We start from the raw sequence: 68,084 nt of genomic DNA on the forward strand, positions 1-68,084 counted from the left end.
AGAAGAGACTATAAGCTTTCGAAATGTGATGTTACAGAAGAATGCTGAAGATTAGATGGGTAGATCACATAACTAATGAGGAGGTATTGAATAGAATTGGGGACAAGAGGAGCTTGTGGCACAACTTGAGTAGAAGAAGGGATCGGTTGGTAGGACATGTCCTGAGGCATGAAGGGATCACCAATTTAGTACTGGAGGGCAGCGTGGAGGGTAAAAATCGTAGAGGGAGACCAAGAGATGAATACACTAAGCAGATTCAGAAGGATGTAGGCTGCAGTAGGTACTGGGAGATGAAGAAGCTTGCACAGGATAGAGTAGCATGGAGAGCTGCATCAAATCAGTCTCTGGACTGAAGACCACAACAACAACAACTTACTTTTCGCATCTCCATTGCTCTGGGAACAGATTCTTGGAGCCTAATATGATGGCTGAGTAAGTCAGAAATGCTATAAACAGTCTTCCAATTTATTTATTTCAAACCAACTTGAGGACCCGATGTTAGATTTTTAGGATCAGGAATCAGACCCCGAAACAAGAAGAACTGGAGCCACCTCAGCATGAGAAGCTAAGTGAACTTGAAAGTTTATCGTAATCTTTGCTGCTCTCAAATCTTCATAAAAGACTTCGCTTATTAATTACTTTTACTGGGCATTGTTTAATTTGGACGGTTGATGGAAGAAGGGAGTAGGGGGGAGATTACACATTGCACTACCTGCTGTAAGAATGTGGGAGACGTGGTTGTAAAGGGCGCCTACCGCGGCGACTGAGTGCGCCGACTGACTGGGCGGCGGCAGAGGTGTCCGGAGCGGCGGACAGTGTCTCCGCGGCCACCTGCGCCGGGCCGGCCGCGCGTGCGAACGACCGCACGGGGTCAGGGACCCGGGCTGCTGCCGCTATATAAGCGGTGCCCGCGGCCGCCGCCCGCCCTGTGCTGCCATGGCGACGCTACACCTGCTCCTGCTGCTGCTCGCCTCTGCGACCGCCGCCTCCACCACCGGCGACGCGGGCGGCGCCGCTGCCAGCGCAGACGCCGCCCCCGAGGAGGCGCCGGCGGCGGTGACGGTAGTGGACGACTCGCGGCTGCCCGTGGAGGCGGCCGTCGCCGAGCAGCAGGAGGCGGGGGCGGAGGCGGCGCTGCCCCGCGTCTCGTACAGCGGCGCCCAGCTGCTGAGGGTGACGGCGCCAGCAGACGCTGCAGACAACGTCCGCGTCGTCCTCCGAGACAATGAAGGTGCGCCACGCTCCAGCACAAAATTTGTCGGCAGACGGGCCGTGCACTTGAACGTCGAGCGTGCCGAGTTTATGACGTCACAGGGCGGATTAGCGCGTCGGGGAGTCTCTCCGTGCAAAGCAATATCCAGCATGTTACATACTGCGAACGTGCGTTTGAACCTTGACGAGTGAGATGGCAGAACGCCGCCTACGTCACATGCACGCCATCTCCCTTGAGTGCTGTACGTGCAAACTACGTTGAATGATTATAAAGAATCCGCCTCGATTGCAAATAAAAACCGGATGATCACTTAGGTTTCGGCGCGGATAAACACGCCTTCTTCGGAACACACTAAATCTACGAACTGCCTAAAGAGGCATAGGATTTCTCTATTAATGTTGGACCATGCCTCTTTAGGCAGTTTGTAGTTTTAGTGTGTTCCGAAGAAGGCGTGATTATCCGATCCGAATCCTAGGTCAACATCCGGTTTCTGTTTGCAGTAGAGGTGGATTCCTTATAATCATTAAATTATTCACGATTGCTGAAGCGCTGCAATGTTAAAAGTTCTCAAACTACGTTGACACTGGCTGGTGGACGACACTGTAAACACATTTCCCATTTACAGTAGTTTCCGTCAGCCACCGCGCCGAGTGTCAACTTAGTTTGTTCACGTACTACGGAGTAGCGAGGAGCCATATTGTCTGTCAGTTGAAACCCATATCTACAGATCCCATTTCTGAGCACGTGCGCCGGTCGGTGTGACCGAGCGGCTCTAGACGCTTCAGTCTGGAACCGCTCGACCACTACGGTCGCAGGTTCGAATCCTGCCTCGGGCATGGATGTGTCTGATGTCCTTAGCTTAGTTAGGTTGAAATAGTTCTACGTTCTAGGGGACTGATGACCTCAGTTGTTAAGTCCCATAGTGCTCAGACCCATTTGAACCATGTGAACCATTTGAGCACCTGCAAATTTTGCGCATATACACTAGAGCCAAAGACACTCGTACATCAGCCTCTTATCGTGTAGGGTCCCCGCGAGCACGCAGAAGTGTCGCAACAAGACGTGGCATGGACTCCACTAATGTCTGAGGTAGTGCTGGAGGGAACTGACACCATGAGTCCTGCAGGTCTGTCCGTAAATCCGTAAGAATATGAGGGGGTGGAGATCTCTTCTGAATAGCACGTTTCAAGGCATCTCAGATATGCTCAATAATTTTCATGTCCAGGGAGTTTGCTGGCCAGCGGAAGTGATTAAATTCAGAAGAGTTTTCCTGCAACCACTCTTTACCAATTCTGGCCGTGTGGGGAGTCGCAGTGTCCTACTAGAAATACCCAAGTCGGTCTGAATGCACAATGGACATGAATGGATGCAGGTGACCAGACAGAATGCTTACGTACGTGTCACCTGTCAGACTCGTGTCTAGACGTATCGGGGGTCCCATATCAGTCCACACGCCCCATACCATTACTTAGCCTCCACCAGCTTGAACCGTCCCGCGCTGACATGCGGGGTCAATAATTCATTACGTTCTCGCCATACCCGTACACGTCCACCCTCTCGATACAATTTGAAACGAGGCTCGTCTGACCAGGCAATATGTTTCCAGTCATCAACAATCCACTGTCGGTACTGATGGGCCCAGGCGAGGCGTAAAGCTCTGTGTCGTGCAATAATCAAGGGCACACGAGTGGACCTTCGGCTCCGAAAGTCCATATCGACGATGTTTCGTTGAATGGTCCGCTCCCTGACACTTTTTGACGGCCCAGAATTGAAATCTGCAGCAATTTGCGGAAGAGTTGCACTTCTGTCACGTTGAAAGATTCTCTTCAGTCGACGTTATTCCCTTTCTTGTAGGATCTATTTCCGATCGCACCGATGTCGGAGATTTGATGTTTTACCGGATTCCTGATATTCACGGTACAGTCGTGATGTGGTCGTACGGGAAAACGTCCACTTTATCGCTACCTCGGAGATGCTGTGTACCATCGCTCGTGCGCCGACTATAACAGGACGTTCAAACTCATTTAAATCTTGATAATCTGCCATTGTAGCAGCATTAACCGATCTAACAACTACGCCAGACACTTGTTGTCTTACATAGGCGTTTGCGACCGCAGCGCCGTATTCTCCTGTTTACATATCTCTGTATTTGAATACGCATGCCGATACCAGCTTCTTTGGCGCTTCAGTGTAGTACAGAGTTGCAATGCGCCATATTGCCTGTTAGTTAAAGTCCATATGTGTTTATACGCAGTTTCTGAGCACGATCAAATTGAGGATATCTCGAAAACTCATCGTTAACTGTTTGATTCGTTGTAATAAAATGACGAGGAACGTCATATTCGTGGTTAATTTTTTTATTATTATTATGATCGTTTCTCCCTATGCAGGACGGCGGCAGCAAAATATTTTCGCATTCGTAGGAGAAAGTTGACGATTGAAATTTCGTGAGAAGATTCCACCGCAATGATAAACGCCTTTGTGTTACTTGTGTTACTGGTGTCCATTCCAAATCCTGTACCACGTCATGATACTCTCCCCGTAGTTCACGATAATACAGAACGTGCTGCTCTTGTTCCAAAATCCTGCTGCATATCGGCGCTAACGATATGGGCCTATAATTTAGTGGATTACTCCTACTACCTTTCTTGGATATTGGTGCTACCGGTGCAACTTTCCAGTCTATAGGTATGGAACTTTCGTCGGGCGAACGGTTGTATATGTTTGTTAAGTATGGAGCTATTGTATCGGCATACGTTGAAAGGAACCTAATTGGTATACTGTCTGGTCTGAAACACTTGCTTTTAATGAGTGATTTCAGTTGCTTCACTACTCCGAGGATATCTAGTTCTATTGGCAGCAGTTTTTGATTCGAATTCTGGAATATGTATTGCGTACTCTTTAGTGAAGGAATCTTGGAAGGCTGTGTTTAGTAACTCTGCTTTGGCGGCACTGTTGTCGATAGTATAAATGATGAAATAATTTTTCTCTCATGAGGAGAACTACTGTAAAGTTGCATTCCATTATTTGTAAAGGAACTTTTGTAAGGCTATGTGCTTATCGCCTGGACATGGTTCTTTCCTTTTTGCCTTATAACATTTTCATGGATATCTAAGTTTTTAGTTATGTATACTACAGGCAGAACAACCTGACTAGCATATGGAAAAGTAGGACATGTACGTTTTAATACAGTGTGTCGAAAGGAGGATATAAGATGAACATCAACAAAAGCAAAACGAAGATAATGGAATGTAGTCGAATTAAGTCGGGTGATGCTGAGGGAATTAGATGAGGAAATGTGACACTTAAAGTAGTAAAGGAGTTTTTTCTATTTGGGGAGCAAAATAACTGATGATGGTCGAAGTAGAGAGGATATATAATGTAGACTGGCAATGGCAAGGAAAGCGTTTCTGAAGAAGAGAAATATGTTAACATCGAGTATAGATTTAAATGTCAGGAAGTCGTTGCTGAAAGTATTTGTATGGAGTGCAGCCATGTATGGAAGTGAAACGTGGACGATAAATAGTTCAGACAAGAAGAGAATACAAGCTTTCGAAATGTGATGCTACAGAAGAATGCTGAAGATTAGATGGGTAGATCACATAACTAATGAGGAGGTATTGAATAGAATTGGGGACAAGAGAATCTTGTGGCACAACTTGACTAAAAGAAGGTATCGGTTGGTAGGATATGTTCTGAGACATCGAGGTATCACCAATTTAGTATTGGATGGCAGCGTGGAGGGTAAAAATCGTAGAGGGAGACCAAGAGATGAATACACTAAGCAGATTCAGAAGGCTGTAGGTTGCAGTAGGTACTGGGAGATGAAGAAGCTTGCACAGGATAGAGTAGCATGGAGAGCTGCATCTAACCAGTCTCGGGACTGAAGACCACAACAACAAACAATATAGTAATTTTACGCACGTTTGTTTTGTAAATAGTGAACAATTGGCGGTGGAGCGCGTTGAGATCGCGTACACCACGCTGCGGCCCACGTACCTTATGCAACAATCGCATCGTTTCTGAGCATTCAGCAGCGCGTTGAAGTCGGCACGCTCAACGTTCACGTTCGGAAGCACGGCCCGTGTGCCGACGGCCTTGGGCTGTCTTCTCACACTCAACACTGTTACCAGTAATATGCGACGCTCCTGTCTGGACGAAGACATTACACACACGCCGGCCGCGGTGGTCTCGCGGTTCTAGGCGCGCCGTCCGGAACCGTGCGACTGCTACGGTCGCAGGTTCGAATCCTGCCTCGGGCATGGATGTGTGTGATGTCCTTAGGTTAGTTAGGTTTAAGTAGTTCTAAGTTCTAGGGGACTAATGACCACAGTAGTTGAGCCCCATAGTGCTCAGAGCCATTTTGAATAACAAACACTGGTCGTCAAACTGGGGCCCGCGGAGCGCATGCGTCTCGAAACGAGTGTTCGTAGGCCACTGGGTTTCAGCTGTATTTTCTAAAACGGGTAATATGCTTCTAACAACTGGTAGCAGAAGAAAAACACGCCGACTAACGTTAAGTGCTTCTTAAGAGAGCATTCTTCTTGGTGAGCAACAAACACAAATACTTACAGAGACAATAATATTTTACGATGTAGTTCATGTTAATTGGCGTTGTTAAATTCGGCCGTGAGCAAAGTAAAGTTTGCCTCTTTCCTAAGTGGCCCAGCGGTAAGCAGTGCGGCCACTGCAGGGTTAAAAGAAGTCAGAGGGGACGTATGTGTTCCAGTGTTAACAACGACAACTAAGCGAGCGTGCGCAGCTAGCACAGATCAAGTGCTTCGGCAAAAAGTTCAAACAGACGTAACATGGGTTTGTAAATGCGTATTACACAGGGTGAACATTAGTAAAACCGACAAACTGCTCGGACGGATTTATGATGGAAATGGAGGAAAAAAGGTCCTCCGAACATTTGTCCGGAAATGCATCGTTGCCATGATACATGCCACTGACGAATGAAAGTTCCTCTGGCCACGTGCCGTGTGTTACTTGCGTGTTGCGTCTGGTATGGATAGTAGCGGTTGTCATGCGCGATCACATAATCGTATTTTGGCTTACACCATGTTCACGGGCCACTTGCCTGGAGCTAGTGCCGGAGTTCGTCTCAGTAACCCGTAGAAACCGGTCCTCCAAATCTGGTGTAAAGTGGCGAAGGTGCTTACCTCAACATTAGTTAGTTACTTCCAAAAATCGCGCATAATACAACAGATAAAATCTAAACCCTTTTATATCAAATCTAGTGCCTGGTAATCAGATAAAGAAACATGGGATCGTGTTGTGAAGACACTGGCACTGACTGCAGTACTCGCTCAGGTGCGGAAAATTGTTCACTGTGTAAGACGCCGAAAAAAATTCGTGTAGTTACAATACATTATTTTCTTCTTCATTGAAAATATCTGGTGTGATACCTTATAATATGACGATTCACAATGTGTAAGTCGTAGCTTCCTGAAGGGTGATTTTTAACTTTCAAAATCTTTTCTTAAAGAATTTACTTTATTTACTAGCGATTCATCAAGAACATTAACACACTATGTGAGCGTGGAAGTAGTTGCCAAGGGGTAACTGATGGAAACAAATTAAATTTCAACCAATGGAAATTTGATTCATAAAAGCCTTTTCAAAAAACAACCAACTGAACTCGCCGAGTCTGACTGACTGACCCAGCCTCACTCCGACTGACCATCTGCCCCGACTCGCTTCGACTGACAGACTCCCTCTACCGAGCTCATAGCGCCCCTTAAGTGCACGTGAACAGGCAACCTTTCCGCTTCCCCACCAAAGGGACACAGCAAAGCTGGGATTGCCACAGCGGCGCCACCGCCAGAAACGGAGAGCGACTGCTTCACAAAACGCGCTGCGGCGCGCTATTCAAAACAGCAAATTGTTTACCACGGCTCACCTCCATCAATAACCATGGCTTGGTGGAAATTGAATATGTCTTTGAGTGGCCATTTTACCTCCACCCCACCATTTAGTTACTCAACCCGAGGTATCACCCTGTAGTGTCAATATCGGCTCTTAGAAAAAAAAAAAAAAAAAAATTGACGACCACTGACATAACGAATGAATTGGAACGTCACCGACATACTTTCAGAGGGGTAGTATGGACCAAAACAAAAAATGCATAGGTTGAGAGCTATAAGCACTTGCCCATCTTCGCTACTCTGAAACACATCTGGCTAGCCTTGAAACACTTCTAAATATTAAAGTTGGCCTGGTCTTACTTCAATGAGTGGCAGCTGGTGCTGTGTAAGATAATGATCGCCGACACTACATAGCAACAGGCTCCTCTTAGCATCGCTTTGCAATTAACAACTGTGGGCCCACAGTGGTCTTCTTCCATATTAATTCCGCGCGATGTTTTTTGCACTGTGCCAAATTAACACCGTAATTGTGCCTGGACATAACACACAGTTCTTCCAGTTTGGTAGCTTGCAATGGGGCGCACTACATGCCGCTATTGACCAATACGCCTGACCACCTCTGTCAGTCTCTTACAGACCCAACAGTACTGTGCGCGTCCATGTCCATCGACATTGTTCCCTTCTTCAGATACACCCTTTGAATGTTTAAAGTAGCAAATCACCTTGACTACACCACCGTGTATCTGCGTATTGGTACATAACTCTTTTTTCAGATATTGCATTTAAATTACATATTCATATTCCTTCATAAGAAAATATTTACAAAATAGTGATGAAATACTGTGGTGTCCAAATTTAAGGCAGCAAAACGCTATTTCCCCGTCCTGTGTCTAATTCAGGATATAATCATACAAAACTGTCAACAGATGTTCGTACGATCGTATTCTGCACAGAAGATAGCATTCAGCCAACAGACACTCATAGCCAATGTTCTTTTCACAGATGGGTCCCGAGTGATTCTCGACGGAATTGCATCTGGAGAGAACGTGGGACACGATTTCGGGACCCAAACGTTGTGGAAAGAGGCCGATATCGAGGAGGATACCTAATGGTGTGGACGGGGATTATGTTGACCACTCAAACACTTCTCCATGAAATTGTAAGAGTGAATCGGCAAGGTTTAACTGCTGTCAGGTATCGTGACGAAATTCTGGCATCTCATGTGTGATTCGATTATTTCAAAGTGCTTTGGGCCCAGACTTCGTATTGGTGGGCGGTAATGCTCGACCTCATAGAGCACGGCTGGTTGATGTTTTCTTGGAAGCGGGAGATACTGCACGCTTAGCGTGGCCTGCTCGCTGTCCCAATTTGAATCCCATGGAGCATGTCTGGGATGCCAGTTTCTTCAGAACAGGATCCCATCTTTCTTTTTCTGATTTTGAGGCACTAGATTTAGATATAAAAGGGTTTAGATTTTAAATGTTGCATTATGCGCGTTTTTTGGAAGTAACTAACTAATATTGAGGTAAACAACTTCGCTACTTTTCTCGACAAGTAATTTGGTCAATTTTCCGGCAGGACGCCTTGTCGGCATCAGTAATCCCGAAGATACTATCGAACTGAAAGAAATAAAAGGGAACTACGTTTGTTGGCCAAGAGGCGTTCTTTAGACGTTCACTGTGTTAAAAATTATTGTTATCCGTGTACTTGAGATCATAAGAATAATATAAACGTCTTACATCAGACAACTCAGAAATAATTTTTTTTTTAGAAAAATATAAAGGCACGAGGTTCCTCTGTCAACCTCATTGACAACAATGGCGATGTGTATTACAACTAGTGCAATCGTTTCACGGTAGGCTGTAGCACTGACCAGGGCAAAAAGTCTGCAGGGGCCACTTTCTCTGTCCTCGCCATGTTACCAAACCTTCCCATACCGACCCTACTATTACATGGTAACCTACAAAAATTAGTACGTTACATTACTTAATAACATAAATTGCAGTATGAAATACCAGACACGATCAAATACGTATATTAAATTTTTTCAATGTCATTTTTCTTCTACTCATTTTGTTCTATTACAAGAGCCTTAATTTCTTTCATATTACTTGCTACAAAGTTCTGCAGCATCTCTAACGGGGATAGATTCCTGGCTGGAAATTGAGGAAAAAATGGTCCTATGAACATGTGTCCAGAAATGCATTGTTCCCATGGAAGGTGGTGCCGACATATGAAGGTTCCCCTGACTACGTGCCGTGTATTCCTTGTATGTTGCAGCTCTGCAGGAAGAATGGGCGTTATTGCCTCAACATGAGACTGATGACATCATTCACAACATGTTCCGTCGTTGTCATACCTTTATTGCTGCCAGAGATAGTCACACTCCATACTGAGCACGTTAACCAGTGTGTCGGAGGTGTGTGCAAATCCGTAAAGTTGCAAAAAACGAAGAACTTTTTTGTCTATCGTTATGCATTTCAAGTTATTTAGGTTCTGTATTGTTTACATTGTTTCTGCTTCACTATCACCTTTTATACTGTTTTGCGGCAAAATAAACGCAGCCTTGCAAAATTTTCGTTTGTTGCTTTAATTCTGGTCGCCTGTGTATTTCATAAAAAATACTCCAGTACTCAAAATTACCACATTAATACAGTAAAAATGTCTCGTGTCAGACACTGCGTTGTTTTGTGAGTGTGGCGTGCCCCGCGTGTCGGCAGACGTGATGGTGTGGAGCGACGCGCAGGCCAACGGCACGGTCTCGCTGGACGTGCTGGTGCGGCGTCCGGGGGCGGCGGAGGCGACGCGCCGCCGTCTGCAGGAGGCGGGAGCCGCCGTCGAGGTGGCCGTCGACGACCTACAGCGCGCCATCGACGAGGAGAACCCGCCCATGTCCGACGAGGACCTCGACGAGCTGATGGGCCGCAACGGTGAGTCCGCACCCCGTCCGCTCTCTCCCGCCGGCTCTACTGAGGGAAATGGAAAAGTCCGATAGTTATCAAACCTTGGCGAGATGCTCATCACATAAAGGCTACCCTCACCCCAGTCAGAACTCGACATCAGTATCAGGTGTCATCACGACGTCCACGAGTGCACTCTTATATTCTTCATCTAGTGGCAGGAAACGGCCTGCGAAAGTTATCTTAAGGAATTTCTTGCTAGATCTGGAACACGTGCTCTGTCAGTTCATAAAGATTACTCGGCTGGAGACTTCCACGGAAACATGTCTACATCTGCATCTAAATTACACAGATACTCCGCAAGCCACCGTACGGCGCGTGGCGGAGGGTACCCTGTACCACTACTTGTCATTTCCCTTTCGGTTCCACTTCCAAATAGAACGAGGGAAAAACTATGTACTCTACTGGCCATTCAAATTGCTACACCATGAAGATGACGAGCTACAGGCGCGAAATTTAACCGACGGGAAGAAGATGCTGTGATATGCAAATGATTAGCTTTGCAGACCATTCACACAAGGTAGGCGCCGGTGGCGACACCTACAACGTGCTGACATGTGGAAAGTTTCCAATCGATTTCTCACAGAAACAGCACTTGACCGGCATTGCCTGGTGAAATGTTGTTGTGATGCCTCGTGTAAGGAGGAGAAATGGGTACCATCACGTTTCCGACTTTGATAAAGGTCGGATTGTAGCCTATTGCCATTGCGGTTTATCGTATCGCAACATTGCTGCTCTCGTTGGTCGAGATCCAATGACTGTTAGCAGAATATGGAATCGGTGGGTTCGGGAGAGTAATACGGAACGCCGTGCTGGATCCCAACAGCCTCGTATCACTAGCAGTCGAGATGACAGGCGTCTTATCCGCATGCCTGTAACAGTTCGTGCAGTCACGTCTCGATCCCTGAGTCAACAGATGGGGACGTTTGCAAGACAGCAACCATCTGCTCGATAAGTTCGACGAAGCTTGCAGCACCATGGACTATCAGCTAGGAGACCGTGGCCGCGGTTACCCTTGACGCTGCATCACAGACAGGAGCGCCTGTGATGGTGTACTCAACGACGAACCTGGGTGCACGAATGGAAAAAACGTCATTTTTTCGGATGACTCCAGGTTCTGTTTACAGGATCATGATGGTCGCATCCGTGTTTGGCGACATTGCGGCGACCGCACACTGGAGGCGTGTATTCGTCATCGCCGTACTGGCGTATCACCCGGCGTGATTATATGGGGTGCCATTGGTAACACGTCTGGGTCACCTCTTGTTCGCACTGACGGCACTTTGAACAGTGCGCGTTAACTTTCAGATGTGTTACAACTCGTGGCTCTACCCTTCATTCGATCCCTGCGAAGCTCTACATTTCAGCAGGATAATGCACGACCGCATGTTGCAGGTCGTGTATGGGCCTTTCTGGACACAGAAAATGTTCGACTGCTGCCCTGGCCAGCATGTTCTCCAGATCTCTCACCAATTGAAAATCTCTGGTCAATGATGCCCGAGCAACTGGCTCGTCACAGCACGACAGTCACTACTCTTGATGAACTGTGGTATCGTGTTGAAGCTGCATGGGCAGCTGTACCTGTACACACCATCCAAGCTCTGTTTGACACAATTCCCAGGCGTATCAAGGCCGTTATTACGGCCAGAGGTGGTCGTTCTGGGTAATGATTTCTCAGGGTCTATGCACCCAAATGGCATGAAAATGTAATCATGTCAGTTCTGGTGTAATATATTTGTCCAATGAATACCCGTTATCATCTGCATTTCTTCTTGGTGCAGCAATTTTAATGGCCAGTAGTGTACATGATTCCTTATGAGTCCTAATTTCTAGTATCTTATCTTCGTTGTCCTTACTCGGAATGCACGCTGGAGGCAGTAGAATCGTTCTGCAGTCAGCTTCAAATACCGGTTCTCTAAATTTATTTCGATGGTGTTGCCCGAAGCGATTGTTCAGGGATTCCCGTTTGAGTTCCCTAAGCATGTCTGTAACATTTGCGTCCTGTTCGAACCCACCGGTAACAAATCTAGCAGCCCGCCTCTGAATTGCTTCGACGTTTGCCTTTCATCCGACCTGCTACGGGTCTCAAACACTCGAGCAGTACTCAAGACTACGTCGCACTAGCGTCCTTTATGCGGTCTCCTTTACTGATGAACCATACGTTCTACATCTACATCTACATCCGTACTCCGCAAGCCACCTGACGGTGTGTGGCGGAGGGTACCCTGAGTACCTCTATCGGTTCTCCCTTCTATTCCAGTCTCGTATTGTACGTGGAAAGAAGGACTGTCGGTATGCTTCTGTGTGGGCTCTAATCTCTCTGATTTTATCCTCATGGTCTCTTCGCGAGATATACGTAGGAGGGAGCAATATACTGCTCGACTCCTCGGTGAAGGCATGTTCTCGAAACTTCAACAAAAGCCCGTACCGAGCTACTGAGCGTCTCTCCTGCAGAGTCTTCCACTGGAGTTTATCTATCATCTCCGTAACGCTTTCGCAATCACCAAACGATCCCGTAACGAAGCGCGCTGCTCTCCGTTGGATCTTCTCTATCTCCTCTATCAACCCCACCTGGTGCGGATCCCACACTGCTGAGCAGTATTCAAGCATTGGGCGAACAAGCGTACTGTAACCTACTTCCTTTGTTGTCGGATTGCATTTCCTTAGGATTCTTCCAATGAATCTCAGTCTGGCATCTGCTTTACCGACGATCAACTTTATATGATCATTCCATTTTAAATCACTCCTAATGCGTACTCCCAGATAATTTATGGAATTAACTGCTTCCAGTTGCTGACCTGCTATTTTGTAGCTAAATGATAAGGGACCTATCTTTCTATGTATTCGCATCACATTACACTTCGCTACATTGAGATTCAATTGCCATTCCGTGCACCATGCGTCAATTCGCTGCAGATCCTCCTGCATTTCAGTACAATTTTCCATTGTTGCAACCTCTCGATACACCACAGCATCATCTGCAAAAAGCCTCAGTGAACTTCCGATGTCATCCACCAGGTCATTTATGTATATTGTGAATAGCAACGGTCCTATGACACTCCCCTGCGGCACACCTGAAATCACTCTTACTTCGGAAGACTTCTCTCCATTGAGAATGACGTGCTGCGTTCTGTTATCTAGGAACTCCTCAATCCAATCACACAATTGATCTGATAGTCCGTATGCTCTTACTTTGTTCATTAAACGACTATGGGGAACTGTGTCAAACGCCTTGCGGAAGTCAAGAAACACGGCATCTACCTGTGAACCCGTGTCTAAGGCCCTCTGAGTCTCGTGGACGAATAGCGCGAGCTGGGTTTCACACGATCGTCTTTTTCGAAACCCATGCTGATTCCTACAGAGTAGATTTCTAGTCTCCAGAAAAGACATTATACTCGAACATAATACGTGTTCCAAAATTCTACAACTGATCGACGTTAGAGATATAGGTCTATAGTTCTGCACATCTGTTCGACGTCCCTTCTTGAGAACGGGGATGACCTGTGCCCTTTTCCAATCCTTTGGAACGCTTCGCTCTTCTAGAGACCTACGGTACACCGCTGCAAGAAGGGGGGCAAGTTCCTTCGCGTACTCTGTGTAAAATCGAACTGGTATCCCATCAGGACCAGCGGCCTTTCCTCTTTTGAGCGATTTTAATTGTTTCTCTATCCCTCTGTCGTCTACTTCGATATCTACCATTTTGTCAACTGTGCGACAATCTAGAGAAGGAAGCACAGTGCAGTCTTCCTCTGTGAAACAGCTTTGGAAGAAGACATTTAGTATTTCGGCCTTTAGTCTGTCATCCTCTGTTTCAGTACCATTTTGGTCACAGAGTGTCTGGACATTTTGTTTTGATCCACCTACCGCTTTGACATAGGACCAAAATTTCTTAGGATTTTCTGCCAAGTCAGTACATAGAACGTTACTTTCGAATTCATTGAAAGCCTCTCGCATAGCCCTCCTCACACTACATTTCGCTTCGCGTAATTTTTGTTTGTCTGCAAGGCTTTGGCTATGTTTATGTTTGCTGTGAAGTTCCCTTTGCTTCCGCAGCAGTTTTCTAACTCGGTTGTTGTACCACGGTGGCTCTTTTCCATCTCTTACGATCTTGCTTGGCACATACTCATCTAACGCATATTGTACCATGGTTTTGAACTTTGTCCACTGATCCTCAACACTATCTGCACTTGAGACAAAACTTTTGTGTTGAGCCGTCAGGTACTCTGTAATCTGCTTTTTGTCACTTTTGCTAAACAGAAAAATCTTCCTACCTTTTTTAATATTTCTATTTACGGCTGAAATCATCGACGCAGTAACCGCTTTATGATCGCTGATTCCCTGTTCTGCATTAACTGATTCAAATAGTTCGGGTCTGTTTGTCACCAGAAGGTCTAATATATTATCGCCACGAGTCGGTTTTCTGTTTAACTGCTCAAGGTAGTTTTCAGATAAAGCACTTAAAAATATTTCACTGGATTCTTTGTCCCTGCCACCCGTTATGAACGTTTGAGTCTCCCAGTCTATATCCGGCAAATTAAAATCTCCACCCAGAACTATAACATGGTGGGGAAATCTACTCGAAATATTTTCCAAATTATTCTTCAGGTGCTGAGCCACAACAGCTGCTGAGCCCGGGGGCCTATAGAGACATCCAATTACCATGTCTGAGCCTGCTTTAACCGTGACCTTCACCCAAATCATTTCACAATTCGAATCTCCGTCAATTTCCTTCGATACTATTGCACTTCTTATCGCTATAAACACGCCTCCCCCTTCACTGTCCAGCCTATCTCTGCGGTATACATTCCAATCAGAGTTTAGGATTTCATTACTGTTTACGTCTGGTTTCAGCCAACTTTCTGTTCCTAGTACTATATGGGCGTTGTGACCGTTTATTAATGAGAGCAGTTCTGGGACCTTTCTATAGACGCTTCTGCAGTTTACTATTAGCACATTAATATTGTTATTCCTTGTTGCATTTTGCCTACTCCTGCCTTGCCGCGTCTCAGGAGGCGTCTTGTCGGGCCTAGGGAGGGAATTCTCTAACCTAAAAAAACCCCATGTGCACTCCACACGTACTCCGCTACCCTCGTAGCCGCTTCCGGCGTGTAGTGCACGCCTGACCTATTCAGGGGGACCCTACATTTCTCCACCCGATAGCGGAGGTCGAGAAATTTGCACCCCAGCTCTCCGCAGAATCGTCTGAGCCTCTGGTTTAAGCCTTCCACTCGGCTCCAAACCAGAGGACCGCGATCGGTTCTCGGAACGATACTACAAATAGTTAGCTCTGATTCCACCCCGCGAGCGAGGCTTTCCACCTTCACCAACTCCGCCAACCGCCTGTACGAACTGAGGATGACCTCTGAACCCAGACGGCAAGAGTCATTGGTGCCGACATGAGCAACAATTTGCAGTCGGGTGCACCCAGTGCTCTCTATCGCCGCCGGTAGGGCCTCCTCCACATCTCGGATGAGACCCCCCGGCAAGCAGACAGAGTGAACACTGGCCTTCTTCCCCGACCTTTCCGCTATTTTCCTAAGGGGCTCCATCACCCGCCTAACGTTGGAGCTCCCAATAACTAATAAACCCCTCCCCCCGTGTGCCTGCTCGGACCTTCCTAGAATTCTCCCAATAAATCGAATTCGACCATTCGCCTTCCCTACCACAATCCTCACAGGCACACTGCATTTCGTATCGCCTTTGAACGTTACGGCCAGATATTTAAACAACTTCACTGCGTTAAGCAGGACATTGTTTAATGCCGTATCCCATCATTACAGGTTTGTTTTTCCTACTCATCCGCATTAACTTACATTTTTCTATCTTGTATCCTCCTGCAGTTACTCAACGGCGATACCCATACCGTACAGCACAATATCGTCAGAAAACAAAAGCAAACTGGTGCCCACCCACTCCGCCATGTCATTTGTGTATATAGAGAACAAAAGCGGTTCTGTTACACTTTCCTGGGGCACTTCTGACGATGTCTTTGTCTCTGGCGAACACTAGCTGTCGAGGACAACGTACTGGGTTCTGTAACTTGAGGAGTATTCGAGCCATTCACGTATCTGTGCACTCATTCCATATCCTCCTGACTTGTTTAACAGCCTGCAGTGGGGCATCGTGTCAAACTCTTTCTGGAAATCTAGAAATACGGTTTCAGCCCGTTGCCCTTCATCCACAGTTTGCACTATATCGCGTGAGAAAAAGACAAGGTGAGTTTCGCACGAGCGATACTTTCTGAAACCATTTTGATTCGTGTACATAAGATTCTCGGTCTCAAGACAATTTGGTATATTCGGACTGAGAATGTGTTCAAGGATGCTGCGGCAGACCGATGTCAGGGATATTGGTCTGTAATTTTGTGGGTCTGTTCTTTTGCCCTTCTTGTATACAGCAGTCACGTGCGCTTTTTTTCTAGTCTTCCCACTGCATCGCAGAAGTGTTCTATTGATTGAGATATCAGAGGACTGGACAGTCCAGTCAACGAACCATACCTTCCTCAGGCGTTTAGATTGCGAACTGCAGTGTGTGGTCTTGCATTAGCTTGCTGGAATATGCCATTTGTTAGCCTGCTGATGAAACGTATGACAACAGGGTTCGATGCTCTAGGCACATACTGGCGAGCATTCAACCTTCCATCACGAAGGGTAACACTGGTTTCACAACACTTCTTGAAAACGAGACGTCATTTTGATGTCACATGCAATATTGGCGAGCGCAGGAACTGCTATCGACTCTCGTTAGCATTCGATGTGTGCCTCTATCGCATGGGTGACAGCTCACGCATGTCCTAAGCGGCAGAAATGTACTAACCAGAAGTGCCATTGATTTGTAGGAGGACTTGTGAGATGAGTGTACGCGCGAAATATTTGTGACGAAATAGAATGAGATTGTTATTGCTCGTCGAGAATGAGATTGTTATTACTCGTCGTTTCACTCGCAACAATTTAAGCTGCCCTCTTAGGTTCTTGCCTAAGCACACATTCGGAAATCGCCACATATTCGGAAATAAACCACCACATATTTATTTCATCTTTCGCTCTCTGATCAGACGGAAATGTTAAATCACATCGAATTTTGCAGAAACACTGGTATTACATTCATAAGAAAGGCCCAGAATTTATTAACAAAACTAACATTAAAAATATTTTCATGTTGTAAGATGCGAATCTACATCCTTCCACTTTATAAACCACCACAGTATCCATTACGCTACACACCATTCATGTAATGTTTGCCTTAAGCGTCGGTTATCAAAACATCTCTTGAACGTTTATATCGTTGATGCGTTAATAACTGCCTTTTAATGATAAGGGTGACTTGTTAGTGATACATTTTCAATCCGCCTTAAGCCGGCATACTGCATGTTGTCCGAATCGATTGCCAATATTGCCGTAGACCTCGTGGTATTGCTTGTGACGTCAAAATGCCCTCACATTTGGAAGGAAACGTGGTTCACGAGATAAACAGGCCGTGGCGCTTACATCACAGCACAGCAAGTGACACCTCAGGTCTTACGTGCGCCAGCAGCCGTCTCCGGCGTGAAGCGACTAGTTACTTCAGATGAGTTTCATAATTATTTACTGTTTGTTTAAAAATATGGAAGCTCTCTATAGCACACAGTAAAAGTAAGGCCTTTAGTGGGTATCTTTTCAGTTAAATATTGATTTTTCGTGGGCCCTCCACGGAGCCGAGCGTTCACGAAGAGTGACAGGCAAGCCGACTAGTATGACGTCACAAGTTGGTTCAGTTACTGACTCAAATTTTCTTGTCGTATGCTACAGCCACCCACACCATAATCGGCGGGAGTAGGAGAGGTACAGGTCTCACAAATCGCTGCTTCTTACGATCTTTCAGCACGTCATCTGTGCACGCCTTGACGTCCATCAGGGCGTCATAAACACAAGAGAGACTCACTGCTGAACACCACAGAATGCCCATATCGCCCTACACCATGCAAGTACGTGCTGTCTGTAGCGTGGTGTCTGCAGAGAACGGGGCATGGCAATTGGAAATCTCAAACCAGCTTACAGTAATCTGTTCCTTAACCGGATTTAAGCTATTCTCGTCTGTCTATTCATCAGAGTCACTCGAACGATCCTATGATCTTCTTGTGGTGAAGACCTTCTTGAAGGATCCCTGACCACAGTCCTTGTCACACTGCTGTCGCGAGTCTATCCCGTTACCACTGTTTCTGAAGACAATGCAATTCAACCAGCTGTCTGCGCCATCTGTCCGTATGATGCTCCCGTGTCCCTCATTAAAATGATTCGATCTTCCTCAAGGTCCTAAGGATGGCCATAAGCTGGGCGTACACATACTCTCAGACAAAAGGTGGTCCGACATGATGGAAGGAGGTATACCATGACCCCTGTCACCTCAGTGTATGTTGAATGATTTATCTGGCAATACCTGGGAGAAATAGTGAAAAATGTAGCACAATGTAAAAGTTTTCCCATTATCAAAACATGTAACAGTTAACTGATAAGTAAGAAATGAAAATTCTGCTCATCGTCGCAGAGTGGTAGAAGCCAAAATATTACCTACACTTGGTCCAATTCAGGAGAATACATAGCCAAGAACCAGGCTGTCGGCTTTAGGACGGGGCAAGTTAGGATGGGGCAAGTCAAATTTAGTGGAGTTCCCTCTATGAAAATACGACATGTGAGATACATACTTATTTCACAAAGTAAATCGTCGACTGTGTGACAAGTAGGAAAGGAAGATTCGAATGGTTCAAATGGATCTAACCACTATAGGACTTAACATCTGAGGTATCAGTCCCATAGACTTAGAACTACTTAAACCAAACTAACCTAAGGACATCACACACATCCATGCCCGAGGCAGGATTCGAACCTGCGACCAAAGCAGCTGCGCGGTTCCGGGCTGAAGCGCCTAGAACCGCTCTGCCACAGCGGCCGGCAGGAAATAAAGAGAATCGGAGTCTATAAGATGTGGTGTTGCAGATGGATACTGAAAATGAAGTCGGCTGATAAATATAAGAAATGAGGTGGTTTCCTGCAGAATCGGCGAGGAAACGAATGTTTGGAAAACAGTGACAAGGAGAAAGGACAGGATGCTTCCACACGTGTTAAGACTTCGGGTAAAATTTCTATAGTACTAGCGGGAGTCCTGGAGTGCAAAAATTGCTGAGGAAGATACGAAATGGAATATATACAGCAACTAATTAAGGGCTTTGCATGTTGAGGAAGACACAGATTAGAATATATACCGCACTGATTAAGAGCGTTGGATGTTGAGGAAGACAATGTAAACACTTCTGTGATCGGCACAGGAGAGGTAAACAGTCGCGGAGACGTGAGTGGTCGTTGGTCGTCAGTTACGGAAATGTAAACTTTGGACCCCAGACCACAGGGGCAGTTCATATGGGTGGTGTTGCCACCCGAAAATTACTGCAAAAGGCTTTCCAGGCTGTCTCCCTACCTACATGCACCATTCAGGAGTTTTGCATGAAAAACAACTCCTTCATTACAGCTTTGAAATAGATTTCGTGCGCCTTGGCAAGTGGCTACCTAGAAGAGAAAAACACCCTGTAGCCCAGGGCCGTTTACGGCGTGCATTGTTTGCGGGTTGTGTGCGGCCCAAGCTGTCCCTCGGCTTTGCTCGGTAGTTCTCGGGAGTAGCCGTAACATAGTGACTTTTCATTTAGCATTGCGACGCGACATTTTTCTGTTGGCACAACTCTCTTGAGTTCGGAAGAATCGTGGTGTCAGCGCTGTCACCTATTTGCTTGTACTACGAAGAACGTCCAGAGATCCAGTGGCTGTTTGCACAAAAAGAGGAAGTCTAGCGATCTGTAGCTGCTATCCTTTAAAATGAATGGGAATCACAGAAGAGAGGGATGACAACTCCCATTTCGTATAAGCGTCAGGTACTGCACATTTGCTATGAAACGACTTTACAATACCATGCATGAAGAATTTAAAGATTTAGTTGACAGTGAAAGAGCGAAAAATTAAAACGGTCGACAGACGGGATTCATTGTTCTGTACATCAAAAAGCATTTTGTGCTAAATTTACACACCTAGAGCACGTGATTTCTCATGTCGCAACCATTCATTATTCCAGTTTCAGTTGCAACACTTTTTAATGGAAATGAACGAAGACTATGGAGACTTCATATATTACAGCAAAGTTCATTGTTTGAGTCAAGGGACATGCCTCGATCGATTTTTCGATTTACGTCTCCCTATTGTTGTACTTATGAAGGAAAAAGGCGTTCAGGAGCGAAAATTGGAACATCGGAATGGATTGCAGACTTTGTATTTGAAGTGGACTTGTCTGCACACTGTCCACAGTAAGACAATGCAAGTTAACTTGTTTCTGGTGTGACGGAGTGACATTTAAAAAGAAAATCGCGATCCAGAAGGGATACATTATGACAAAGACAATTCAGTTCCCTACGCTCACTGGAGTTAAAGGAAATACGGGGGCTGAAATAAAAATTTCGAGGATGTTGTCAGTCCTAAATCTGTTCCCGAGCTCTTGGCGAGACCGTTTCCCGTTTCGGTTGAACGAGGGCCTGTGCATGTGCACATGTAACTGAGTGACCTGCAAGCTAATTCAAGTTTTAGTGACAAATCCTTTTACGTTAAAAGTGTCCAGGACGTCTACATTGCTTTCCTCAGGTACAGCTCCCAAGTCTTCATAATGGGATTGTAAGGAAGTTACAGAAGTGCTACAATATTCCGACAGACATATTTGTGTGAAAGACCTTTTTTCAATTATGAAACTAAATAAGTCACAATTACGTCGCAACTTGAGTGCAAAACTCTGTATGTCGACAGTTTGTACCAGACAAAAATTATATTTTGAGCTCACCAAAAATAATTCTGAAAAAGCCGGCCATGGTGGCCGATCGGTTCTAGGCGCAACTGCTACGGTCGCAGGTTCGAATTCTGCCTCGGGCATGGATGTTTGTGATGTCCTTAGATTAGTTAGGTTTACGTAGTTCTAAGTTCTAGGGGATTTATGACCTCATCTGTTGAGTCCCATACTGCTCAGAACCATTTGAATACTGAAAAATTGTTTTGCTTGTGACTTACGTTGTTGGGAGTCGTGAACATAAACCAAGTAGTATGCAGTGCGACTGCTCAAAAATGGTTCAAATGGCTCTAAGCACTTTGGGGCTTAACATCTGAGGTCATCAGTCCCCTAGACTTAGAACTACTTACACCTAACTAACCTGAGGACATCACACACATCCATGCCCGAGGCAGGATTCGAACCTGCGACCGTAGCAGCAGCGCGGTTCCGGACTGAAGCGCCTAGAACCGCTCGGTCACAGGGGGCGGTGCAGTCCGCTGACGCTGTAAAGACGAGCCGATCCTTGGCTCGAAAATGGTGCAGTCTAGACAGATTTGCCATTCCTGCGGTTCCTGTGGAAGAGAAAAGAAAAATACATTAACACACTTGTCGAATTTTCCATGCTGGTGTGACCTGTAAGAGATAAATAACACACTCTGCTGGGGGATTAGTAAAACTTAATCCCTCAGCAGTTCAGGCCAACGCGTGGTTGGCCTGTGGTGCGGTTGTTGGCCCAGTCCTCGGATGAGCCGGTTGCGGGAGTGACCCGCCTTCTGGTAAAACTTCTTGGCGATGGTGCGGTACCTATCTCGGAGAGGCAGGATGCCGGTGTCCTCGTGGAGTTGGCGCGTCGGGTATCGCCTCGGAAGGTGCATGGCAGTCTTCAGAGCGCGATTCTGTATCCTCTGCAGAGTCACAATGTGAGCATCTGCGGCTTTCCCCAGTCCGACTGCGCTTCCGTTTAAATGCGGCACCTTCACTCTTATCCCCTCTTCCCGCTCCTCCCGCTTAGAGAGCGTGGTTTGGTGGTGGGGGAAGTGTGAGGCGAGGCTGAGCGCTTTGGCACTCCTGCTCGGGCATGGCCCACTGCCGAAATCTTGGCCGCTCCTACTGTAGACTAATAGATACATTCTGGAACAGGTCCTTTATAAGATAAGTTCATCAAGGCAACTTTTTAGACAAGAAACACTACTGGACATTAAAACTGCTACAACACGAAGATGACGAGCTACAGACGCGATATTTAACCGACAGGGAGAAGATGCTGTGATATGCAAATGATTAGCTTTTCAGACCATTCACACAAGGTTGGCGCCGGTGGCGACACCTGCAACGTGCTGACACGAGGGAAGTTTCCAACCGAATTCTCACACACAAACAGCAGTTGACCGGCGTTGCCTCGCGAAACGTTGTTGTGATGCCTCCTGTAAGGAGGAGAAATGCGTACCACCACATTTCCGACTTTGATAAAGGTCGGATTGTAGCCTATCGCAATTGCGGTTTATCGTATCGCGACAATGCTGCTCGCGTTCGTTGAGATTCAATGACTGTTAGCAGAATATGGAATCGGTGGGTTCAGGAGGGTAATACGGAACGCCGTGTTGGATCTAAACAGTCTCGTATCACTAGCAGTCGAGATGACAGGCATCTTATCCGCATAGCCCTAACGGATCGTGCAGCCACGTCTCGATCCCTGAGTCAACAGATGGGGACGATTGAAAGACAACAACCATCTGCACGAACAGTTCGACGCCGTTTGCAGCACCATGGGCTATCAGCTCGGAGACCATGGCTGCGGTTACCCTTGACGCTGCATCACAGACAGGAGCGCCTGTGATTGTGTACCCAACGACGAACCTGTGTGCACGAATGGCAAAACGTCATTTTTTCGGATGGATCCAGGTTTTATTTGCAGCATCATGATGGTCGAATCCGTGTTTGGCGACTTCGCGGTGAATGCACATTGGAAGCCTGTATTCGTTATCGCCATAATGGCGTATCATCCGGCGTGATGGTATGGGATGCCATTGGTTACACGTCTCGGTCACCTCTTATTCGCATTGACGGCACTTTGAACAGTGGACGTTACATTTCAGATGTGTTACGACCCGTGGCTCTACCCTTCATTCGATCCCTGCGAAGCCCTACATTTCAGCAGGATAATGCACGACCGCAAGTTGCAGGTCGTGTACGGGTCTTTCTGGACACAGAAAATGTTTGACTGCTGCCCTGGCCAGCACATTCTCCAGATCTCTCACCAATTGAAAACGTCTGGTCAACGGTGGCAATTGGCTCGTCACAGTACGCCAGTCACTACTCTTGATGAACTGTGGTATAGTGTTGAAGCTGCATGGGCAGCTGTACCTGTACACGCCATCCAAGCTCTGTTTGACACAATGCCCAGGCGTATCATGGCCGTTATTACGGCCACAGGTGGTTGTTATGGGTACTGATTTCTCAGGATCTATGCACCCAGATTGCGTGAAAATGTAATCACATGTCAGTTCTGGTATAATATATTTGCCCAATGAATATCCGTTTATCATCTGCATTTCTTCTTGTTGTACCAATTTTAATGGCCAGTAGTGTACAACAGAGCTCAATGCTCGCCGTTGGTATTCAGAGTCCGCAGTAGCCACAGCTTTATAAACTGACGTAAAAATTGCAATTTATGTCGGCAAAATTCATTTAATAGCTCACCTCAAAACGGATTCTTGAAAACATTAAGTTCGATTAAGGTTCCACAATATAAAAGAATTCAGTCGCCACGCGGTAGGACATGACGACATTTCATGAGAACCAATTTACAGTGCCTCAGCTGCTCAATAAAGTTAACAGTCCGAAATCAAAATCGAGCGATTCGAATCTTTCTAAGTCCGCCCTCTAGCCTTCTAAGTTCACAGAGGTCTTTGGAAAGGCAGAGCGCAGACTAGCGCAGTGACGAACCAGCGGGATTCCCTCTGGCCAACGAGGAGTGCAGTGGACGGTTTTCGAGACATCCGCCCTCAAGTCTGTAGTGCCTGCTTTCACCATTCAACCTGAGGACAGTATAGTCGGTCCCACCAACTAAACTATTCATAGCATTCAGCTGTGAGTCTCTACTATTTCTTGATAACTTGTAACAATTGGAAATCGTCTCCTGGTTGAAACCCAGTGAAAAGTATTACCCTATCCAGCAGAACGAATACACAGGAATGATCGGTTGTGGGCTCTGAAAGAACAGATAAAGTCTCTACTTTAATCTAGAGCAATAACTTTATACAGTTCTAAAACTACACAGCCCTAAGAAATTCTGTGCTATAAAACATATCAAAATATCTATATTGAGGGCTTGAAACGAAGACTGGTAGGGTAAGGTAACGTAATATCTGATTTTATCGATTATAAATGGTTTTGAAAGTCTGCGACTGCGAGAACAATAGGTTTATTTATTAATAATTCACCAGTCACTGACTGGTAGCAGAAGAATTATTTATAAACAAACCTAGTATAATCTAAATACGACACATAATGAATTAATCTGTGTATTTGAAAGAAAAACAATTACCTTTAGGAAAAAAACTGTAAATGTTAGTATAAACTGCTCTGAAATGACATTGTGTTTAATTTTTTAAAGCAAAAAATGTAGACTAGAAAAAATGAAAACAGTGTATCATTTTCTACTAAAATTCTTAAATCTGATAGACCTCGTACAAAATATTATTCACATATGATCCTATTACTGTCATTGACGAGAGAAGATTGACGTCTTAAAATGGGATTGAGAACACAGAAAGCCAATGTGCACTCCATGTGCATACCCGGTGGAGTCATTCCAGATGTGGAAAGGCTCCTCCCGGATGGCATGAAGAGCACAGGGTGCAGACAGCTGCAGGTGGTTGCTCACGTTGGTACCAATGATGTGTGTCACTTTGGATCAGAAGAGATTCTCTCTGGTGTCGAGCGGCTAACAGAAATGATAAAAGCTGCCAGTCTTGCTTGCAAGATGAAAGCAGAGCTGACGAATCAGAGGCTCAGACGGTTGTGCGACCGTGTGGGCTGCAGATTCTTCGACTTGCGCAAAAGGGTGGTTGGGTTTCGTGTTCTACTGAATAGGTGAGGTGTCCACTATACTCAGGAGGTGGCTACATGGGTAGCACGGGCTGTGTGGCGTGGACTGGGCGGTTTTTTAGGTTAGAGGGTCTCGGGAAAACACAAGAAGGGCTTCAATAACAAAGGCTGCAGGCTGAACACAGGAAGAACGTAGATACAGGAACCTTTGGTATAACAGTTGTAAATTCTCGTAGCTGTGTTGGGAAAGTACCAGAGTTCCAAGCGATAACATAGAGTACTGATGCTCAAATCGTTATAGGCACTGAAAGCTGGCTAAAGCCGGATATAATTTTTGCGAAGAACCTAACGGTGTTCCGAAAGGATAGGCTAAACACGGTTGGCGGTGGCGTGTTTGCTGCTGTTAGGAGTAGTTTAACTTGTCGCGAAATTGTAGTAGATACTTCTTGTGAGTTAGTATGGGTAGAGGTCATTCTTGGCAACCGGAATAAAATAATAATTGGATCCTTCTACCGACCTCCCAATTCTGATGATACAGCTGCTGAAAGGTTCAAAGAAAACTTGAGTTTGATTTCAAACATATACCCGACTAATACGATTACATTTGGTGATGACTTTAATTTATCCTCGATATGTTGGCGAAAATAATAATTCCGGAGGTACGCATAAAATATCATCCGAAAGTGTGCTAAACGCATTCTCTGAAAATTATTTCGAGCAGTTAGTTCATGAGCCCACGCGAATAGTAAACGGTTGTGAAAACACACTTGACCTCTTGGCAACAAATAATCCTGCGTTAGTAACGAACAACAAAACCGATACAGGGATTAGTGAACACGGGGTTTTTGTAGCGATATTGAATATTGTAATCCCCAAATCCGCAAAAAAAGCGAAAAATATACCTATTCAAAAAAGCAGATAAAAAATTCAATTGACGCCTTCCTAAGAGACAATCTCCTTCATTCCAAATTAATAATAGACCAGATGTGGCTCAAATTCAAAGAAATAGTATTGGCAGCAACTGATAGGTTTATATCAAATAAATTATCAAACGACGGAGATTATCCTCATTGGTACACGAAACGGGTTAGAACATTGTTGCAGAAACAACGAAACAAACGTACCAAATTTAAACAGATGCAAAATCCCCAAGATTGGCGGTCTTTTACAGAACCTCAAAATTTAGTGCGGACTTCAGTGCGAGATCCTTATAACAGTTTCCAGAACGAAAGTTTGTCTCGAAATCTGACAGAAAATCCAAAGCGATTCTGGTCGTATGTGAAGTATGTTAGCGGCAAGAAGCAATCAATGCCTTCTCTGCGCGATAGCAATGGAGTTACTATCTAAGACAGTGCTCCCAAAGCAGAGTTACTAAACACAGCGTTCCGAAATGCCTTCACAAAAGAAGACGAAGTAAATATTCCAGAATTCGAGTCGAGAACAGCTGCCAACATGAGTAACGTAGAAGTAAATATTCTCGGAGCAGTGCAGCAACTTAAATCACCTAGTAAAGCAAGTCTTCTGGTCCAGACTGTATACCAATTAGGTTCCTTTCGGAGTATGCTGATGCAATAGCTCCATACTTAACAATCATATACAACCGTTCGCTCGACGAAAGATCCGTACCTAAAGACTGAAAAGTTGCACAGGTCACACCAATATACAAGAAAGATAGTAGGAGTAATCCACTAAATTACACGCCCATATCGTTAGCGTCGATATGCAGCAGGATTTTGGAACATATATTGTGTTCAAAAATTATGAATTACCTCGAAGAAAACTATTGATGCACAATCAACATGGGTTTAGAAAACTTCGTTCCTGTGAAACACAACTAGCTCTTTATTCACATGAAGAGTTGAGTGCTATTGGCAAGAGATATCAGATCGATTCCGCATTTCTGGATTTCCGGAAGTCTTTTGACACTGTACCACACAAGCGGCTTGTAGTGAAATCGCGTGCTTATGGAATATCGTCTCAGTTATGTGACTGGATTTGTGATTTCCTATTTGAGAGGTCACAGTTCGTTGTAATTGACGGAAAGTCATCAGGTAAAACAGAAGTGATTTCAGGCGTTCCTCAAGGTAGTGTCATAGGCCCTTTGCTGTTCCTTACCTATATAAACGATTTGAGAGACAATCTGAGCAGCCGTCTTAGGTTTTCTGCAGATGACGCTGTCGTTTATTGACTAATAAAGTCAACAGAAGATCTAAACAAATTGCAAAACGATTTAGAACAGATATGTGATTGGTGCGAAAATTGGCAGTTGACCGTAAATAACGAAAAATGTGAGTTCATCCACATGAGTGCTAAAAGGAACTCGTTAAACTTCGGTTACACGATAAATCAGTCTAACCTAAAAGCCGTAAATTCAACTAAATACCTAGGTATTACAATTACGAACAACTTAAACTGGAAGGAACATATAGAAAATGTTGTGCAGAAGGCTAACCGAAGACTGCGTTTTATTGGCAGGACACTTAGAAAATGTAACAGACCTACTAAGGAGGCTGCCTACACTTCGCTTGTCCGTCCTCTCTTAGAATACTGCTTCGGGGTGTGGGATCCTTACCGGATAGGCCTGACGGAGTACATCGAAAAAGTTCAAAAAAGGGCAGCACGTTTTGTATTATCGCGAAATATGGGAGAGAGTGTCACAGAAATGATACAGGATTTGGGCTGGACACCATTAAAAGAAAGGTATTTTTCGTTGCGACGGAATCTTCTCACGAAGTTCCAATCACCAACTGTCTCCTCCGAATGCGAAAATATTTTGTTGACACCGACCTACATAGGGAGAAACGATCACCACGATAAAATAAGAGAAATTAGAGCTCGCACGGAAAGATGTAGGTGTTCGTTCCTTCCGCGCGCTATACGATACTGGAATAATAGAGATCTGTGAAGGTGGTTCGATGAACCCTCTGCCAGGCACTTAAATGTGATTTGCAGAGTATCCATGTAAATGTAGATGTACTACCCCACAGTGAAATTCCTTATGATAAGATACTCTGGAAGAAAGCAAAATATGCTGATCTTACACAGTTCTTTAGAACATGTCTTTTTAAATTTCTTACTAAATAAGTTACTGTCGTAAGTCTAGAAAGATATGTTTCTATGTATGGTTTTCACGTTAATTTACTGTCAATAATCACACGTAAAAGTTTAGCGTTTTCTAATTCGTGGTGGTTAGGAATCTGTTTGAAGCTAGAGTACCTGTATTTTACTTTCATGTAAAAGAGACCATTCGATTTGAACCATAATGAAGTTTGAGCTAGGGTATTTTCGGTCAGTGTTTTCAACGTGCATAGATCTGAGCTTTTAAAAATGTTTCAAATGGCTCTAAACACGATGGGACTTAACATCTGAGGTCATCAGTCCCCTAGAATTTAGAACTACTTAAAACTAACTAACCCAAGAACACCACACACATCCATGCCCGAGGCAGGATTCGAACCTGCGACCGTAGCAGCAGCGCGGTTCCGGACTGAAGCGCCTAGAACAGCTCGGGCACAGCGGCCGGCCTGAGATTTTATTTAGAAAAGTTATATCATCGATATACAATACTGCGTGAGACTTTATAAACAGAGGGAAGTCATTAATTATTAAGAGACACAATAAAGGTCCGAGCGCCGACGCTTGTGGCTCTCCAGACTTAACATGAACCAAATTTGACTCGTCAATGCGAGTGCACACAATTTGTTGGCGATTCTCTTGAAAAACTTTATACATATTTATACAGTTGCCGTCAGAAGCATAGTAAAATAGCTTTTTCAACATAGTATTAAGCTGTACACAATCAAAAGCTCCGCTCAGGTCACAAAATGTAACCTGTGCATAGCCCCTAGCCTTAAACACATCTGGAACAAATTTTACTAGGGAATCCATTGCATCAGTTGTGGATTTATCTTTCATAAATGCAAATTGTTTATCATTGATTGTATCAAAGCGAACACTAACTTGATCATATACAATTGTTTCAAAAATGCTAAAAAAATAGAAGTTATGGACATGGACCTATAACTAGCGGGAGACTTCTTTTCACCTTTTTTGTATATGGTCACAACTCCAGAAACTTGTAGTACATCAAGGAACTTACATTCAACTGCGCATTTTCAGAGGCTTTGTTTATTGAACTACTAATTTCTTCAATGGACTGGATGCAAAATTTGTTAAATTCTTCTGGAGTTACGGCAATATCATATTTTTATTTATTATGTGCATTAGAGTTAATTATACCCCAGAGGCGTGTCTATGAACTTGTGGTGACTGGGGGCTCATTTGATCCCCCACTGAGGTGGCCTTCTTAGTGGGAGTGCGGACGTGTTTGCGCAGGCCACCGCATGGAGTGGCAGTCGTACCACCGGCTGGCGGACATCCACCAGTTCGTCGACTTCCTGGCCGCGACGTACCCGCAGCGCTTCAGCGTGCAGACCATCGGCAGCTCGGTGCAGGGCCGGCCGCTCAAGGTGGTGCGCGTCTCTTCCGGCAAACCAGGCGCTCCCGCCGTCTGGGTCGACGGAGGTACGTCTAGGTCTCTACCCTCAGCTCCCACACCCTCTCTTCCAACTCCTGCCGTCTGGCTGAGTTCTCTACATCCCAACTCTTATTCCTCACACTTCTTAACAACCTGTTTCCAAAATTGTTTCTTTTCTTTTCCTCCTTCTTAGAAATCGAATCCCACCACTTGCTAAAACATTTTACTCTTATTAGGAAGGAGTGGGGTTCGAATTCTCGCCAGGCCACCTGCATTCAAGTTTCTCATGGTTTCCTTAAATAATACAGTATCATTGCAGTCTCGAACTGTTACTCCATCTCGAATGACCCCCTCGTCCGTGATACGTTAACGACTTAAGAGTCTTTCCTTCCTTCATCTGTATTTCCTGTCTGTTCTTTAAAGTCACAGACACATTATTTGTTGATAACTTCATTTCACTTCCATATTTTAATATCCGTTTTCTTAACCTGTTATCTTTCATCTATATAAGTAGAAATAGATATTGCGGATGAGTTTGTTCCAGCGTAACTCTGACTCCTGGAGTAAGGTCAGCCAGACTTGGCACACGGAAATGACTACCGTGAGTTGTCAGACACCCTTTTGTTCCCTTACAGGTGGCAGGCGAATCCTGGGACAGCTGTAGCATTTTCAACCAAACTTGGAATACACAGAACAGGTTAACTAGATAAAAAATTGTGTGTCCGTCAGACTATGTTATCACATGTAGGAGTGGGGTGAGGACTGTAATGGGATAACATGTAAAAATAAGTCTGGAGCTCTTGGAGAAAATTTGAAAGATATTGGTACATACATGACTCAGGAACAGGAAATAAATAATGTGGGCTAAGTGACCGATAGCACCACAGGAACAGATTTTTTTGGGTGTAGGGGGTGAAAAGTAAAAGAAAATCTAGCTCTTGAATACCTACAGCGATTTCAACAGAACTCATCATATAACTATAACCTGTTGTTGCTGTTGCTGTTGTTGTTGTTTTCAATCCTAAGACTAGTCAGATGTGCTTTCTACGCCTGACGCTTCTCTGAATGACTAATGCGCTCTACATTCATTTGAACCTGCTCACTGTATTTGTGTTTAGATCCATCCGTGTAATATGTACACTTCCCCCCCCCCCCCCCCCCCCCCCCGCCCCCACGTGTCCCACACGTCCCACAAATGCCAAACTGACTATTCCTTGATGCTTAAAGATGTGTAATACGAATACGAAACACTCGCTTCTTTTAGTCAACTTGAGCCATAAATTTCTTCTTCCCAGTTCGACTCAATAACTGTTCATCAGTTCTTGGATCTACTCATCTGGTCTTCAGGTTTCTTCTGCACTATCACGTTTCACAAGCTTATAATCTCATATTGTCTGAACCGCTTATCATCAAAGTTTCACTTACACAGATGCTCTTTGGGTGATAAATCCATAGAACTCATTGAATTGGTGGTGGTAGCAGAAAGTAGGCTGACTGGTGACGCATTAATGGCATTTAAAGCGATGTGTTCCTCTATGGTATTTTAAGGAGAACCAAATGTGACAGAAATAATTATTTTCACACCTCCCATCCTTTTTTTTATTTCAGCAGGCTCTAGGTATAGGTGCTGCGCAGCTATTACATCCATAGCATTCTTTTATAGACTGTTTATGATTTGAGTACAAAATTTTGCTGATATTTCGGTATGGGCTCCAGAGTCATGCTCAAACATGGATATGTACATGTAGTTACTTATTCAGGATATAGACTGGCTGATTCTTACGGGCTATTTTGGCATATACTTACTCATCACAATTCTTAAGAACATAACTGCACTGGAAAATGGGGGCAAATCCCACCGCTGGTGTAGATCGGTTCTGAACGCACTGCCTACAAATATTGCGTCTGACCGTTATCTCTTTAAGCAACATAACTCCCTCGTATTTGCTTGTCATATGACTTGTATTCACAGTTTCGTCCAGCAAGGCTCGCTTGAAAGTGGCTCTATTACTGAAATTACCAAAAACTGGCGTAAATAAATACTATTCTCAGCAAATAACTGAAAAGTCCATAGGTCATGACGTTGATTTCAATTTTATTTATTCGACTGGCAGCAAAAAGACGTATATAACACCAGGTGCGTAACAGGAAACAAACGAGTATCAAACCAAGTATTTTATCTCAGGATGTCCCTCAGGGTTTTATTAATTGACCACTTTTTTCCCTTCCGTGTGTATTTATTGCTCCACCCTTTGGCCAGATGCCCAAAAATATTCTGTTGGTATTTCATCAAATCCTGGGTCAGGAGTTGATGGTAAGTCGTGGTACGGTACGCTTTCTTTCGCGAATAGATCTCACCATTGTTACTGACATACTTTCGAAACACTGTTTAAACATTTCTGCCTCATAGGACCCAATCATTTCTGCTCCATATGAAACACGACTTCCCTCCTACAACCGTGAGGACTGCTAGCTGACTCCTTGGTTTTGTGATCTCCAAACCACACCACGATACTAGTCTCCATTCAGGTGTTTCAGTCAATCACACTGGAGCAAAATGCAGACACATTCATTGGACATTCCCTGCTCTCCCTACTGGTGTCCTCTGCAATGTGCTGCAATCTTCCAGGACTAACAGAAATTTATTTAGAGCAACTGGCGCAAAACACCTACCGTTATTGAAAGGTCGTTAGCCCTTACACGAGCATAGTGGCTCCGGACTGCAACCGATTTGGGATTACTCGAGGACTGGACCGTCTCCTCTAGAGTGGATAAAGTTTTCTTTCCACAACCGCCAAGAAGACGAGCGCACAGGTGGGGCCATGGATTTCATTTTATAGTATCTCAGGGTGTTCCATAGGGTTTCATCCCTGGACCAGTTTCTTTCCCAACTGCATGTAGTTATTGCCTCTCTCTTTTGTCCTGCTCCCAGTAAGAGTTGCATTGGGTCTGCTGTTGATGGTACATGTCGCCACGGCAGGTATCCACGCACGCGAGTGGATCTCGCCGGCGTCGGTGACGTATTTCCTGAACACGCTGGTGGAGCAGCCAGAGGCACTGGGAGCGGCGGGCTCTTCCGTGGACTGGTTCGTGCTGCCCGTCGTCAACCCGGACGGCTACGAATTCTCGCACTCGTCGGACCGGCTGTGGCGCAAGAACCGCGGCGGCAGCGGCAGCGGGCGGTGCGCGGGGATCGACCTCAACCGCAACTTCGGCTACCGCTGGGGCGGCCAGGGCGCCAGCAGGCGGCCCTGCGACGAGACGTACGCCGGGCCCTCCAAGTTCTCCGAGCCAGAGACCTCTGCCATCCGCAACTTCGTCTCCGCAAACCGCAACATAAAGGTATAGTGGCCAGCTGTCTGACGTCTACGTATACTAACATTTGACTGTGGAAATCGCAATATTCTCCTAGCTAAACTACGGTTTTACGGGATTTACGGCGTAGCCAACAATGGATAATCTCATTCCTAACGAAAAGAGTGCCGAAAGTTGTAGTTAGTAATTCAACAATTGTAATCAGATGAGGTTATTCTGACTTGGGTGGGCCGAGGGGGGGGGGGGGGGGGGGGGGGGAGGGCATATGGGGTTCCCTAATGGTCAGTCTTAGATCCGTTCTTGATGTATGTTAACTATTCTCTGTCTCATATACAACAAGCAGGATCAACTCTCTTGCGGACGATACTAGTATTGTAATCAATCCAAGCGTACATGCAGCAACAGAAGAAATGTTAAACAAAGGTCTTAAAAGTATCATTGGTTTTCTGCGAGTGGTTTCACCCTCAATTTTAAAAAGACACAACATTTTCAGTTCTGCACACGAAGAGGTACTGCACGAGGGATAAGTGTAACACATCGTGAGATAATAATAAACAGGTTAGAATCTTCAAAACTCTTATGTGCCCATATTGATGACAATTTATTGGACAAAGCAGACTTTTGGAACTCCTAAAACAACTTAAATCATCCTCTTTTGCACATAAAATTGTTGCAAAACTTGGGGAGAGACAAATCACCAAGTTGACATATTTTGCACATGTTCATTCGATAGAGTCAAATGGAATTATGTTTTGGGTTAATCATCTGTAGGAATGAAAGTCTACGTTCCTCAATAACGTGATGTAAGCACGATCACTCACGATCAATTATTACACATCTGTTTAAGCAGTTAGCCATTTTGACCACTGTTCACAGTATATTGTTTTCATTTAAGAAATTTGTTGTAAATAATTCAATGCAATTCAAAAGGAACACTGCTGTAAGTAATTACAATACCAGAAGCAAAAGTGACATTCATTGTACCACGTTAAGGTTGTCTTTAGCACAGAAAGGGGTGCACAACGCTGCAACCAAATTTTTTGATCATTTATCCAGTGATGTAAAATGTCTGACAGACAGCTAAGTAAAATTTGAACTGAAGAAGTTTCTCCCTGACAACTCCTACTGTTCTGCTAAGTAATTACTGTTATTTTAATGTGCAAAACATGGTGGGATGGTATTGCCAACTTACATCTCCATGCCTTACTAAAATTTAGAAAATAAAAAAAAGAACTTGAAAATGCTCAGTATGTAGGCATATTTACCAAAGAATTTGTGATCTGAATATAAAATTACTTTTTCTACATGAGAACAATTTATCGTGCAAATGACCCATGGAATATGGAAATATCATTTTGTATGGGTTGTCGTGTCACGAGTAAGTAAAGCAGTGATCAATTCGTACACTGATTTGAACAGCCCAGTGCTTTACAGGGCACGGTCCTGCTTGAGCTGGTATGCCGCTGCCTTGCTTCGACATCTGAACTGACTCACTGAGCCAGTTACTGGTGGACCTAATTGGCATTCTTCACATCTACAAACTCTGCCACAGGTGACAGAAGTGAGATTTTACACGGACTGCACCAGAGAGCTCTTGATTTGTAGTTTGCCATTTCACCACTGAGCCAAAGGAATAAACATGTCATTGATTCAGAAATTATGATAGTATCCTTCACAGTATTCGCCATGAAAGGAAATGATTGCCAACGAGATGGGAATAATTCATCGTCGTCGTCACACTCAGTGATGCTGGTCATCTGCTTGTTCCGTCTTCACAAAGTTTATGTCCGCCCTTCCCAAGGTCAACCGATGTCTCTCCCTCCTCTCCTTCCAGCTGCGCTGTACTTCAGTAATTCCTGAGTAGTCTTACATTTCTCATTTTATTCACATGTTTACATCTGTGTCTGTATTCAGTGAGTTCCTTCTCAATACCATTTACATTCAACTGATTCTGGAAGTTTTCGTTTTTGATGAAATGTCTTCTTGTGCAGCTCTTCAGTATTATCGAGAATCTCATCAACGCTGTTTGTATTTTGTTGTCTTTTTTTTTTTCAACTGTCGATTTTGTATCCCATACTTTTATACAATTCCATTTTTGCATTTTTGCCATTTATATTTAGGAGTTCTGTTTATTGTTCCAAATAACGCAAGAAATTTTTTGCAGATTTTCACCTATAGATCTAAGATAGCATTCTGCAAATATTTTACAACTTGCAAATAGTAAATGACAATAATGTAGAGATATATATGATCTGAAGTTGAACTGAATTAAAACGTTGAAAGTTGTGATATAATTAACGTCAAACTATCCGTCACTTTTACAGACGGTCCCCCCTTTTGCAGGAACACAATTTTTGTTTTGTTTAATACTCAAACATAATTAATTCATTCTCAGTAGGTCTTTTCTCTTTATTTTTCCTTTTTTTATGTTATGTATGCCCTGTGGCTGCTGACAGAAATCACTCTCTGCTGTAAGTTAATACACCATGTCATTATGCTATAGCTGACCTGTCGTTACCTGTTCTTGGTTCTTATTTGCCTGCTAAATGTGACTTTGTTGTTGATTTTATATTCGAAATTACTTCTTCTGTGCCGGCTGCTGTGGCCGAACGGTTCTAGGCGCTTCATTCCGGAACCGCGCTGCTGCTACGGTCACAGGTTCGAATCCTGCCTCGGGCATGGATGTGTGTGATGCCCTTAGGTTAGTTAGGTTTAAGTAGTTCTAAGTTCAAATGGCTCTTAGCACTATGGGACTTAAATTCTGAGGTCATCAGTCCCCTAGAACTTAGAACTACTTAAACCTAACCAACCTAAGGACATCACACACATCCATGCCCGAGGCAGGATTCAAACCTGCGACCGTAGCGGTCGCGCAGCTCCAGACTGTAACGCCTAGAACCGCTAGGCCACTCTAGCCGGGTAGTTCTAAGGCTAGGGGACTGATGACCTCAGATGTTAAGTCCCATAGTGCTTAGAGCCATTTGAACCATTTTGAACGTCTTCTGGTACTCATTGGTGAGTTCTAAGTATTGTAATGTTGCTGTGGGTTAGAGACACGTTTCACTGTGCTATTTACGTTTCTGATGCATCCTTGGAGTCAGTGTCTAGGCTACAGCAAGATAAAAAGATGCAGAATTCACCAATGAGCAGGAGAAAACGTCTTAAAAAAAACGACAAGACAATCAAATTTGGCAGGCAAATGAGAACCAAGTACAGCTAACGACATGTGAGTTACAGCAATGATGACATGGTGTATTAATTCAGATGTGACAGTTATTTCTGTCGGTTGCCACACGGCACACGTAACGTAAAAAAGGAACATTCGTATCATTCTCACTAAACCTCTAGGACTCCGTTCTTGTAGCATGATGTCTGCATTACACTTGTTAAGAAATAACAGAGAAAACGGCAAAAAATTAATAGTCCTGTAGCTAACTCCTTAATGCCCTGAAAACCCTTGTCACTGTCTTTCAATTTCTTCGAAGAGGCACTGCTTTTTTCTGAACCGCTCTCAGCGTCAATGTATTCTTTGGACGTTTTGATGACACACTGCTTCGACGCCGCGTTGGATACGATGTTTTCGTACCTTTTCTACTCGAGTACGCTTTCTTACTACTTATTCTTAGTCGAAAGACGAAACTGCATACTCTAAGATCACAAATAAACTATAAAAAGTCAATACTGCACACAGAAATCAAGATTAGAAGCAAAAGAATTGTCTTTTTCGTAGACGTACTGACACTTGCGACGTCAGGATAACATATTATTGTTTTGAAATGCTTCTTCTTATACTCAGACACTACAGTTGGTATTGAGAAAGCACAGGTACTCCGTTTCGTGTCATCCGAGGCACTACATGTACATGTACATCCATAGTCCGCAAGCCACCTGACAGTGTGTGGCGGAGGGTACTTTGAGTACCTCTATCGGTTCTCCCTACTATTCCAGTCTCGTACTGTTCGAGGAAAGAAAGATTGTCGGCATGCCTCTGTGTGGGGTCTAATCTCTATGATTTTATCCTCATGGTCTCTTCGCGAGATATATGTAGGAGGGAGGAATATACTGCTTGACTCCTCGGTGAAGGTATGTTCTCGAAACTTCAACAAAAGCCCGTACCGAGCTACTGAGCGTCTCTCCTGCAGAGTCTCCCACTGGAGTTTATCTATCATTTCCGTAACGCTTTCGCGATTACTAAATGATGCTGTAACGAAGCGCGCTGCTCTCCGTTGGATCTTCTCTATCTCTTCTATCAACCCTATCTGGTACGGATCTCACACTGGTGAGCAGTATTCAAGCAGTGGGCGAACAAGTGTACTGTAACCTGCTTCCTTTGTTTTCGGATTGCATTTCCTTAGGATTCTTCCAATGAATCTCAGTCTGGCATCTGCTTTACCGACGATCAACTTTATATGATCATTCCAAAAATGTTCAAATGTGTGTTAAATCTTATGGGACTTAACTGCTAAGGTCATCAGTCCCTAAGCTTACACACTACTTAACCTAAAGTATCCTAAGCTCAAACACACACACACACACACACACACGCCCGAGGGTGGACTCGAACCTCCGCCGGGACCAGCCGCATATGATCATTTTATTTTAAATCACTCCTAATGCCTACTCTCAGATAATTTATGGAATTAACTGCTTCCAGTTACTGACCTGCTATATTGTAGCTAAATGATAAAGGATCTTTCTTTCTATGTATTCGCAGCACATTACAGTTGTCTACGTTGCGATTCAATTGCCATTCGCAACACCATGCGCCAATTTGTTGCAGATTCTCCTGCATTTCAGTACAATTTTCCATTGTTACAACCTCTCGATATACTACAGCATCATCCGCAAAAAGCCTCAGTGAAATTCCGAGGTTATCCACAAGGTCATTTATGTATATTGTGAATAGCAACGGTCCTACGACACTCTCCTGCGGCACACCTGAAATCACTCTTACTTCGGAAGACTTCTCTCCATTGAGAATGACATGCTGCGTTCTGTTATCTAGGAACTCCTCAATCCAATCACACAATTGGTCTGATAGTCCATATGCTCTTACTTTGTTCATTAAACGACTGTGGGGAACTGTATCAAACGCCTTGCGGAAGTCAAGAAACACGGCATCTACCTGGGAACCCGTGTCCATGACTCTCTGAGTCTCGTGGACAGATAGCACGAGCTGGGTTTCACACGATCGTCTTTTTCGAAACCCATGCTAGAAGAGGAGTTCGGAAGTACACAGAACATAATTTTTTTCCATGGATTAGACTTTTTGCTTCGTATTTTAGAAGGTTCAAATCATCTTTTAAGGCAATAAAAATGATATTTTTGAAAATTTTACAGCGGTGTTAAGCGTTAAGTAGGAGAGAGTAGGGTGGTGCATAGAACTTGAGCCGTATGTGTTGAACGAGTCGGTTGCAGATGGAAGCCCTTCTGGTGACGGCTGCGGCGGTTTGTCTGCCGGCAGGCGTACGTGTCGTTCCACAGCTACGGGCAGTACGTGCTGTACCCGTGGGGCTACGCGGCGGTGGTGCCGCCCGACCACGAGGAGCTGAAGCGCGTGGGCCAGCGCATAGCCTCCGCCATCGCGCGCGGGGGTGGCGGCTCCTACACTGTGGGGCCGGCGGGAGCCACGCTCTACCCCGCCTCTGGTGAGTAGTAGGCTGCGCTGCAGTCGAGCCGCTGTCTACCTAACTGCCGTTTCTCAACAATAACACGACTACACAAACACCGTTTTTTGCCTTGTTTCACAAATTTCATTATTATTGTTACTGCACAACCCAGGTTTCGGGTTATAAGTCTATTTTCAAGTATGAGGCGTGTTTTTTAACCCTAGGACGCCCAAGCCTTTTTTCCTAACTTGGATGCCTAAGGGGGGGGGGGGGGGGGTTCGGCGAGCCCACAGGTATTAAATAAGTTTACTGACGAAAAATTACAACTTTCAAAATGATTTATATATTTTAACTAAGGCAGCGGTTTATAAATGGTGTTAATTGTTATAAAAATTGGATTGAGTGAATAAAAAATTGACATATTACAATACAAAATACAGATGTGTTCATACACAATAGACTACTCTGAGACCTCAACTTCAAGGCAAGAGAAACACTTCACAATTTTTTCTGAATGTGTGTTACACACGTTTATGACACTGTCTACAGTACTGTTTTGGTTTACTTACATTGTTGTACTTCTGCTTCTTTGTTTTAGCTTTTCTTACACAAATATGCCACCGACCTTTCCCGGCAGGAGGCTGACGTGCTTCTGTTGTCCCTTCTTTGATTTTCTTTTGCAGAATAGTCTCCATTGATTGATCAATTTGGTTAGATAATCCTCTTGCATTGACACTTCTTTCTTCTTCCTGCAATTTAGTAGTTCCAACCCAGCCTGCAGAAGATAAAGTTTCCGTTTGTTGTGTTTCTTTTCATTCCACCTTGGATGTTGCTGGATGAATATGGTGGTTGCATTGATAGCACAAATGTCGATGAGAGAGTAAAATACAGATAGAGGCCATCTCTTTGTTCTGCTCTTGCAGGTGTACATACGCGCCATTTGATCAATGGTATCAATTCCATCTTTAGTGAAATTATAATATGCATTTATCTCGGTTTTATTCTTCTCTCCTCCAACAGTGCCTTTATCTTGGTGCATTGTTGACAACATCAGTAAGTTTTTACTTGATTTCGTTTTTGCTGTGTAGGACACCAAAGTTACTGGAGGTCTACGTGTTCGGAACTGTACTAACTCACTGCAAGTGTACAAGATAAATAACAGCTGACTGACATCAGCAATCACTTCCTCTGAAAGTAAACCTATTGTTGTGAATATCAAGAATACCAACCAACAAGAAACTAGCTTGCATTGTTGTAGTGATGAGAAATACGAAATCCTACTAAGGGAAATTTTCTATAGCATGAAAGCCTAAGGGGGGGGGGGGGGGTTGTTGGGCCCATAATAAGTTTATCTATTTTTTCCTTCAAAGCACGAATTTTCTATAAAATATATTGACACTAACGTTTCATAAACTAGCTAACAAACAATAACTCAAAGGGAACATGTAGTATGAAAGTTACTTGGGCAAAAGCAGGGGACATAAAAAAATTGTGGGTTCAATGCACCCCCCCTCCACTTACGCGTCCTAGGGTTAAGTAAGTACCGTTTTGAAATTAAAAAAGACGTGCTAAGATATCTCAATAATTTTATTTTCACTTGAAAGCCTGTACCTTAATCTATGCACTGACGCCATTACAGTCTGATTCTTCCTTGTTTACGTTGTGTACTGAGTGTTTAAGATGCCTCTGATAATCGTGAGTTCCGCCGACTGTGAATGGTAAGAAAGTGGGTGAGTGCACTTAAAGATGGCCGCACAAATGTGCATGATGAACAACGGACTGGGCGACCTTCGGTCGTTAATGAAAGTTTGGTGCAGGAAGTGGACAGTAAGGAGAGAGAAAACAGACGCTTTACGACTTCCTCCTTGGGGGATGACTTTAATAATGTTTTTCGTAGTGTGTTGTATGGCACTGTGACCGAGCAGTTGAATTACCGAAAATTGGGTGCCGAAAATGTTGACGGATGTGCACAAAACCAAACGTTTAGACAGTGCATTGACTTTCCTTGAGCGGTGCCACAACGACGGTGATGATTTCTTAAGCCAAATTGTTACGGGCTATGATACACGGGTGGCCTACGTCACACTAGAATCAAAGCAACAGTCCATGGAACTTGAGCAAGGGCATCGTTTTGCTGCAAGACAACGCCCGTCCGCATGTGGCGAATCAGACCAAAGATCTCATCACATCTTTTCGGTGGGGAACTTAAGATCATCCTACGTACAGCCCCGATTTTGCGCTAGTGACTTTCATCTGTTCCTGCACTTGAAGAAACACCTGGGCGGTCAGCGTCGTCAAGACGATGACGAAGTCCAAACAGTGGTGATGCAGTGGTTAACAAGTCAGGCGGCAGACTTGTATGAGGAGGGTATTCAAAAACTGGTACAACGTTATGATAAGTGCCTCAATATTGACGGAAATTATGTAGAAATGTAGATTAAGATACAGGCTTCCATGTAAAAATAAAATTATTGCGATATCTTAGTACGTCCTTTTTTAATTTCCAAATGGTACTTACTTAAAAAAACACGCCTCGTACATTATTGATTGCCAAAGATGATAAAGCACAGCTGAACATGATGATAAGGCAAAGATAATCGTCTCAACATCTTAAGATATCGATCCACGGCTTAATGAAAAATTATGTCAATGACCATTTTTAACAAATTACATATATAACTACACAATTCAGCAATTACACTAAAACTAACATTTCTTTATCGTTCCTGACTGGTGTGCCTGCACTTGACTTTAATCCGTAAAACACGGTCGTTAAGTGAGGACCGTCGGCCACAGCGTTGTCCGTGCTAGAGGTAATGCCTGTAATTTGGTATACTCGGCACACTTTTGACACTGTGGATCTCGGAATATTGAATTCCCTTACGCTTTCCGAAATTGAATGTCCCATGCGTCTAGCTCCAACTACCATTCCGCATTCACAATCTGTTAATTCCCGTCCTGTGGCCAAGGCTTTTTACATGTATCACCTGAGTGCAAATGACAACTCCGTCTACTCGTCAACGCACTGCCTTCTATACCTCGTGTACGCGATAGTATCGCCATCTACACATTTGGATATCGCTGTACCATGACTTTTGCCATTCGTATCTAGCTACCAGCAGAATAACTCGAAAAATAAGCTTCACACGAAAAAATGCGTAGAATCCAAAGTTGATTATTTTCGAGGGGGGCGAGAGGCAACTTTAAAATTTCAAACGGCAACCCCCATTTTTTAACGCAGAATCAGATTCTTCATAAAAAAAACTACCTACATTTGGTCTTAAAAATTTGTTTTGATTCTTGGTAGTTGGCGCTGTAATTCAAGAAAATCCGTGTTCTCATTTTTGCGTGTGAAACGGTTACAGATAAACAAAAAATGAGTTCACTCGTTATTAAGTAGGATGTTTGGTTCGTTAGTAAGCTAATAAGGTGATATGTTTGATAATTAAAAGTTGTGTGACCTCATGACCACGAAGCAACAAAACTTATTCGAATCTGCGGAAAAAAATGATATTTGGGTCAACATTTGTAAATCTCTAATTCCTCTCTCTCAAACCCCACCCTATGGGGAGAAAGGGAGAGTTTTAGCTTTAGCGAAGAGAAATTTACGAAGTAAATAAGTATTTTATATTTATCCGTAACAATTTCCTACGCAAAAATTATAATAAGGATTTTCTTGGATTACAGCGCCAACTACCAAGAATCAAAACAAATGTTTAAGACAAAATCTACGTAATTTTTATGTAGAATCTGATTCTGCAATAAAAAATGGTGGTTCCCATTTGAAATTTTAAAGTTGCCTCTCGCCCCACCCCAGGGAGCTGGGGTGGTGGGCTAATTTTAGCACCGGCAGATGTCCCCCTCGAAAATAATCAACTGTGGATTCTACACGTTTTTTCTTGTGAAGCTTATATTTCGAGTTGTTCTGGTTTGCCAACTTAAAATATACTCCCTGTATATGCGAAAAAAATTATGATCACACTTCAGAACAGCTCCCCAAGTGTTCTACCAAAAACCCGAAAGCCATTTTCTTGTGAAGATAATAGTTTAAGAGATAATTGCAATAATGAAGGACTCATTTTCACTACATAAAAAAACTCGTACAAGGTTTGTGAGTGCAGTTCTGGATAGCATCCCAAGAGCTTTACCGAAAGTGGTAGGTTAAAGAAATTCTTACCCGAACGCGGAAAACTTTGTCCTAAAGCAGCAGGATGTTATGACCTCCAACTGGTTAGCCATCTGCGGAACATTTCGTCGTCTACTTTAAGTCTGTCACTTAAAGTAAAAATGTGGCAGACGTAGCGTTTTTAATGATTTGGAACGTGCATTTACTTTGGAATGTAAATTACTGTGGTGACTCTGTGGTAAGAATTCGCGATGGTCTTTTAATTTCTGCACTGGACGTAGCGGAAACTTATTTTGTCACTTGCAAGACATTGACGACCAAACACCAGATCCAGAATATTTATTAAACAGAAGAATATCATGTAGTTCTGTTAAAATAAAAGGAGAAGATTTGGATGACATGTCCTTAAAGCTTATTCGTAAAGAAGTACTAACAAACAAAGAACAAAGGAGACCTTAACTAAGGATGTAAGGACTGTACGCAACAATACTACTCACGTTCGTTTTGACAGTATGCTTATGTGCGTTGAGTCGTAGCTCTAGTGTAGCTCATATTTATAAACTATAACATCCATAAAAATGTGCAATCTATCAGAACTGAAATGTCTTCTCGGCTTGGAATTATTTAGACTGATCGATGATGGAGGCATTCTTTTCATTCCGACTCGTCCTGTCTTGCAAAAACCACCACATGCCGTGGTCAACATCCAATTGTGGTCATAATTTATTCCCGCAAAATTCTGCAGACCTATTCAAATTTTGTACAGAGAACTTAGAACTACCGGGTGAAAACATCAACAGACTTGCGGCCCAAAGTCACGCTGTCTCACAAGGGAATCGTCCAGACCGACTGGTCGAAATCTACCCTAAAATTTTTCACACAGGAAAAATATACCGAAAGAAATGCGCTCTCAACATTTTAGCTGCTATGGCGCACTGCAAGAATTTTATAAAAAGGTTAAAGTTAGTGGTTTTTGCTGCACGGAGAGCCGCTTATAACACCGTTTTGTACCGTCCTTTCTGCTTAGCTCGCGAATTGGCCAGTAAACCGTGACAAGAGAACGTAGCGCCGTATAGCGCGTTGTCCGAAGAGCACCCACATACTAATTTTAAGCACTTAAGCCACATAAAAAATTCCTCAAATCTTTAATTTTTTCAATAACTTGCAGTCTATCTCCACAACTAAACTTTCGTAGATGTAATTGTTACACAAGTGACTAGCAGAAGAAAGAAACTCAAGGTAGTGTATGGTGTTACATTACAGAAGACTTACATCAATCGGGTTTTAATTTGTTGACACGAAATACTTTATAACAAGTCCCGTAGCACAGTTCGTATAGTAATGATTTAATAATGTACATTTTAGTAACAATGGAATAGTTCCTTGCTTATTCCCAGTAATCCTCACAAAATTGCGAAGTGGCTACTAGATGACGAATACAAACATTTTTTCCAACACCAGGCATACCTGACAAAAGAACAATTAATGCATTCGGGTACTTCGCAGTGATGATATTTTTATTTAGACAGAACTGGAATGGAGTAATAAATGGTCACGGCCGTTGTTCTGAGTAGTGTGATGCGTACCAGTCATACTTGATCAAATCCGTAGAACGTTTTGATGCAAACCGACAGTGCACAAATGTCTGAAGTTTAACAATGCCGATCCGCTGATAAACATGAAATGACAAAGAGCTATTGGAAATTATAATGTTCGACAGTTTATTGAAAAAGGCTTCACACCATCGAAAAATTTGTTAATTGAGAAGGTAAACCGCACTATTCGTTCCCGGTGGATTCCGAAATATATAAACAGTGTTTCCGTCATCCTCCTAAAGACAGAGGTGTTATTATGTCCATGCCACGAGTCGAACAAAAGCAATGAATTAATTTCTGCAACTGGTAAGAAGACGTTTCGTATGTAAATCGGAAACTTATTCTCTCCCATTTTTTCAGATTTTTCTACATCGATTACAAGATTTTTGCAATTAAACAGTCGTTTTTCGAAATTTTTGATTTTAATTTGCCTTGCTGTTCCTGAACACAGATGTGAAATTGCGGAAACAGTAACCCACTGATACTTAGGCCTATCACTGGCACTGTTCTATACAGTCATCGATACGACTCTTTGACTGCAAAGCGACTGTCTTTTGTTGTTCGAAATGATAAACTGCAGTTTGTACAGTTCTTGAACGAAACTTAACTGATTGCCTCTGTATACAGCATTTTAGGGGATAACAAGAAGCTTCGTCTTCAGGTCAGCTACGAATTTCTGTATAGGATTACCTATTAGTGACATCTCCCCCACACGTATACTTGAAGTAAACTTCGTAATTTTGTGACTTCCTTTCCCGTATTATTTCCTGAATCTATTTAAGTAGGTCGAAGAAGCCTGAAAATCCGTAAAGTTCACCGTACTTCCAGTTCAGAGCGTTCAGAATGTCCATCAGTAAAAGAATTTTAATTTTGGCGCATATTTCGTAGTTCGCATATATCCTTCTTCCATTTAAACATTTGACTTTGAGATATTTCGAAACGAAACTGGCTTTGCACGCTGCTAAGGGTTAAGCGTTTCATCATTTCTTCGTTTAACTAAAACATTTACAACCTCTTTTTGTCGCTGAAAGTTATTACTTTGACGTTACCTTTGAGATAGGAAGATACTGTATTTTTGCTCTGTACTTTAATTAGCATAACAATCGTTGTTCGAACCTTAATTAATGGAATCGGCAGAATTATTCCCTGTGTCTTCTAATGTTTCCACAATTTCTAACGAAAAGTCGACATCATTTCAAAGACTGTCCAAGAAATTAACTAATAAATAAACACATATGTACGTGTCCAGGAGAAGTAAGTGATTTCGACTGCATACCACGTTTTTCAAATTTCGTCTTTACAAGGCCGAAAACACTAATTGGATTGCACATTACTGTGAAACTCTAGAACCTGTACAAAGTCAGATGCTGTTAGTAAGCATATACGAAGAAATCCAAAGAAAATTAATACAGTTTTATCTCCACTGTGAATACTTATTGATATCGCAAAGGCAAGTGCGAATTGTTACAGATATTAAAAATGAGTTGCAAAGTCGAGCAGATAGTAACTGTGGACAGTTGCGTCAGAGAAACTGTCGACGGAAACTGGAATTCGCTTTACAAATTACAATCGCATAGTGCCGTGTTACCTGTTTACCGATGCACCATCAACCGAGGCACCTTCCGTGTTGCGCGTGCGCTGTCTGGCGTTTTTCCTAGGTCCCCTACAACGCTGCCAACCTGCAATGTAGCAGCGCTATGCGGGTCATCGTTCCAGCTCCACAGGTGCACCGGCCAAAGTCAGCCGAACTTTGCCTGACCTGCGGGAACCAGGGTAATTGAAAAGGCGCGAGCAAGTGCTGTAGAGGCCGCCACATCTGCGGACCTTTTGATGCATCCGCCATTTTCCTCAGCCAATACAAGCCTACATAGCTAGACCAATAGCTACTGTGCATGTCTAAGAAGAAAGTCGTTTTCGTCTGCAAGAGAACTTCTCAGAGGATAGCTTCACACAAAGACTTATTTTTGTTGTTTTTCGAAAACTATTACTTGTCAAAGAAGTTATTCCTTTATTTCTCAAGAAGGATTTTTCTCATTTGTTTTGAACTGCTAAGAGAGCACAGAAATTACGTTTGTGACACTGATTGTGTCAATAAGTGGTTTGTGAGTGTAATCACCGACATACTGTGAAAGTGCCCCAAGCTGGGGCACCTTGCTGTCTGCTGCAGCTACAATAGGGATCTACATTTCTCCAGTGGCTTAGCACTCCACGAATTTGGCAATTTTCAATATTATTTAAAAAAAATACTTGCATTGTGTCTGAGTAGCTAAAATTTTGGCGTAGTGTTTCTTTCGATGTATTCTTCAAGTATAAAAAAAAATTCCGGGCAGGTTTTGACATGTCAAATTGGACCGTTCCCCTGTTACTCCAGCTATTGCTCCATATATTTACTCAGAAACTTTAATGGATGGACACAGAGTATTTGTCTATAATTACTGATACACTTTTCTCTTTAAATTGCACTTTCGATTCCTGTCCTGAACAGCAGAATGGGATGTTAACATAATGAGCCTTTAAAGAGCCAAGGAAAGGACAACTAAACACCAGGAGACCTGCAGCGGTTGCCAGGGAAGTCCAGTTTAGAACTTTTGGATGAGGATTTTCAATTTCGGCATTCGCTTTACAACGAAGGAAAACATCCCGAAAACCTTTGTCAGAACTGGGAAATAGGAATTATTTTTATGTTAATTCTTGACCAATATGTCCCAGACGAAAACATAATCACAGCCTATTTCTACACATGCGAAATGCGTGTAAATATGGGCAGCTATCCCTTCTACACATGTGAAATGAGTGTAAATAAGGGTCGCTATTCTTTCACCTGACACTCTGGATTACACTCCCCACTATTCAGAAGTCAATAATTACAGAACTGACCATTAAAATTGCTATACCAAGAAGAAATGCAGATGATAAACGGGTCTTCATTGGACAAATATATTATACTAGAACTGTCAAGTGATTACATTTTGCCTCGCAGGATTAGCCGAGCGGTCTGCGGCGCTGCAGTCATGGACTGTGTGGCTGGTCCTGGCGGAGGTTCGAGTCCTCCCTCGGGCATGGGTGTGTGCGTTTGTCCTTAGGATAATTTACGTTAAGTAGTGTATAAGCTTAGGGACTGATGACCTTAGCAGTTAAGTCCCATAAGATTTCACACACATTTGAACTTTTTTTTTAATTATATTTTCAAACAATATGTTGCCTAGATCCTGAGAAATCAATACCCAGAACAACTACCTATGGCAGTAATAACGGCCTTCATACGCCTGGGCATTGAGTCAAACACAGCTTGGATGGCGTGTACAGGTACAGCTACCCATGCAGCTTCAATACGATACCACAGTTCATCAAGAGAAGTGACTGGCGCATTGTGACGAGCCAGTTGCTCGGCCATCATTGATCAGACGTTTTCAGTTGGCGAGAGATCTGGAGAATGTGCTGGCCAGGGCAGCAGTCGAACATTTTCTGTATCCAGAAAGGCCCGTACAGGACCTGCAGCATGCGGTCGTGCATTATCCTGCTGAAATGTAGGGTTTTGCAGGGAGCGAATGAAGGGTAGAGCTACGGGTCGTAACACATCTGAAATGTAACGTCCACTGTTCAAAGTGCCGTCAATACGAACAAGAGGTGACCCAGACGTGTAACCAATGGCACCCCATACCCTCACGCAAAGTGATACGCCGGTATGGCGATGACGAATACACGCTCCCAATGTGCGTTCACCGCGATGCCACCAAACACGGATGCGACCATCATGATGCTGTAAGCAGAACCTGGATTCATCCGAAAAAATGACGTTTTGCCAATCGTGCACCCAGGTTCGTCGTTCAGTACACCATCGCAGGCACTCCTATCTGTGATGCAGCGCCAAGGTTAACCGCAGGCATGGTCTCTGAGCTAATAGTCCATGCTGCTGCAAACGTCGTGCAGATTGTTGACTCGGGGATCGAGAAGTGGCTGCACGATCCGTTACAGCCGTGCGAATAAGATGCCTGTCATCTCGACTGCTAGTGATACGAGGTCGTTTGGATCCAGCACGGCGTTCCGTATTACCCTCCTGAACCCACCGATTCCATATTCTGCTAACAGTCATTGGATGTCGACCAACGCGAGAAGCAATGTCGCGATACGAGAAACCGCAATCGCGATAGGCTACAATCAGTCCTTTATCAAACGCGGAAACGTGGTGGTACGCATTTCTCCTCCTTACACGAGGCATCGCAACAATGTTTCACCAGGCAACGCCGGTCAACTGCTGTTTGTGTATGAGAAATCGGTTGGAAACTTCCCTCATGTCAGCACGTTGTGGGTGTCGCCATCGGCGTCAACCTTGTGTGAATGCTCTGAAAAGCTAATCATTTGCATATCATAGCATCTTCTTTCTGTCGGTTAAATTTCGCGTCTGTAGCACGTCATCTTCGTGTTGTAGCAATTTTAATGACCAGTAGTGTATTTTGATTGCCTTTTCATTTTTCATAGTGTGCTAAGACTGGTCGGAAGTAAGGAACACTGCGCTGTGATGTTCAAGATAGGGGGAGGAGGACATGTCTTTAATTTTCCACAAACATAAATAGGCTATTTCCGTCGTCTTGGATTTCCTGTTGGTTGCTTCGTTTTGAATACTGCGCCGTGACTGGCTTGAGATGAGGAAGGGGAAGGGGGCATATCTTCCCACTTATAAGATGGATTATGTCACTGATAAGGATGGTGACGTCAGTAGGCCAATGTCCTCGGCGTGCCAAAATGCCCAGTGTAAACAAAGTGACCTGGACAACTGGTAGACAGGCTACTCAAGAACATTCGTGAAATGGACTGGTCCGCCCAGGGTGCCTGCTTGAAACCAGTGGAACACCTGCGCGGTAAGTTAGAACATCACCTTCGTTCCAGATCCCAATCAACATGACTACCTTCGTTGATTTCGGCTCATGAGGAAGAAACGTCTGCCATTCCTCCACACAGATTCAGACACCTCACTGAAACTGTCCCCAAAAGATACCAATGCGCCACACCCCATATTAACGTCCACTAGTAGTAATGCGAAGTAGCAGAAATGAGAGCAACGAGAAAGTTAACATCAGGATTGATGGTCAAGAAGTAGATGAAGCAAAGAATTCTCCTACCTAGGCAGTAAAATAACCAATGACGGACGGAACAAGGAGGACATCAAAAGCAAACCAGCACTGGAAAAAGGGCATTCTTGGCCAAGAGAAGTCTACTAGTATGAAACATAGCCCTTAATTTGAGGAAGAAATTCCTGAGAATGTACGTCTGGAACACAGCATTGTATGATGGTGGACTATGGGAAAGCCGGAACGGAAGAGAATCGAAGCATTTGAGATGTGGTGCTACAGACGAATGACGAAAATTAGGTGGACTGATAAGGAATGAGTTGGTTCTGCGCAGAATCAGAGAGGTAAGTAATATGTGGAAAACACTTCCAAGACATCAGAGAGCAAAAACTGTAGAGGAAGACAGAGACTGTAATACATCCAGCAAATAATTCCGGACGTAGGTTGCAAGTGCTACTCTGAGATGAAGAGGTTGACAGAAAAGAGGAATTCGTGGCGGGCAGCATCGAATCAGTCAGAGGACTGATGACGCAAAAAAAAGTAGGTATGCTGATCTGATACTTTTGATCAGACAGCAAATAAAAATATAATGAAACATACGTTCAGATAGATGTATTATTTGAAGATGCTGATGTGGTACCACTAAATATCACGAATAAAACAAAATAATGAAAGAAAAAGATATTGATACATACTTGCTAGAGCTATATCTTTTAACTTTGCAATTTTCCTGTCTTCTGGCACTGTCCGTCTGCGCGAAAGTTTCTCTGTGAATGAAAATACAGGGTTATTCTAAATGATGGACCCATTTTCAGAAATCGTATGTAATCAAATACAGATCCAAAATGAACAAGCTTTATACAAATGAAAAGTTTTTGGCTGGCGGCGGCGGGCGGACGGTAATGGTTTCAGAAACGGCCAGTAGAGTTCGCGCGGCAGTAGGGCCGTCATTCAGTTTCACTGTCAGTTGTGGGTGAGATGGCGACTGTGGAGCACAATATTTTCTGCGTTCTTGAGTTCGCGAAAAGTGAGTCCCAAATTGCAGTGCAGCGGGAATTTCTTTCCAAATTCGGTATTCAGCCACCAACTCGCATTAGCCGCCGTTTTAAGCAATTTCAGCTGACGAGGAATGTGTGGAAAGGAAAAAGCACAGACCGACTGCTTGAGTCTGAGGATGATGTCCTACGGATTCACGAAAGTTTTGTGCGCAGTCCCAGTAAGTCTACCAACAGAGCCAATCGAGGATTTGGAATGCCTCAACCAACTGTATGGAAACTTCTGAGACGGCGTTTGCTGTAAAAGCCCTATCGATTACAACTTGTGCAGGCCTTCAACCCGAATGACAAAGATAAGCATTTCAATTACAAATTACACACTTAAAAAAAGTTTCGCATCACCCCAGTACCCAGAACTCTTGAAGATAGACGTTGACTGTGGACATTCTATCACAGAGACAGTCTCTTTGGCTGTTCAGAGATGTCACCAAACCCACGCAAAGGTGTAAACAACCATGCGCGTATTAGACGGAAGGGGTCCGACAGCCGATCAGTTCCAGTCATTCCACCAGGAAGGAGGTACACTGCTCGTGTTCTCTGTAGTTCAACCATGCCTAGACAGTCAATACCGCCATTGGATGGCATCCGCATTATTACTTTGTGTCAGGGAGGGCTCTCAACAAGAGAAGTGTCAAGGCGTCTCGGTGTGAACGAAAGCCACGTTGTTCGGACATGGAGGAGATACAGAGAGACAGGAACTGTCGATGACATGCCTCGCTCAAGCCGCCCAAGGGCTACTAATGCAGTGGATGTCCGCCACCTACGGATTGTGGCTCAGAGGAACCGTGACAGCAACGCCACTGTTTACTAATGCTTTTCGCACAGTCACAGGACGTCGTGTTACGACTCAAACTCTCCGCAACTTCACTCCCGACCTCCATGGCGAGGTCCATCTTTGCAACCACAACACCATGCAGCGCGGTACAGATGGGCCCAACAACAGGCCGAATGGACCGCTCAGGATTGGCATCACGTTCGCTTCGCTGATGAGTGTCGCATATGCCTTCAAACAAACAATCGTCGAAGCCGAGTTTGGAGACAACCCGGTCAGGCTGAACTGTCCAGCGAGTGCAGCAAGGTGGAGGTTCTCTGCTGTTTTGGGGTGGCATTATGTGGGGCCGACGTACGCCGCTGGTGGTCGTGGAAGATGCCGTAACGGCTGTACGGTACGTGAATGCCATCCTCCGACCGATAGTGCAACCATATGGGCAGGATATTGGCGAGGCATTCGTCTTCATGGACGACAATTCGCGCTCCCATCGTGCACATCTTGTGAATGACTTCCTTCAGGATAACGACATCGCTCGACTAGGTGATGATGATGTTTGGTTTGTGGGGAGCTCAACTGCGAGGTTATCAGCACCCGTAAAAATTCCCAACCTTTGCTCATTCCAATCTCGCCACTATCATGAATGATGAGGAAATGATGAGGACAAGACAAACACCCAGTCATCTCGAGGCAGGTAAAAATCTCTGACCCCGCCGGGAATCGAACAGGGGATGCTGTGCTTGGGAAGCTACAACGCGACCGCCAGACCACGAGCTGCGGACGCTCGAGGAGAGTGGCCAGCACATTCTCCAGACGTGAACCCTATCAAACGTAATGTGACTACGAAGTATTTCGCGACGGAGTTCTCTCATAAAACGTTCTCGGTTTACTTGCAGCGTCAAATTTGGATAAAATCCCGATCTTTCGATGACTACCTCCGTCATCTTCGCCAGGGGTAAAACTGACTGTCGTGGAGCGGTGAGGCTTCCGCTTTTATAAGCAGTGGACGGCTTCTCATTGGCGGGATGACGTCACGGTGAAAACAGCGTGTACAGAGGTCAAACATGTCTGGAATAGATAGAAAAGGGCTGTTTATGGACGACGTGACCCACAAAGCCGAATCGCCGTTGAGGAGTGGGACAATCTGGACCAAAAGTGCGTTGATGAACTTGTGGCATAGTACGCCACGACGAATACAGGCGTGCATCGATGCAAGATGACGCGCTACTGGGTATTAGAGGTACCGGTGTGTACAACAATCTGGACCACTACCTCTGAAGGTCTCGCTGTATGGTGGTAAAACATGGAATGTGCGGTTTTGATGAGCAATAGAAAGGGCGGAAATGATGTGCATGTTAACCTCTATTTCAATTTTCTGTACAGGTTCCGGAACTCTCGGAACCGAGGTGATCCAAAACCTTTTTGATGTGTGTATTACAAATTATTAAATTTATTAAATTGATATCAAAAGTTATGAAAAAAACTTTGAAACTTCCTCTTCTTATTGGTATAAACCTTGTTCATTTTAGATTTGTACTTGAATAAATACGAAGTTCTGAAAGTGAGTCCATCATTTAGAATAACCCTGTAGATAGAAAAGGAGGTAATTCCGCAGAGTATTCAGTGTGTAGTAGCGATGCATCCTTCAGTTTTGGAGCAACTCCTCATAAATTCCTGTGTTGTGTCGGCAGGCGGCTCTGACGACTGGGCGAAAGGCTCGCAGGGCATCAAGTACGCGTACACGGTGGAGCTGAGGGACCGCGGCCGCCACGGCTTCGTGCTGCCCGCGCAGTACATCGTGCCCACCGGCAGGGACGCCGTGGCGGCGCTGGCGGTGGTCGCAGATGCCGTCACCAAGCTGTGAGCTGCGACAGCCCGGGCCGCGGCCGGTGGCTTCCGCCTCGCCTGGGGCGCTCCTCTGCCCCACAGCGGCCAGCCGTCGACAGCCGTCCCAGCCACAGTCCGAAGAGGCTGCCAGCCACACACGCACCGTGCTATGCCGACAGGCGACAGGTGGCCGCCCGCTCTGAAGATCGCAGTGAGACAGTGTCGCCCCCCCCCCCCCCCCCCCCTTCCCATAGTGCTTCGTACTACGGAGTGCTTTCAAGTTCGAACGTATGCTATTTTTTTTTTTGTTCTGACGTACTACTTGCACAAGAAACTTTTAACCTGTCACTCAGTTCCGTGGAAGCTCACTCACACAACCAATTTGGTGGCTCACTTTTTTCATTATTTGGTTATCATGTGGGATTCAGCCTTCTTTGCATTGTCCATCTACAGGGTGAAAAGTATTTAAACCGACAACTCTGGGAGGTTGTAGGGGATATAAAACAAATATTTTTCCCTAATGTCATGTTTTCCTATGAGGATTATTTAAACCAGTGGAGGTCATATTACGCTCTTCAGATGTTAGAGGGTTGTTAGAGGGCGTATTACGCTCTTCAGTTGTAGGAAACTGCTGTCCACCAGTGTAGTAGTGCATTGTCTCTGTTTCCTAATGGATCGATACACCTGGAGTGAGTACACTGATATGTTTGGTGAGAGCACACCAGAACGGACGAGCTGTACAGCGGGTTTATCAACAACAATATCCTAGTCGCCGTATCCCGCATCATACGACCTTTGCTGCTGTGTACCAACGTCTGCGTGAGACCGGGTCATTTAGCAGATTACCTGAATAGGGACGCCGTCGCACAGCAAGAACGCTGCAATTTGAGGAAGTTGCTGGAAGACCTCCCGCACGCTGCAAGACAACACATGTGGTTCCAACATTACAGGGCGCCGGCGCATTTCAGTCGTCGTATGCGTCGATTCCTGGACCGACGGTTCCCAGAAACGTGGATTGGCAGAGGTGGTTCAGTATCATGGCCTGCTCGATCCCCAGATATGTCCTCTCTGGACTTTTTTGTGTGGGGAGAGATGCCCAACCTTGTTTAGGCAACTCCTGCTGCATCAGAAGAGGTTCTGGTTGCCCGGATAGTAGCAGCAGCAGCAACAATTCATGGAAAAGTGTTTGTTGGTTTAATTAATTTGCCGCCAGATAAATCTTCCTCTACCGGTTTAAATACACCTCATAGGAAAAAATGACATTAGGGAAAAATATTTGTTTTGATGTCCCCTACAACACCCCCTACAACATCCCGGTTTAAATACTTTTCACCCTGTATACAAGGACATCTTACACATCCATCACAACGTCACTGCTCTGAGACAATGAATACCAGTGAGGCTCACTACTGAAAAATGAATGAAGTGAATAATTACACGTTAGTCTTGTACACTGAACACCGCTATTTTTAATATCGAAAACATAGTGCAGTCCAGTGGCTGCCACTGAAACCCTAACCAACTGGACAAATTTGCCATCTCGCGCACCCATAAACAAATAATGCTCGCATGTTTGAAGCTAAAGTGTGTCTTTCTATCTGCACTCAATCGTCAGGGGGGGAAATGCGTATTTTTTAACTTGAACACATCTCGTAGATCAACAAGAGTATCTGGACACCAAACCGAAATTACAATCTGAACCTATTGAGCGGTGAACGAGGATCGACTTTCCTGACAGTGCCCATTTTCTCGACAATCTTGCAACCACATGGCGAATGCGTAACTACGAAATGGCAACATACCCTTCAAAAGAAGCTCTAATGAACAGGCAGCTCCTCGTGGTATAGGCCTGCGTCACTGTTCCAAAGATACAAAAGTACGCCCATCCAGACATAGCTCAGTTCTAGACAGATTGTACAACAGACAGATTGTACAACAGAAAGTTGTTACATGATTTTGACAGTGCTCGCCCACCAAATAATCTTCCATTTCATATACAACTTACGTGCTGCCGTACTTCTTGCAACCGTGCTACTGTTATGTGGAGCAAAAAGTGATGCAACTACTTTCGGCAAAATACTTGACTAAACTGTACCGAAGGTAAATCTAACTCCACATCTAATCTACTTTTCACTATCATCCCTTGCTATACACCTGCGTATAACCTCAAACTTTTCTAATTCGGCTTTCATGTTAATTGCATGAGATGTATGTAGAAGGGAGCAATAGTTGTTGGCTTGTGTTAAGATACACGTTCCATAATGCTCGACGTATTTCATGTGGTGTTCCCATGAGGGTGCTTTGCGAAATTAAGGGGCGCTCTCGTTGTGAGCCAACCAGCGTCTCATTTAGTTTATCTCTTCATCGGAGGAGAGTTTAAAAAGTTTACAAAGAAGCGTAAAAATGACGACTCAGTAATGTGCCAACTAATGGCTAGTGATCACCTGAGGTAAAACGTATCCTGCACGACCAGCAGTTTGAACACTCGATTACTCCAATCTGTTCCACAGCGAAGGTAATGGTTTTACACTGGGCACTTCAGGGAGTCGACGCCATTCATGTCGAAGTTCTGGGCTTTAACGAGGACGCAGAAAGTGATTCACTTGCAGTTTTGTATGTCAGAGAAGGAGCAATTGCTGCTTCAATCTACGCAACGCCAGTGTATCATCTATAGTACCGACACCGTCTTCAGAATTCCATTTACAAGCGTCGGCTTACTCGGATATAATATCACGTTATATTCTTCTTTTGACCTGCTTACTCGTTTAAATGTGTGGCCTGCACTTCCTACAGAAGATACTCTCGCAAGAGAAAGTAAACTGTTATACGCACCCTTCTCGCTATAACCATAAACAAGAACCTTAGTGGATTGCAATCTGCCGGTTTCTCTCACTGTGTTGGTGCTGTGAACATTGTATTTGTGGAAGTTCCATCGTCACAACATCTGCTAAATTTCGTAAGAACTGTGTTGGTGATACAAGTATCAATTTGGCTGTTATCGTAAGAACTGTGTTACAGATGTAAGTACCAAGTTGGCTACTGTCATTCTGAGATCACGATATATGTTATTACTGTACATCCAAAAGTTTATTAAAAACAATTGCTAATGTTCTGAAGTGTGACTATTTTATTCATGAAAACCAAGTCTGTAATTACGCTAGAATATCGTCTATATATTATACTAAGTGGCCAAAGGTCAGGACAAAGGCTGTGGATGGGATGTGAATCTTCTAAAGCCGCTGCGCTGTCTTTGTCTCCTCCCAATCCATACGGCGTTAGGAATGGCGCATATATGGCACAACAGAACGTCGAACGCTCAGTACGTCTCCTCCTGCCGACGTTTACGTGTGTGGAAACGATGGATCGTACAAGTAAAATGGAGAGCGTACTTTACTCTCGGAATTTTGGATAAGACTCTAAGGTTCGGATGAATAAAGCGAGTTGGAGAACATGCTTTACCCGAGGATTTTCTCTGCTTGAGTAAAAGGATGGGGGAAGATGGTCAGCTCGAACATCCTCCAATTTTGTATGAATAGAACTAGAGAAATTTCTCACGAGCGGAGAACATTCTCCTTGTTTTTAAGCAAGCTCTGTAGTGTACTTAGAGTTCAATAAGTTCTACTGAGTTAAGTTTTACCGATTTTTGAAAGTAAAAATGACCGAATTCATAGTGCTCGGAAGGTGGGACGGGGGGGGGGGGGGGGGGAATGAAAGTTATACAGGGTGCGTTCCGAAAGTAATGCAATTATTTTTTTTAAAGTAATTTATTGAACAGATTTGCACAAACACTTCAAATTCTTCAAAGTACTGTCCTTGGGCCTCTACACATTTTTTCCAGCGACTCTGCCATGACCGGTACGCGCCCTGGAAGGTGTCTTCTGGGACCTCTCGCAAGGTCTTCGTCACGGCGGATTGGATCTCGTCTATGGACGAAAAACGGGTTCCTTTCAGGGCTGACTTAATCCTAGGAAACAAAAAGAAGTCAGCTGGGGCGAGGTCAGGACTATAGGGGGGGGGGGGGGCAGCGTTGGCACCTGGTGTTTGGCCAGGAACTCGCGGACTCGTAGCGCGTTGTGGCAAGGCGCGTTGTCGTGATGGAGTTGCCAGGTAGCGGAGATGTCCTTTCTCGTCCTGACGACCCTTTTGCGGAGTCTTTCCAGCACATCCACGTAGTAGGCAGCGTTACCTGTCTGTCCTTGAGGAACAAACTCCTTATGGACCACTCCTTTGCTGTCGAAAAAGACAATGAGCATTGTTTTCACTTTTGATTTGCTCATTCTTGCCTTTTTGGGCTTGGGGGACTGATCAGTGTGCCACTCAGAGCTTTGGAGTTTTGTTTCTGGGTCGTATTCAAAAACCCAGGTTTCATCACCAGTGATGACGTTGTCCAAATAATCAGGTTCAATTTCAACACGTTGCAAAAGTTCACTTGAAATTTCCGCTCGGTTGGTCTTTTCGTCGTCTGCCAACACCTTGGGCACGAGCTTGGCGCACACTTTCCTCATCGCTAAATCTTCAGTAACAATGCGAAAAACAACAGTAGACGACAAGTTCAGTTCATTGGCAACCATCCTGATACTCAATCGACGGTCAGAGTCCAACAGTTGTCGCACACGAGCCACACTGTTGTCGGTTTTGCTGGTTGACGGCCGCCCAGAGCGTTGTTCGTCGTGAACCTCTTCCCGGCCTTCCTTAAAGGCCTTTAAGCACCTCGAAACTTGTGAGTAGGACAGAGCAGAGTCCCCGTAAGCCTCACGAATCATTTTGTTAGTCTCCTCGAAAGATTTGTTCAGTTTAGCACAAAACTTAATCGCGTAACGTTGCTCGATCGTCGATTCCATTTTTTCCGTGACACGGTCGGCGCGCAGAGGTTTACAATAACAGACGTCCTGCCGCTTCCACAGCTCGGAGAGCACTGAAACCGGTTTCGCGGCAAAGCTTAGCGTCCCCCCCACCTACTCCATGTGGCCCGCTCCCACTCCGACTACTAGGAGCGGCGCGGGAAATTCAATTGCATTACTTTCGGAACGTACCCTGTACGTAGACCGAAGAGAAAAAATGTAGAATGTTACGCAGATTCAACAATGAAAACATGATTTGGCTGTGCGAACTTCTTTCCAGAAAATCATGGAAGAAGAGGGAGCGACCTTTCAAACGAAGTGAAAATGAAAACATTTTTGGGTTGTTTACCAGACCTAGGTTTTCAGACTGGTGAAGGACCAGGCACTTTGGTCACTGACATTTTCAGATGTTCATCATCATGTTTTCTCATAGAGTAAATCGTATATTTTGTTATGTCAGAAATAAGTAGGCGGGTCAGAAAAATTAATAGATGGTTTATTACCAACCTAGCAATGTGTTTATCGTAACGAAACCGACGGACGACCGCTGAAGTACTTGAGCGGGAGCGGATCATTATGCGTCATATTTAACCAACATTACCCCGAGTTAGAAAACTCTGACAGAGTTCCGGTTTCGATTAGATGAGAATGTGATGTATTCTTAAGATTTCGTTCACGTAATGTGTTCCCCTAACTTCGATGACAAAAAAAGTTTCCCCCCTATCGAACACTCGGTAACATCGCAAGGAAATGCGTTTTCGTAAACTATCCTTAATCGTCTTCATAATTTGCTACCGCATGTAAAAGTAAAATGTAAACGTAGTGCAACTCTTCCAGAACACACCGATGCCAGTTCTATATCTGTACACTGAATAGTTTGCCTGTTTGAGCGAGTTGAATGAAGTACGAGATTACGCGTGTGTTCTGTGTCGGACACTGCCGACGACACACACCGAGAATCTTCTCAAGAAGAAGTGGAGGCAGTTAGGAGGCCCCTCGTCAGAGAATATGCATCGAATTTTTTATCTATACCAATCTGAGAACTTTCTCAGCTAATGTTTCTTTTCCTCTATTTTATTCCTACGACCTGTTATCTCTGCGACACTGAAAATCCACCCTAGACACTGCTGACACGTGAAACCCGAATTCTCGTGCAATCTGAGATATCCTACGAGCCACGCGTCTTTCACCGACTATCGATTATCATCCCGCGTTCAGAAGCGGTTTAATTCGCGACGTTCTGCCGTGTACGCCGCACACCTGTCTATTTCAGGCTGCTGCGATACCGTGTTTACAACCGAGTGTTATCCTGCATCTAGTCGCAACATTCGGGCGGCTCACACGCCACGTCATTAAATGGAAGAACCCTTCGCTGACTGTTGGCCATCAAGTTTATTAGAATTAAGAATAAAGTATCTGATCGTCAGCCGGCGACCGGTTTGATGCAGCTCTTCACGCTAGTGTATCCTGAGCAAATCTGTTCATCTCTGCCTAGCTACTGCATCATACTACGAGCAGTTCTCGAAACATAAGCCATGCCGTGGACTAGTGTAGCACACACATGTCCTAGCTCATTCTCTCCGCTGCGTGCGTACCGTGAAGTGGAAGGTTTGAAATTGATCCGTTCTTCACAGTTATACAAGTCCAGTCGCATTAATGTGACCTGCAACGCCACTCGCAGACACCAGCTGGCAGCACTAGCAACAGAGGGTGTACAAAGAGCGTCAGGGGGACGCGGAAAACAATGCAGTCGTTTCTTTAGAGTCAGTACCGCCATTAGACTGTTGTTTGTTTACAGTGTTACACTTACAATTACACACTCATGATTTCGGCTTCAAAGTGCCACTATCAAGCGTTTCAAATGATATACAGTGTCTTAGATGAAATATTGTCGTATTTAAAATACACTGTTAGACTCATTGTCTAAGGGTCGATATTTCTGGCAAAGCCTTCTGCTTTGTTTCATCACTGAGTGTACCATCTTGACTCCAAATGGTATCCTCACTGATGAAACAAAGCGGTAGGTTTTGCCAGAAATATCGACCCTTAGACAATGTGTCTAACGGTGTATATCAAATACGAGAGTATGTCATCTTAGACACTGTATAACAATTAAAACACTTGATAATGGCACTTTGAAGCCGAAATCATAATTGAATAATTGTAAATGTAACACTGTAAATAAACAACAGTCTAACGGCGGTACTGACTTTAATGAAATTTATTACGACTGTGGCCTCGCATTAAGAAAAAAATTATTAAGTGCAGTCGTTGTGGTAATGCGGAAACGGAGCGATTTACCTCATGTCCAAAAGGGCATGATTATTGGCTATCGGGAAGTGTTTTGGAAATAGCTAAGTCTGTCAACTGTTCACGTGCTGCCGTGGTTGAAGTACACTACTGGGCATTAAAATTGCTACACCAAGAAGAAATGCAGATGATAAACGTGTATTCATAGGACAAATATATTCTACTAGAACTGACATGTGATTACATTTTCACTCAATTTGGGTGCATAGATCCTGAGAAATCAGTACCCTATGGCCGTAATAACGGCCTTGATACGCCTGGGCATTGAGTCAAACAGAGCTTGGATGGCGTTCTGGCCATGCAGCTTCAACACGATACCACAGTTCATCACGAGTAGTGACTGGCGTATTGTGAGGAGCCAGTTGCTCGGCCACCATTGACCAGAGGTTTTCAGTTGGTGAGAGATCTGGAGAATGTGCTGGCCAGGGGAGCAGTGGAACATTTTCTGTATCCAGAAAGGCCCGTACAGGACCTGCATCATGCAGTCGTGCATTATCCTGCTGAAATGTAGGGTTTCGCAGGGATCGAATGAAGGGAAGGTCCACGGGTCATAGCACATCTGAAATGTAAAGTCCACTGTCCAAAGTGCCGTCAATGCGAACAAAAGGTGACCCAGACGTGTAACTAATGGCACCCCATACCATCACGCCGGGTGATACTCTAGTATGCCGATGACGAATACACGATTCCAATGTACGTTCACCGCGATGTCGCCAAACACGGATGCGACCATCATGATGCTGTAAACAGAACCTGGATTCATCCGAAAAAATGACATTTGGCCATTTGTGCACCCAGGTTCGTCGTTGAGTACACCATCGCAGGCGCTCCTATGTATGATTCAGCATCAAGGATAACCGCAGCCGTAGTCTCCGAGCTGATAGTCCATGCTGCTGCAAACGTCGTCGAACTGTTAGTGCAGATGGTTGTTGTCTTTCAAACGTCCCGATCTGCTGACTCAGGGATTGAAACGTGGCTGCAAGATTCGTTACAGCCAAGCGGATAAGAAGACTGTCGTCTGGACTGCTAGTGATACGAAGCCGTTGGGATCCAGCACGACGTTCCGTATTACCCTCCTGAACCCACCGATTCCATGTTCTGCTAACAGTCATTGGATCTCGACCAACGCGAGCAGCAATGTCGCGATACGATAAACCACAATCGCGACAGGCTACAATCCGACCTCTATCAAAGTCGGAAACGTGATGGTACGCATTTCTCCTCCTTACACGAGGCATCACAACAACGTTTCACCAGGCAACGACGGTCGAATGTTGTTTGTGTGTGAGAAATCAGTTTGAAACTTTCCTCAAGTCAGCACGTTGTAGGTGTCGCCACCGGCACCAACCTTGTGTCAATGCTCTGAAAAGCTAATCATTTGCATATCACAGCATCTTCTTCCTGTCGATCAAATTTCGCGTCTGTAGCACGTCATCTTCGTGGTGTAGCAATTTTAATATCCAGTAGTATACAATCGTCGGAAGGATCCATGCCGGAGCAGGGAGCCTCACGCTTTAGGGAATGTTTTCGTCGAATCCCCGGGGCGCCCTAGTCATTCTGGAGCGCACAACGGACCAACACAAGTAGGCATCTAGCCTTGGGTACAACGTCCACCCCTACATGTAGTTTTTTTTCTCTCGACACGATGGCATATACCAGCAGGACGGTGCAACGTGTCACACAGTTCGCAGTTTACGTGCGTGGTTCGAAGAAAATCACGATGGCCAGCAGAGTCCCCGTGTTTCAACCCAATCGAGAATCTGTGGGACCACTTCGATTGGGCTTTTCGCGCCATCCATCCTCAACCGAGAAACCCAGCGTAGCTGTCTACAGCGTTGGTGTTGCCACGGCTCTACATCCCTGTCGGTACCTTCCACAACCTGACTCACTCTCTTCTTGCACGTCCGCGTTGCGAGAGGTGTTACTCAGACTTCTGACAGGTAGTCACAATAATGCGTCCGGAGAGTGTCTTACATCGAAACGGTACGTTCCAAAACATGGATTCCTTATCAAAACTTTGTCTAGTAAGCCCATCTATAATCTATCCAAGCCTATAATGGGAGCCTTGTATACGTGTTCTACGTTTAATCTATTGACACATTGCACATAGTAACTTCTGTCGTGGCACGGTCTTTGGAATTGACTGAAGTGCTGGCAGAAACAAGGCTGAATAAGATGGTTATCAACAATTGCAATCCAAATGTTAGCGGAATATCTTCACTGGTTGGACTTAAGAACAATAACAAGTGCTGATTGTAGTGGTAGATGTCATAATTATGACTGTTAACTTAGTCACCTATAGAACAGTAGGAGTTCTGATAAAACCATTGCACACGCTCCACACGAGGTGCAGAATCGTGCGAGAGTGGAACAAGTGTAGTCGGTTGTTTTCCTCTAGATGATCAAAATGGTTCAAATGTCTCTAAGCACTTAACATCTGAGGTCATCAGTGCCCTAGACTTAGAACTACTTAAGCCTAACTAACCTAAGGACATCACACAGCCATGCTCGAGGCAGGATTCGAACCTGCGACCGTAGCAGCCGCAGTGTTCCGGACTGAAGCGCCTAGAACCGCTCGGCTCTAGATGGTCACATGACCTGTGCCGACAGTGCGTACCACACTAGACCAACTGGTGTGAAGCACATTACCAAACTTCTCAGCATCAGCTTAGCACCAAGATTCCCTGTTTCTCGGAGGCACCAATAAACTATGCGGATGTCTCCTGTTAGCAAGCCCACAGCCTTGGAAACGACGAGTGCTCCCTGCCGCCTTTGGATAAGCAGCTGCAGCAGCAAGTCGTATACTCCTAGCTCACTCATTTGTTACATAGTTTAATTCTTAATTTCTTTGCGTGATTTTGGTACTTGCATTGTTTAATTCATAAATTTCTGGCGTATTATAGTATTTGAGAGTTGTAGCATCGCGTTGTTGTACCTGAATAGTGTAAAATCGCGTAGTCTCCTTCCGCCGCCGAGCAGTGTGCCAGCAGCGCGCAAGTAGCAGCATTACTGCATCTACTAGGCAATCTTGTATTTTAATAACCGTTTAAATTTTGTGTCTATTGGTTTGCGCTACCTGTAGATTAGTTCAGACGTTCTTTCCACAACAGTTTTTAGCATGGATAGGGACTGCAACTGCTGTGTTCGGATGCAGGCTGAGTTGGCATCCCTTCGCTCCCAGCTTCAGGCAGTGTTGGCTTCAGTCACACAGCTTGAGGCTGTTGCCAATGGGCATCACTGTGGGGGTTAGTCGGGGACGGCCAGTTCGTCCCACGCATCCCTCGATCGGACTACGACTGTGGTTGCCCAGGATACTGCCCGCATTGAGGCTGACCCCTCACCCGTGGTAGAGTCGGAGGTCGTCTCAAGGTGTGGCAGGGGGCCAAAGACATTCTGGAGGGCTGAACGGAATTCCTCTCCAGTTCGTCTGACGAACCGGTTTCAGGCTCTGTCTCAGGTTGATACTGATCTTCGGCCTGACATGGCTGCTTGTCCTGTTCCAGAGGTTGCCCCTCAGTCTGCAAGATCCGGGCGGTCGCAGAGGGTGGGCTTACTGGTAGTTGGGAGCTCCAACGTCAGGCGCGTAATGGTGCCCCTTAGGGATATGGCAGCAAGAGAGGGGAAGAAAACCAATGTGCACTCCGTGTGCATACCGGGGGGAGTCATTCCAGATGTGGAAAGGGTCCTTCCAGATGCCATGAAGGGTACAGGTTGCACCCATCTGTAGGTGGTCGCTCATGTCGGCACCAATGATTTGTGTCGCTATGGATCGGAGGAAATCCTCTCTGGCTTCCGGCGGCTATCTGATTTGGTGAAGACTGCCAGTCTCGCTAGCGGGATGAAAGCTGAGCTCACCATCTGCAGCATCGTCGTCAGGACTGACTGCGGACCTTTGGTACAGAGCCGAGTGGAGGGTGTGAATCAGAGGCTGAGACGGTTCTGCGACCGTGTGGGCTGCAGATTCCTCGACTTGCGCCATGGGGTGGTGGGGTTTCGGGTTCCGCTGGATAGGTCAGGAGTCCATTACACGCAACAAGCGGCTACACGGGTAGCAGGGGTTGTGTGGCGTGGGCTAGGCGGTTTTTTAGGTTAGATGGCCTTGGGCAAGTACAGAAATGGCAACAGCCTCAACGGGTGCGGGGCAAAGTCAGGACATGCGGGGACCAAGCAGCAATCGGTATTGTAATTGTAAACTGTCGAAGCTGCGTTGGTAAAGTACCGGAACTTCAAACACTGATAGAAAGCACCGAAGCTGAAATCGTTATAGATACAGAAAGCTGGCTGAAGGCAGAGATAAATTCTGCCGAAACTTTTACAAAGGTACAGACGGTATTTAGAAAGGATAGAGTGCATGCAACTGGTGGTGGCGTGTTTGTCGCTGTTAGTAGTAGTTTATCCTGTAGTGAAGTAGAAGTGTATAGTTCCTGTAAATTATTATGGGTGGAGGTTACACTCAACAACCGAGCTAGGTTAATAATTGGCTCCTTTTACCGACCTCTCCACTCAGCAGCATTAGTGGCAGAACAGCTGAGAGAAAATTTGGAATACATTTCACATAAATTTTTTCAGCATGTTATAGTCTTAGGTGGAGATTTCAATTTACCAGATATAGACTGGGACATTTGGATGTTTAGGACGGGTGGTAGGGACAGAGCATCGAGTGACATTATACTGAGTGCACTATCCGAAAATTACCTCGAGCAATTAAACAGAGAACCAACTCGTGGAGATAACATCTTGGACCTACTGATAACAAACAGACCCGAACTTTCCAACTCTATATGTACAGAACAGTGAATCAGTGATCATAAGGCCGTTGCAGCATCCCTGAATATGGAAGTTAATAGCAATATAAAAAAAGGGAGGAAGGTTTATCTGTTTAGCAAGAGGAATAGAAGGAAGATTTCAGACTACCTAACAGATCCAAACGAAAATTTCTGTTACGACACTGACAATTTTGAGTGTTTATGGAAAAAGTTCAAGGCAATCGTAAAATGCGTTTTAGACAGGTACGTGCCGAGTAAAACTGTGAGGGACGGGAAAAACCCACCGTGGTACAACAACAAAGTTAGGAAACTACTGCGAAAGCAAAGAGAACTTAACTCCAAGTTTAAACGCAGCCAATACCTCTCAGACAAACAGAAGCTAAACGATGTCAAAGTTAGTGTAAGGAGGGCTATGCGTGAAGCTTTCAGTGAATTCGAAAGTAAAATTCTATGTACGGACTTGACTGAAAATCCTAGGAAGTTCTGGTCTTACGTTAAATCAGTAAGTGGCTCGAAACAGCATATCCAGACACTCTGGGATGATGATGGCATTGAAACAGAGGATGATACGCGTAAAGCTGAAATACTAAACACCTTTTTCCAAAGCTGTTTCACAGAGGAAAACCGCACTGCAGTTCCTTCTCTGAACCCTCGCACAAACGAAAAAATGGCTGACATCGAAATAAGTGTTCAAGGAGTAGAAAAGCAACTGGAATCACTCAACAGAGGAAAGTCCACTAGACCTGACGGGATACCAATTCGATTCAACACAGAGTACGCGAAAGAACTTGCCCCCCTTCTAACAGCCGTGTACCGCAAGTCTCTAGAGGAACGGAAGGTTCCAAATGATTGGAAAAGAGCACAGGTAGTCCCAATCTTCAAGAAGGGTCGTCGAGCAGATGCGCAAAACTATAGACCTATATCTCTGACGTCGATCTGTTGTAGAATTTTAGAACATGTTTTTTGCTCGAGTATCATGTCGTTTTTGGAAACCCAGAATCTACTCTGTAGGAATCAACATGGATTCCGGAATCAGCGATCGTGTGAGACCCAACTCGCTTTATTTGTTCATGAGACCCAGAAAATATTAGATACAGGCTCCCAGGTAGATGCTACTTTTCTTGACTTCCGGAAGGCGTTCGATAGAGTTCCGCACTGTCGCCTGATAAACAAAGTAAGAGCCTACGGAATATCAGACCAGCTGTGTGGCTGGATTGAAGAGTTTTTAGCAAACAGAACACAGCATGTTGTTATCAATGGAGAGACGTGTACAGACGTTAAAGTAACCTCTGGCGTGCCACAGGGGAGTGTTATGGGACCATTGCTTTTCACAATATATATAAATGACCTAGTAGATAGTGTCGGAAGTTCCATGCGGCTTTTCGCGGATGATGCTGTAGTATACAGAGAAGTTGCAGCATTAGAAAATTGTAGCGAAATGCAGGAAGTTCTGCAGCGGATAGGCACTTGGAGCAGGGAGTGGCAACTGACCCTTAACATAGACAAATGTAATGTATTGCGAATACATAGAAAGAAGGATCCTTTACTGTATGATTATATGATAGCGGAACAAACACTGGTAGCAGTTACTTCTGTAAAATGTCTGGGAGTATGCGTGCGGAACGATTTGAAATGGAATGATCATATAAAATTTATTGTTGGTAAGGCGGGTACCAGGTTAAGATTCATTGGGAGAGTCCTTAGAAAATTTAGTCCATCAACAAGGGAGGTGGCTTACAAAACACTAGTTCGACCTATACTTGAGTATTGCTCATCAGCGTGGGATCCGTACCAGATCGGGTTGACGGAGGAGATAGAGAAGATCCAAAGAAGAGCGGCGCGTTTCGTCACAGGGTTATTTGGTAAGCATGATAGCGTTACGGAGATGTTTAACAAACTCAAGTGGCAGACTCTGCAAGAGAGGCGCTCTGCATCGCGGTGTAGCTTGCTCGCCAGGTTTCGAGAGGGTGCGTTTCTGGATGAGGTATCGAATATTTTGCTTCCCCCTACTTATACCTCCCGAGGAGATCACGAATGTAAAATTAGAGAGATTAGAGCGCGCACGGAGGCTTTCAGACAGTCGTTCTTCCCGCGAACCATACGCGACTGGAACAAAAAAGGAAGGTAATGACAGTGGCACGTAAAGTGCCCTCCGCCACACACCGTTGGGTGGCTTGCGGAGTATAAATGTAGATGTAGATGTAGACGAGCGTTTCTTTCATTGCTCCCTATCCGTGACACGTAGTTATGACAATGGGCTCCAACAATTCTTAGTCCATTGCCAAACCAGAACCTCATGTGTGAACTACTGTTAAGGAACAATGAATACTTAGAAGACAACCAACTGCAACTTGGCTATTGTGTGTTGTATATCAACGTCAATGCGTAGCACACTTGAACATGTCATGAAACGCTTCTTAAAAAGTTCATATTTGTTAGCAGTCATCACCTTTTAAATATTGTCTATGAAGTGGTTATACAACGAGAATAAATGTGGACTTAATTCTGATTTGAGGAGGAATTTGGAAAATCACTAAGAGCCACAGAGAAAAAATTAAACTCTCAAAATTCGCAGAAGACCTTATAGCTTGTGAGAGATAGCAAATAGCTTGGAAGTCAGCAAATAGCTTGATGTCCTGAAGATATAAAATGAGAGTTATAGACTGCCGTCGAATTAAGCCTTTCTGGGAGAATTAAATAAAGAAATGCGACGCGGAAAGTATTTGCTGCTGATGCAGATTGACAATAGTAAGGACTTTTTTCTAAAAAGGAAGAATGTGTTAAGTCCAACTATAAATTTAAATGATTTGAAACCTTTCCTGAAAATATTTCTTTGGACTACAGCGTCGTTCGAAAGTGAAACGTGGACGAACAGTGCAGAAAAGTGAAGAACAGTGGAATTTGGAATGTGGTGTTACACGGGTAGATCGCATAAATAATTAAAAGGTACTGGACTGAATCGGGAACAGGAGAAGGTTTTTTTCCATAACTTTGACACATAGGAGTTTTATGTTGTCAAGACACATCCTGGGGCATCAAGAAAGAATTTGGTAACGGGTGAAAGTGTGTGTGTGTATGTGTGTGTGTGTGTGTGTGTGTGTGTGTGTGTGTGTGTGTTTGTGTTTGTGTATGTATGTGTGTGTGTGTGTGTGTGTGTGTGTGTGTGTGTGTGTGTGTGTGTGTGTGTTTGTGTGTGTGTGTGTCGACGGTTGGGGGTAAAAATTGTAGACAAAGACTAAGGGGTGGCTACAGTAAGCAAGTTCAAATGGATGTAGAATGCAGTACGTATGAAAATGTGAGAAGAGTTGCACACGACCACAATCGTGGAGACCTGCATCAAACCAGTGTTCTAAATGAGTACAGCAACATTATTGATCACTGTACCGCACCAGCATAGATTTC

At 44.5% G+C, this 68,084-nt stretch overlaps 1 protein-coding gene across 1 annotated transcript; it reads left to right on the plus strand.

The window, feature by feature from the left end:
• The first annotated feature begins 936 nt into the window (after positions 1-936).
• On the plus strand, positions 937-55,881 carry LOC126335006 (carboxypeptidase B-like). The gene is made up of 6 exons (XM_049997836.1): positions 937-1,231; positions 9,801-10,010; positions 29,259-29,447; positions 32,381-32,742; positions 38,180-38,363; positions 52,630-55,881. The coding sequence occupies exons 1-6, from the start codon at positions 937-939 to the stop codon at positions 52,800-52,802; spliced, it is 1,413 nt and encodes a 470-aa protein (XP_049853793.1). The 3' UTR covers positions 52,803-55,881.
• Positions 55,882-68,084: the final 12,203 nt, after the last annotated feature.

This window comes from Schistocerca gregaria, chromosome 2 (genome assembly GCF_023897955.1).
Source record: "Schistocerca gregaria isolate iqSchGreg1 chromosome 2, iqSchGreg1.2, whole genome shotgun sequence".
In the NCBI taxonomy this organism is placed as follows: Eukaryota; Metazoa; Arthropoda; class Insecta; order Orthoptera; family Acrididae; genus Schistocerca; species Schistocerca gregaria.

Bases quoted from the DNA above. Each gene is read 5' to 3' on its own strand.
- LOC126335006 (XM_049997836.1), top strand. From the start codon at position 937: ATGGCGACGCTACACCTGCTCCTGCTGCTGCTCGCCTCTGCGACCGCC. The intron at 10,011-29,258 runs GTGAGTCCGCAC...GTGTTTGCGCAG, and splicing joins CGAGCTGATGGGCCGCAACG to GCCACCGCATGGAGTGGCAG. The intron at 32,743-38,179 runs GTATAGTGGCCA...GTCTGCCGGCAG, and splicing joins CCGCAAACCGCAACATAAAG to GCGTACGTGTCGTTCCACAG.